This window comes from Eulemur rufifrons, chromosome 6 (genome assembly GCF_041146395.1).
Source record: "Eulemur rufifrons isolate Redbay chromosome 6, OSU_ERuf_1, whole genome shotgun sequence".
NCBI lineage: Eukaryota > Metazoa > Chordata > Mammalia > Primates > Lemuridae > Eulemur > Eulemur rufifrons.
Window position 1 is genome coordinate 34,898,705 of NC_090988.1, and position 72,089 is coordinate 34,970,793.

Genomic DNA, 72,089 nt, shown 5'->3' on the forward strand with positions numbered 1-72,089 from the left:
TTTGATTGTGATGAAGTTCTAGCTGAAGTAGGTGCCTTGAATGCCCGTGTGGTAGCTGCACTTATCTGCAGTAATGATGACCACAGAGACTGTGCTGTGGAACAGAACATCTGAGTACATTTGAGTGCTTACAGGAAAATACACAAACAAAAACCCCCAAAACAAATAAAACAAACAAAATAGAAATCTTCCATAGATTGGTATTGGCTAAAAATAAAATACTAATTTAGTGTACAGGTTGCAGAATTAAAGCATTAGACAAATTTACATCCTTCCCAAGTTTCACATGTGAGCATTAAGACACTGATTTAAAAGCAATATGCTACTCAAATCCTAAATGATGACACCTGGTTGGACTCAGATGAAATGGACCATCTCAAATCCCTGTAGCACAATGAACTTCCCTAACCCATGGAAGTAGCTTGCACTCCTGTGTCTCAAAAGAGTAGTCTCCATTGGCTTGAAAACTCTGTGATAACCCCACTTGGAGCAGATGTCTTGCAAGGGTGTTCTCTAAGTGTCAGTTACACAGTTTGACAGAAGAGGAAATATCTCATATTACAAAGAATTGTAAAATTGTGTTACTATCTGTCAGCAAAATCCCGAGGAATGTGTGTAGGAGTTGATTCTCTAGCTGTTAAATTAAGAAAGGTGAAATATAACACTAGATCAAGCAAAATGGATTTATATGGGTGCACTTACTAGATAATCTGACTTTAATGAATTGGCTCATGCATGTAGAAAGGGCTCATGGCCTACTTGCTTGGTGGACTGAAACTAGGACTTGTTTAGGATATTTTTAATGAGGATGAGATATTCGTGCTTCCCTAAAATGTGCAAGAAGGAATTCAAAGCTTAAGGAGATAGGAAGGTAAAGTGAATTAGCATGTGATCTACACAGCCACTCACCAAAAAGATCCAGAAGACACTCCTTCACTATTCATTGTCAAATGCATTACTAAGAGTAGCACTCTCATCCTTGAAAATTTCTGTGTTTCCATTCCTTATTTGGCCAGATGTGACAAACAGGGATGCAGCAATTGAGATAGGCTCCTGCTTTCAGTGAGAATGATGGATTCCCAGAGAAGCAGGGACCAAGTGGCAGCACTTAATTGCCAAAGACAAGATGAGTATATTTGCCAGAAAGAACAGCAGGGATACACCAGCAATCAGAAGGTTTTGACCTTCAGGGATCTCTGACAATGACTAATTGATCACAGTGTCCCTAGAAATGAAACAGATGGGAAACCTACAAGGACACTACTTAAATCACGTAACAGAAAAATCTCTACATCTGATGGCCAAAAACCTGATTTAAGTCACCACAATGCTTAGTCATGACTTCTCACTAACTTTCCTTATCTAAGGCAATTCAAAAATACAGAACCTCTTAACTAAAAAGGAATTTAGGTCCCCTTGTGGAAGGACCTTGCAGCAATGTCACTAGTATATACCATAATTATTCCTCCAAGCATTTCCCAAAGGGTATTGCAGCCGCTTATTAGAATGACAGTATACAGAGGAGAAGTAAATACTTAGACTTTCTGGGCATTACCAGTCATTGGTAAACTGTCAGTAATTCTTGAGGGCCCAAAATGCCACTGTGACCCACCAGCCAAAGTGGGGGTTTATGGTCAGGTAATCAATGCAGTCAGCCCCAATTTGCATGACAGTGGATCCAGTAAGTACTAGATCCACCTTGTATGTATTTTTCAAGAGTTCCTGATTATAGAGTTAAAATAGGCACACTTGGAAACTGGTAGAATACCTAAACTGGCTTTTTGACTCAAGGAGTAATGTCCATAGTAGGAAAGTCCAGATGGTAGCCCCTGGAATTTGCATACCTACCAAACTAGTAAATAAAAAGCAATACCACATTCCCGGGAGAATTTCAGAGATTATTCATGACATCGAAGACTTGTAAGATTCAGGGGTGGTGATACTTACCACATTCTCACTTACATCACATGATTGGACTGCAAGGAAGTTGGATGGATATGGGAGGAGACTATCTTATCATAAACTTAATCAGGTAGTGAATCTAACTGCAGCGTTGTTTTAGGTATAATATATTTGAGCAAATCAGCACAGTCCCTGGCACATACAGTAATAACATTCATCGGGTGTCAGGCAGATGGGAGGGGGTGGAGAGGATGGGTACATACACTGCTAATGGGTGTGGTGCACACCCTCTGGGGGATGGACACACTTGAAGCTCTGACTCAGGTGGGGCAAGGGCAATATACATAACCTAAACATTTGTACCCCCAAAACATGCTGAAATAAAAAATAAATAAGTAAATAAATAAATAAAAGCTTCTTCCTAGTTTTACAACCTAGGATGTGTTCTCAGGTCCATTGTGGCATTCCTTTGAAAGGTAGTCATCAAGGAAGATAAAGTCCCTAACACCCAGTTTCCATTCAAGGGCAGAACCTAAATTCTTTCTCATTTGAACTATTGCAGTAGCATTTTGATTATTTCCACTCTTTTCTTTTCAAATTTTTCCTCTTTTCTGCCATCTCAATATTCTATTTAAAGAAGAAAGATGACCATATCATTACTTTTCTATTACTTTTTATAATTTTCCTCATAATCCAAAGCCATAGTTACTTCCCAAATCCAGGCATCTCTATTACCACAGATACAGAGATGTACCAAAGGAAACAAAAAGTAAACCTGGCATATCTTTCAAGATCATTAACTTTACTCAAATATTTTTGAAAGCATTTTAATTAGCAAATAAGTTTAAAATTACTATTGTATTACTAAGCAGATATATAGTGAAGAAGAATCCAAAATTCACATGAAATTTTAAGCTACACGATAAAAGAACAAGGCAGTATTATAGCAGTCTCTATTGTTAGGGATACTTTTGTGGAAAAGATTAAGAAGCACTGATCAGCACAATATAGTCCAAGTTCTATAATATGGCCCTCTGTGACTTGTCTTCCACCTATAGCCAAACCTCATCTCTCAGAACACTGTGCCTTTAAGCCTACGTCTTAGACATTTATAATTGCTTTCACTTCTGCAAACAGCACATAATTACATAGTTTCATGTTGCCATTACAAATGCTATTGTCCTCATCTAGATTGTTCTTCTTCTGTCTTCATATATCATAAGGCCTCTTTCAGACTCATACTATATTCATCCATTATGATGAAATTTATCTGTCAGTCCCATGTTTCCTTGAACCATGGGAAACTAATCTAAGATCCTTCTTGTTTGCCCACTACTATAATAACTATACTTGCCATATTATATTAAAATCATCTGCCTACATATTTGCCTACCTATCTATACAGCAAGTTTTTTGAGTACATTGATGTGCTGTTCAACTATGTATCCCTAGCACATCTTGAAGCAGGAGCTTACAAATCATAGGTGAGTTTTAGGGATTCTTTAGTTGACAATCGTTGGTTGAAAGATTTAAGCTTTGTCTAAAGACCTGAAGTCAGTGGAAAGCAATGATTTAGATAAGATGGGGCTCTGCTAGGATGCTTGAGTTAAGATAAGGGGGTCTTCTATCTCTTATGAGATGCTATACCAGAACCAAGTTGGGAAGTAAACCACAATATATCAAATTAACAAAACCTGTTTAGTGAGATTTTTGTCATTTGTAGGCGTGACTCACCAGGCTTCTTACAAAGGAATTTAGGCAAAAGAAAACGGTCAGAGTTCAATCCTCACATTACAGTGGTTTTCCTACCTGACAAAATCTTAATCTGTCATTGGGTTGTCTTGGGTGTCACACAAGCACCACTGACATTGAGTTCATAAAATATGTACAAAATGTAGATGAGATCAGTGCTATGAAATGATGGTGAGTAAATGACTGTGATTAAAAGACTTCCTCTACATTGATTACCCTCAGTGTCAAAGTCCTTCCGTGGCATATTACATGCTGGCTGCTATTATTGGCTGCCTTGTGTATATTACTTGATCTTCAGTGCTTTTGTGAGTGATGTGGGCTTTGAAATTATTATAAATAAATAATAGCATGTATATTATCACTTAATTTCATAAAAGCTATTCAACCAGACATTATTTTATCCAGTACTGAAAAAAAAAAAATGTTGACAATATCTGAATGAATATCTAGCAGGTAGCTATTTTCTCATATCAAAGTTAAAAGTTTTGTTCAATAAAAATAATTCTAGGAAATTAATTTCTTTTTTCATTTCTTTTTGCTTTTGCTGGAAAAAAAGAACTGTTTTGAATGATTTTTAAAATATGTTTACATTGCTGTTATTATTTATATAAATTACTAATTTGTGTATGCAGTTTGATACATTACAATTTATATAATTAAATTATATTAAAGTGAGTCAAATACAGTTGTATAGTTAATTTATATGTTAATAGATTAACTTTTTAAAATTAAAATTGTTTTTAAATTAACTTTTAGCTTAAAATATATTTAAGTCATTCTTAACCCTGCATTGAATAAAGAAAAAGCCTTCTGCTTCCTCTTTTTATGTATAAAGCACAGATATAGATATAGTATGTAAACATATACATTCTGCCTACTACTATTAAAATTTCATGGAGGGGCAGTTAGGAAAACATGTCTAAAAAGGCTTATTAGTGTAGCAATAATGAAAAACGAGGTTGAGAAACATTGCCTTAAATTACACAGTCAGGAACTGAAGAATCCAGAACTCAATCCTGTCTTGGGGCTGAAAATTCAATTTTTTTAAAAAAATTCATGCCAGCTGGTTCCTAGCAATCAGAAATCTGATGGAAAAGTCATTCTATCACAAGAGCATGTTGATTTTTTCACCTCTGCCTGAGGCCTCCAGTGTCCTCTTAATGGCCTATGATTCTCTGCTCAACAGAAAAGCATTTTCTCCCTAGACATTCTGGAAAATGCTCTTCTCAAAACCAAATACATTACAAATCAGAATAGACCTAGAGTTTGACTTAAAATTTTGTAACGTGCTCTCCTGCCATCTGTGTCAAACAGCATCTGATTAAAAGACAATTTGACTGAAGTGAGTCTATACTAAAAGGGGGAATCCCCCAGAGGTGGGCCAATGCACCCTTCTGATTCATATCTAGGCCTAGCAGGCAGCCCACTGAACAGGTGTCAGAAAGCACTCACCAACCATACAGGTGAGCATGGTTGAATTCCCCCTCAAAAACAGAAAAAGCAGTCAGGCATGGTGGCCTGAGATTTGCAGTCCCAGCTACCTGGGAGGCTGAGGTGGGACAATCACTTGAGCCCAGGAATTTGAGTCCAGCCTGGGCAACAGAGCAAGAGCCCGTATCTAAAAAACACACAAATACAACCTTTATCTCTTAGGTAGGCAGAAGTCAACAATGCCCTCCTATCCTCCATCTTCTCCACTTTCAAAAAGCTTTGGTGTATAATTAGAGATACCCTGATGTTTGTTCCAAGACAAACCAACAAGTCTGGGACCCCATTTGGTCATTCTACTACAACTTACACAAAACGATAGAAATGCAACACCTAAAATTGAACCTAAAATTACTGAACAATGAGATGGTGTCTAATTAACATGAGAGGGACTGATAAAATAGGAAATTATAATCTATGAGCATTCCAGAAAACTGAAAACTAATAACCAAAAGTGAAACTAGTGACTCCAGGCTAAAGGTTGACATAGAGCATTTGACCAATCTGATCGAACATTATAAAATTGCCATAATGATCTATTTACAATTCCCATGGCAAGTGGAGATTTAGAACAAGGCCTCTGAAACAGAGCCCTCAGAAAACTAGATGGCAGAGACACACTGTTTTAAATAAAGCATGTCTGTATTTTATGGAAGAAGTAAGGAAATGGACTTTGAAGTAGATAATTAAGAGTTGACTGTATCCAGCCTCTGCCCCAGTAGAATTAACTAGGAAAACAATGTACTACAAAGTGATTTCTTTCACAAGAATATAGCAGTGGTAAAAATATATGTGTTTCAAGAACATTCATAGCACCCCTCAATTTTGGTTTGTTTTATTCTTAATGCAGATTTAATAGAAACTTTGATTTCAGGCACTCTTCTAGGCATAGGGGCTGTTGTATTGAGGAATAAGATCTAGTTCTTGTATTGGTGAAACTCACAACCAAATGGGATACAGAGTCATATATATCTATAATTGCAATAAAACTTAAGTACTATAAAAACAGGGGTACACAAAGTGTTTTCAGAGCAAAGAGCACTAAAGGTCTAAACATTTGGAGAAGTTGCAGAAAGTTCCATAAATGAGATCACATTTGAACTTCATCTTGAAAAATGAGTTGATGAAGAAGGCAAAGAAGAATACTTTGGGTAGAGGTTTGCCAATATAAAAAACTATGAATGTGTGTGGAGCACTTAGAAGACAGTTCAGCCTGTTCAGACCAATGAATGTAATTCTGTAGATAACAGATGAGGCTGAAGAGGTAACGTGAGGCTCATTAGATTAGGACTGATGAGACCCAAACATGGGTATACTTTATTTAAAATGGGAATTAATCCATAATACTATAATAAATGGGGGAAAGAAACAACTCTCATGTAGAAACATGCAAAAAAAATTATATAGATGCCCCATCCGCCTTAAGTTTGGGATAATATGTATAGGAACTCCCTTCCAAAGAGTAAAGTATAGAAAAGTTGTAAGATAGTAACTTGAGAGTGGTGAAATCTAACAAACTCTACCTCACCCTGGTGATTAAGGTCAACACTATCAGTGATAAACCATGTTGATAGTATGTACTCTTGATATGATATGATAAAAATAGCACTTTACCTCTAAGATCTTCTTTCCAAAAACTCATAACCTCAGTTTAATTATAAAAACACCAGGCAAATCTCATTTGAGGAGTATTTTATAACACTACTCAAAACTGTCAAAGTCATCAAAAATGAGTCTAAAATTATCACAGCCAAGAGAAGCCAAAGGAGACAGGAAAACTAAATATAATTTGGTATTCTGGATGGGATCCTGGAACAGAAATATATATTAGATGAAAACTAAGAAAAACTGAATAAAGTACGTACTTTAATTAATAATAATGTATCAATATTTGTTCATTGTAACAAATGTACCATATGAATGTAAGATGTTAACAGTAGAGGAAACTGGGTGCAGTGATAGCTAGTATCTGTTAATGGTGTGTAGCTTTAGTCATTTCTCATACCAGCTCTCTAATTAGTGTAATTTCTAAGAGTAGGCAGATTAAAACAGAGAAAGCCATCAAATGACATTCTAGGGTCACACAGTTAAAATCTGGAAATGTGAAAACCAAAATTCAGATATTTGACAATGGGTCTATAAATTAACCATGGGCCAGGTGACTTTATGGTTTAGGCCATTTCCATAGGTGGTAAATATTATCACACATGTCATCAATAAGTGAGCAGTTCTATGCATAGAAGGATTGCAGACTCATGTTGGTTATCTGTATATAACAAACATCCTCTGTTTGGGGAGATAGTTTCAAAATCAAATATTTTCTTCTATTGTCTCTACAAATCAGTAAGATATCCTCAAATTTTAATATTTTAGCATCTAATTAATATCTTTCAGCCTAGCATTTTCACCTGGCGGTAGCACAACATTCTTTGATAGATCATAACTCTTATTTAGAAGGTGTAGAGGAAAAAAAGAGCTACTATGCTAAAATTGTAACTTAACTTTTGGCCTATTTTCCTTTAAGAAACAAAATACTTTATGGTGAAATAGCACACATACAGGAAATATAGAAAATATAAATGCTCATAATAATAAATTATCTAAATTACCACCACCCAAGTAAAAAAGTTCAGAACATCAATGGCATCCAGAAATCTTCAGCTCACCTCTTCCCACTCACAAAGTTCTCCCTCTCCTCAAAAAATAATTACCATCTTAAATTTTATGTTGACCAACTCCTTTCTTTTTTAACAGTTACCTTAGCTAAGTATGTGTCCCTAAGGTTAAGGATTAGTATTTTTTCAGTATGTGTTATGCCTGTATTTTTTTTAATTCTTCTAAAAACATTACGTCTTCGGGATTCACCCATATTGCTATATGCAGTTGTAGTTTTTTTACTTTCATGGCTGTATTGTATTCCATTGTATAAAAATACCAGTTTATTTAATATTTCTACCATTCAAGGACATACAGATTACTTAAAATTTGGGAACTATTATGAATAATTCATGTGTTCTTGTACATGTTTTAGTGCATATGTTTATTTCTGTTGATTATATCCCTAGAAGTAGAATTGCTGGGTTACAGAGATGCATACAGTCACCATTTTCCAAAATGGTTGTACTTATTTACAATAACATCAGCATGGTTCATGAAAATACCTATTGATCCACATTTTTACCAGCATTTATTATCAGTCTTTTCCATTTTACCCATTCTAATTGGTGTATACTGGTATCATATACAATTTTAATTTGCATTTCCCTAATTATTATTGAGGTTGAACACATTTTTCTCTGGCTATTTGGATATCCTCTTTGTGAACTGGCTTTTTATTCTTTTACTCATTTTTCTACTATCAGTCTTCTCATTTATTTGCCAGAATTCTGAATAAGGGTCCTTTGACAGTTATATACATTCCAATTATTTTCTCTCACTACATGGTTTGCCCTTTCACTCTTCTTTTATCAAATGATAAACAAATGTTCTCAATTTTACTATAGTCAAATTTATGAATCTTCTAATTTATCAATCTTTAACTTTATTGCTAGTGTTTTATGTGTTTTAAGAAATCTTTTCCTACTGCAAGGACATGGAGATAGTCTTCATTCATCTTCTAAAAACACTGTTGTTTTGCCTTTAACAATTGGAATTGATTTTTGTATATAGTGGGAGATAGGAATCGAGCTTCATTTTTTTCCAGGTGGATATCCAATTATTCCAGTATTTTTATTGAAAAGATAGTTCCTTCCACATTGCTATGCATTCCATTCTAACTTTTGTCATAAATCAAATGTTCATATAGGCATGAGTCTCATCCTGAGACAATGTCTCTTCCATTCTATTATTCTTTTTATTCTCTCATTGTGAGCATATCTTGCTGTCTTAATTTTTATAGTTTTTGAGACTTCATGGCTGTTAGAATAAGCTTCCATGTTTCTTTGTCCTCACCTTGTGTGATATATAATTTTGTCATGTTCTAGTAAAAATTTGTGCTAGGAATTTGATCAAGGTGATCATTCTGAAGAAAACTGATAACATTTAATGTCTTCCAATCCATGAAAAGAATAAATTTCTTTTTATTTAGGTTCTATTTGCTTTTTCTCAATAATGTTTTGAATTACAAATGTAGTAGAGAAAAAAATACTATAATCATTCAAGTAGTAAAAACAATTTAGCTATAAAAAGGCTTCAGATTTCTCTTGAATAATACAACATATTCAAAGAAAACAGAGCACTGGAATTGTTAAGGAAAATGTATTGTGAAACAAAGGTTTTTACTTATGGAGTTGTTATTCATAGGAAAAAATAAGACATAAAAATGCCCTGAAATGATTATTCTTATATGTCATTTAGGAAAATTTCTTGTAGATATATTCTAGCTGATAGTAATAAAACTCAAGATCAAGAACTCAGGGAAAAATTAAGTCAAAATGAAAAAAGAACTAATATTGAACATTGAAACAACTTAAACATGCCAATTTAGGTACACACAATCACTGAAAATATAATTTAAAAAATAAAAGGCAAGCTCTAATATAATTTTTTTGAAACATAAGGTTCTTGTGATAAAATAATATTCATTTTAATAATCAATCATATCTAATAAAAATGCCTCTTGGAAGTGTGTAGGTAAAAGGGAAAGATATGGTAAAGACTCTACCTGCATATGGGTAATCATTTTTAGTTTTTACTGTGATAAATAAGAAAGTAGAGATTTAAGAATGTCTTTGAAAAATTTTAAAAGAAGCATTAATTTACTTAAATATGTTTCCAGAAATAAATACTAACAAAACAATCCCCTCTGACATGATGAGCCCAGTAGAGTTGATGATATAGTGACAAATACAACAAAATGCCTCTCTCTTAAGAGGAATATACTCTAATAGTGAAAATAGATAATTAAATGATATGAAAGTCTTTTTGTAAATGTCATATATTGTCTAACAGAAGTGCATAATACTTCCCAAGCAAAACATTGATAAGCGTCAACCATTATTCCTCCTTGAGGCTAAAGGAAATGCTTCTAATTTTAATCTTAAAGCACAATACTAACATTTAATTTGAGATATAAATATGGACAAATTTTGAAACACTATAAAATTATGTACTTAGTCTAAGAATAGATGTCTTCATAACTGAAATCTACAGTCCATTAAAAAATACCAAAACCAATGTGAGGTGTGTTTTAGCTATGGCAGGTATCTTCTTTTACTGAGAAATTAAATTTTGCCAAATAATTTTTTCACATGCTTTTTTCTAAACTTCTGATTTGATTATATGATATGGTCATTGCATTCACAGATATTCTAATATTGAATCATCCCACCATGCCTAAAACACACCTGACATTGGTTTTGGTGTTTTTTAATGAACTGCAGATTTCAATTACTAATATTTTAAGATTTTTGCATAACTATGCATTTGATTTATCATTTGTGCTATATTTGTCAGAGATTTTTTTTAAAACAGTATTAGGTAGGGTTTTACAAGAGAATAATTTTCTTCCATCTTAAAAATAAAAACTCAGCACAGAACATATTATACTTTTGCCTGCCATTTTTATGAACAAGGAAGTCACTTTTAGATAACTTTCAATTTCTTACCTAGATATTTATCGTTCTGATTTCTCTCCACGTTCTTCAGTCAAATTTAATAATTTATAGTTTCCTAGAAATAGTGTGTACAGTGTGAAGAACTGTGAGTTGACAGTGATTAACAACTAAATATAAGAGATGAGCAGAAGCAAATATGCCCACCCGGAGGTAAGACAGGAAGGATGTGAAGTTAGAGATCAATAAATAATCTAAGGATACATATGTCTTTACTACAGTGAAACAAAGAACCACAATAACAGCTGATACTTTTAGATATTAGAGCTACTTTTATGTGCCAGGGACTGTTCTGAGTAGCCATGTATGGTTGTTGGGTGGTAGACTGCACAATTCCAGGCACCATTTACATTGTTGTCTGTGAATGCTGCTCCCGGAATTTTTCAGTGCAAAACCTGAGTATCAAACACAGGGGTCCTCACTTAAGCCCTTTCTGTATTAATATATGTAATCCTCAGAACAACCCTAAAAAGTAAGTGCTAGTTATATTCCACTTTATAGGGTAGGAAACAGAGTCAGAGAGCGATTAAGTACCTTGCCAAAATTCCCACAGCGAGAAGGGGTAGAGGAAAGCTTTAGTCCAGCTCCAGATACTCCACTACTACATGACAAATAAAGTTTTGTTAAATTGAACTAATTTATAGGGATCTAAAAACAATTTTCTCTATAGGTGAACAGAAAAGGAAGAAATCAGTTTAGGGTAATGTGATGGAAAAGAGTCAGTGAACGCGAGGTAATATAAAACTGTGTCTTTAAGGAATGAATGGAATTATAAGAGAGGAAGAGGCAGGGGGAGGTCTCTTCAGATGGTGGTAACAGTGGGATCAAAACATGGTCCACATCTACTGTTACCTGTGAGAGACGGTGTGACCAAAAAGACACATGCAAAGCAAAATGGAGGCACTATGGTCATCTACTTGTAGGTGAATAAACTTGGAAGCAATTGGCTCCATGAAACTAATTTGTAAGGAGGACCCCAGAAATCTCAAAGGAAACAGACACAGTGTGGCTATCAGGAACATTAAAGTGCCTGTGACGAATTTTGCTGTGGTATGGACAATTGACGAGGAGGACTGGGAAAGAGATCCATGTGCAGATTAACTCTATTCTCATGGTGGCTCATCAGTCTCAATTGGAGGAAAAAACAGGCTCCCACAGACATTACATATGATGTGACAAACTGATAACGTTATCATTTGAAACATGTAATCTCCTAGAAGCAGCGTGATCCACGTGTAACCATTTTCAAAGTTCTCAGCTGAGCCTTATACAGTATGCTGCTTCTTTATGTGATCGAAGTTCCCAAAAGAAAACCTTATTCTCTAAAACAGACAGGCATTCATAAACACTGGCACTTCACTGATATGAATTAACAATGCTAAATGCACGAGGAGAAACAGTGGCATTATCTGGGTCTTAAAACCGACAGCACATTCTGTCTCTCAGTTCTTGATCCAGAGCTGCATTGCATTAGACCACCTGTTTCAGAAGCATTTCTAAAGCCAAGTGAAATCAGAGAACAGTAAGATTGAAGGCTTGTATAATATCCATTTATTTTTATGATTAATGAATAGGATAAAAGAATAAAGTGGAAAACCCCTGTGATCTGGACAAACTACATGAAACTTCATACTTGGCATATGCAAAGCTCTCTAGAATTTTAAATAATTATGGACTATAACATGTATAAGGAAAGGAATTAAGATTTTCACTCAGTTCTGTAAGAACTTTGTTCCCTACCAAGCTGTTATCTACAAGTCTCTATAGTCAATGTTACACATAAGTGAGCAAATTCATCCTGTCTTTTGAAATATATATATATATCCCATCCCACACAGCATATGAGTTTGGATTTTTAAGTGGAAGTCCACGTTTCTTTAACTCACCTTTGGTTCCAAGTTTCCATTTCCACTGAAGTCTCAACGGCCAGTGTCACTTCGTATCTTTCTATCCAGGCATCTTAGTTCTTTTCCATGCTGCATTGCTTCATATGTTGGTTCCTTTAATCCCCCAAAGCATCACAGTTCAAGATTAGGTAGATAATAGATATGACTGAGAGCTTGAGGCACAGGAGGCATGTTCATGAAAGCACGTGTGGCACAAAAATCTTCCAGTTCATTCTCACACATCAATGATATTAGATAGTTTCAGCAGTCTTCTCTTCGCCTGGGGCTTCAACTTCCTGCCATCTGAAATCTCCTCCCTCATTATTCTCGTTTTTTCTCATCCTTCCCCAGCTAATTAACTACCATGCCCATGTGATTACATTAGGCTCACCTGGGTAATCCAAAATAACTCCCCGTTTTAAGTTTTTAAGATGTTTTGTTAATTAGCAACAATAGTCCATATGCAATCTTGATTTTCCTTTTCCATGTGGCCTAACACATTTAAAGGTTGCCGTGATTAGAATGTAGACAACTTTGGGGCGTTACTATTCTACCCATGACCGTGGATATCCTTTTGGATGTTGCCAGATACAGTTTGCTAATATTTTATTTGGTATTTCTACATCGATATTCATAACTGTCTATACATTTCTTGTAATGTTATTGTCTTTTTCTAATTTCTTAAGGTGGAAGGTTAAATTATTGATTTGAGATTTTTCTTCTTTCTAAATGTATGTATGAGTTTAATATCATTTGTTCATGTCGTCGTTGCTGCTGCTGCTGTTTGTTTGTTTAGCAACTTTCCCAAACTGAGTTTATAAAGTCTGTGTTCTTTATAGGGTAGGGCCACTTAAGTCTCTGCTCAATTAGCCTACTGGTCAACTACTGATTGACCATAAACCTCCTTAAATGCCTATAACCAATAAGTCCCCAGCTTTTGCCAAAGGGCTCTGTGTATCTATTGGGGCATGCCTTCAACATTCAGCCTTGCAGTTTACGACTCTGCCTTAGCCTTTACATCCTGCTTGTGCAGAGCCTCAAGGTCAACCAGAGGTGCCCTTCTCAAGTCTCCCTGAATAAACCATAGCCCTATGCAAGAACACAGTTCTAGACATGTGAGGGGCCTTCTAGATTCAGGAAAATATTAGAGCTTTCCAAAGATTGTATGGATATATCCAATAAGCTTTTCCTTTTAACTTTTTTGGTCAGCTTGTTCTTTACCCCAACTGTCATGAATCCCTCAGGCAATCACCACTAATTATTTCAACAAATATCTCTGGGCAAAACCTGTTCATACTGAAAAAGCTCTGATGCGGGTCAAATAAAGGCGAGCTTTATGAGTGAGATTTTCCAGGGAACTGCAGAACAGGTCAAATGATGACAGTTAGCTGACGATGGGGCTTTGTAGGAGTTCCAACCCCTAGCCCTTTCTCCAATGGCTGCTAAACCTCTGGTTTGCAACATGATTACAAGGATGCTGGTTCTCAAGGTTACCACAGAGATGGAAAGAGGATGATGGGAACAGTGTAAGTTAAAACATCACAAAATTTACAGTTTTTACTGAGATAAAGCCATTTTTCTTGAATAAATGTTCACAAAATTGTTTCAAGCCTTTAGTTCTGAAAATGTTGATTTTGTCAAGTTTTTCCAGTGTTCTCATTGTTTTTTATAAGAGAATTTTCAAAGGTTTTTACACCACCGTTTCTACTGATGTCACTGAATGTTTTCTGTAGAGATACTAGATGCTGGCACTCTGCAATATAAAACTTAATTTTTAAAAGTTTTTTATGAAGTCCTTGTGGGAAGTATATAGAAATGTGATCTGGATAACAGCACAATTAAGTTGATTCATAGTTAGATAATTTAATATACCCAATGAGTTGATTAATAAATTGGTTTAGAACTAGAAATAGGTCTCCAATGGCTCTGTTTTTTGTTCTCATATAATTTAGCAGCTTCTGAACAATTTGAGTATATATGTAGATTTTTAAAATAAAATGTTCAAAGGTAATTTTAGCTAAGAGATTTTAGTTTTAAAATATTTTGATAGGCTGAAACACTGGGCAAAAATAAATATAACAAGACCCAATATAAAGTCCTATATTTGTCTTTTAAAAATTAATTGTATTTTTGCATTTTAGGGGAAGAAAATTTAATAGCAATTTGTAATGAAGAATGAATAAGAGAAAATATTATTAATAATAGGTTTAGTTGACCACCAAAATGCTATGTCCTAATAATAGGGCAAGCTATAGCATGTGTGCACATATATACACAAATAACTGTTCTCAGAAACATTAATTACTAATTTATTCAAAAGATATTTGTTGAGCACATGATATATGCAATCTATCTCGTTAGACACTATAAACACAAAGATTTATGGGAAAAGTATAGGCTTTGTCCTCATCTAAACAGATAAATGAGAACAAATTATAATAAAATGCATTAAGTGTTATATCAGAGATGATAACAGAATGGTAAGGGAACACCCAAATGGCATGATTAATTATGTTTGAAAGGAAAGGCCTGGGTAAGTACACTTTAACTGGCACATGAGGGTTTGAAGGGTATTCCAGGGACTGGAAATAACTTTTCATGAACTGAGCATTTACCATGGGTTTGTTTCTGGAGTGAAAAATAATAATAGAATAGGAATTTCTTACCTTTGTATATAACAATGTAGTAAGATACCCCCTGCTCTCATCAGAAAAAACTCCCTAATCTCCTCCAAGTAAAAAGTAACTGAAGGGTCTTACTTATTAAGTTGGCAAAGCACTTCTGCAGATGAATTTTCCTAGTTTCACACTGGTGAAAAGTGAAACCTCAGTTCATGCTATAAGAAGTTCTCTGGAAATATGCTTGGGTATTATTCAGTGAATTAGAGATCAGAAGAAAAAAAAATAGAGTAATATGCAACCACTCATAAAACCCTAACACAAATCCAGTACAGTCATCAGACTTTTAATTAAAGCTTTGAAAGTAGTTCTACCTCTATAATGTGCTGGATTTTTCGGAACTTCTTATTACACGAGCATTTTTTTTATTGAATTGCTACAGCAACTGTGAGCACTGAACAAGATTTATAATATCACAGATTGGATGACAGATAATAGTGGAAGCTAAAGATAATAAATAATTATTGGTACCATCTGGACTCTGAAAAACATCCTTTTAAAGAGTGATTTCAGAGTCCCACAAAAATAGAATTTGGGCAAAGAAAACAAAAATGTTAAATTTAAATTAGATGGGAGCAAAGATACTAATTAAGAATTCACAGGGGAATATAGATCTAATTTAGAAGCAATTGACACAAAATTATTCATAAAACAGGATGGTTTTTAAGATTAGAATCTATGTTAAAGATGTAGAATAAGCTCTCTATTAATCTCTTCATGTCAAAGCTAGCAAATGCCACCTAATCTGAGCTATGTGGTCATGCTGATAGTTTTTCCACTTTTCAGCTGAGAAATCTGGTTACTATTGACATGGGTGCACATTAAATTCAACGTGAAAAATACAGTGATTATATAAGCATGCAGGCTATTCTATTCAGGTCTTTCTGCAACAATGAAGAGTGAATTAATCATATAAAAATGTGAATGGATGGCTTTGTAAAGATATTAGGCTTGATGATCCTTCTAAACCTATAACAACATTGTTTTTCTTGGTATCTGGCTCTTTCCTGAGAAGAGAGGACAGTCCAAAATGCCTGCACATATTTCTATTGGTGTTTTTCATAGAAGCAGCTCAAAGGGAGGAATTCTAAGGAAAGACTTTTAAGGTAGTCACAGCACGTGCCCATAAATATTTGTCAAGTGCCTACAAAATACAACACACCCGTTTTACATATAGCACTTTACATATGCCTTATTTTATTTAACTCACAACACATGCTCAAGGATGTTATTTCCATTTTCTAGGTAAGAAAACTGACTTGCCCAAACTCAGATCTCTCTGTACTCTTTCTACAGCATCATGCAATGAATGAAAAGCTGGAAGAGGCAGTTAAATGGAGTCACTGAAAATGGAGGATCTAGGGCAGATTGAAAGCTGGAGAGCTGCAAATCCGCATAGAATAATCAGGACATGCTATACTGTATGGGTAAAGATGAGATTCAGGAAGACTCTTTTTAGAGGTACTTGGCATTCTCCCAACAGCAAGACCTTATAGTTGGAGAACCATGTTGAACAGCTGCCATTATCATATGTTGACAAATTTGTTATCTACTAAATATTTTTTGACTTTTCTGAGAAGTTCCTGAATTCAGTAAATACTTTCATTGTAGTAGGTTGAATAGAAGACATCAACACTTGAAGAAGCAGAGCTACTTTTATGATAAAATGACTTTGCTAGCCTTTGCTAGACTTTGATCAGATTATTTCACTGTGTGTTTAAAACCAACAACTGATGTCTAGGAAGATGGCAGACAAGAAACACCTCCAGCCAGAATGTCTCTGCAAGAAGTTAACATTTTAGATGAAAGTAAAGAAAAAAAAAAAAATAGGCAGACAAACATAGATCAGATGAGAGTTGGAAGGGTGCCTGAACCTATAGGAGACTCCACACAAAGAGGTTTTGGAGCAGAACTGGAAGGAGAAATGTATCAGCAGGGACTAAACCCCGAGAGCGTTGGAGACCAGCGACAAGAGTAGACGGAGTGGTTAAGTTTCCCTTCCCTTGCATCTCAGACTGCTGGCGGGCTCCTGAGCTGCTGGAGGGCCCTGCCGACACCAGCCCAGAGATGGCTGCCACCAGTGAGCAGTGAGCCTCTTGCAGACAGGGCACCGGACTCCCAGCTCCCTCAGGACACATCTGGCCCCACAGACACCATATTGTGTCATTCTCCCCTTCTTCTCCCCTACCTGGGGCTGCCAAGAGAGACAATGTAGCCACCACCCAGAGGTATCCACAGGGAACGGAACCTTTCCTTTTGGGGGCCTGCAGTGGCCTGAGAAGTACTCAGACTGTGAGCTCCCTGCCCACTGGCCCTCCCTGGTGCTGCTTGACTGATGATTCCAGCAGAGTGGGACAAACCTTGAGACAGGAGAAACCATGGAATAGGGCAAGCAAGGGAGCGAGGCCTGCTCCTGACTGCCAGACTGCAGTTCTCAAACAACTCCACCTCCACACCCACACTTTTTGGCTGAGTGGGGCCATTTCAGCCCCTCCCCGGCAGCTTTGTCCAGAACTAGAGAATAGACCTTTGATGCCTGCTAACAGCATTTGTGGAGCTTGAAGGCAGGCTCACCCAACCTAGCCCCACCCAGCCTCACTCTCCTACCTGCCCTTGCTGAAGAGGAGAATAAGGACACACCTGGAGGTCCCAGGGCCCCACCTACCACCTGAGGCACTATGGTGCCTCTCCAGAGGAACAAGGGCTGGTTACAGTACCCCAAAACAACTTTGCAGTTTGCTCCTCCTGGTAAGCGCCACCTACTGACAGGGAGGTCAATTTGCATGCTCTTTTATTGCATTTACTGACTCATCATACAGTGTGTGGTCAAATCTCACCCACAAACACCACCTACTGGCTCAGAGACAAAACAGGGCATGTCATTATCTAAACAAAACTCCAAAGGTAAGAAGCAACAGCTGCTCCAGATGGGAAGGAATCAGCAAAAGAACTCAGAAAGTATGAAGAATCAAACTGAAAGGTCACCCCCAAAGGGGAACACCAGCTCTCTAGCAATGGATATCAATCAAATTCAGAACACCGAAATGGCAGAATAATTTTGAACATGGATTGTAAGAAAACTCAATGACATGCAAGAGAAAATGGATAACCAACACAAAGAAATCACACACACACACAAAGAAAACAGAACCCGGAAGAAAAATTCACTAAAGAAATTGACATATTAAAGAAAAATCAATCAGAACTTCTGGAAATGAAGAATTTATTCAAGGAATTACAAAACACAGTGGAAAGCCTCAAGAATGGGATAGCTCAAACAGAAGAAAGAATCTCAGGGACTGAAGATAATACCTTTCAATTAAAAAAGTCAATCACAGAGATAGAGCAGAGAAATAAGAGAAAAGAGCAAAGCCTGTAAGACATGTGGGATTATGTGACGAGATCTCATATGAGAATTATAGGCATCCCTGAGGGAGAAGAAAATATACAAAGGTTATATAAATTATTTGAGGATATAATGGAGGAAAATTTCCGGGGCCTTGTTAGAAAGCTAGATATCCAGGTACAAGAAGATGAAAGGACTCCTGGGAGATTCAATGCAAACAGGAAGACACCACAACACATAGTCATCAGACTGGTCAAAATAAACATGAAAGAGGGCCTCCTATGAGCTGTAAGGTTAAAGAAGCAGGTAACCTACAAAGGAAAATCCATCAGAATAACTTCAAACTTCTCAACTGAAACCTTACAATCCAGAAGAGACTGGGGTCCCATTCTCACTCTTCTCAAACAGACTAATGCCCAAGCTAGAATCTTATATCCTGAAAAACTAAGTTTCTGATATGAAGGAGAAATAAGGACCCTCTCAGACAAGCAGAGACTGAGGGAATTCATCAAGAAAAGACTTGCCCTCCAGGAAGTATTCACAACAGCATTACACATGGATAAGCATAATAAACACTCACCAGTGTAAAATTATCCAAAAGCTAAAGGGCAAAGGCCACATATCACAACAGCTCAAGAGAGAAAACAAAGCACAAAGTTCAACTGAACAGGATGAACAGAAATCTGCCCTACTTATCAATTCTTTCAATAAATGTGAAAGCTTGAACTCCCCATTAAATAGACATAGGCTGGCCAAATGGATAAATATACACAAGCCAATTTTTTCTATCTCCAGGAAACAAATCTAACCCATAAGAGTGCATTCAGACTCAAGGAGAAAGGATGGAAAACAATATCCCATGCAAATAGAAGCCCAAATAAAGCTGGTGTAGCAATTCTTCTTTCAGGTAAGTTAGTCTTCAAATCTATAAAAGTAATGAAAGACAAGGATGGTCACTATATAATGGTGAAGGGTATAATTCAACAAGAAGACATAAGAATTCTAAATACTTATGCACCTAACTCAGCTGCACCTAGATTCATAAAGCAAATCCTATTTGATCCACACAAAATGATAAACAGCAACACCATAATAGCCGGGAACTTCACCACCCCTCTGACAGTACAGGACAGATCCTCCAAACAGAAAATAAACAAAGAAATAATAGACTTAAACAGAACACTAGAAGAAATCGGCCTGACTGACATTTACAGAACATTCTACCCAAAACACTGAGTATACATTTTTCTCATCAGCTCATGATGCCTACATCCAAAAACCAGAAAGATCACAAATCAATATTTTTTTTCTTTTTTCTCTTTTTTCTTTTCTTTTCTTTTCTTTTTTTTTTTTGGAGACAGAGTCTCACTCTGTTGCCCAGGTTAGAGTGCCATGGCATCAGCCTAGTTCACAGCAACCTCAAACTCCTGGGCTTAAGCAATCCTTCTGCCTCAGCCTCCCGAGTAGCTGGGACTACAGGCATGTGCCATCATGCCCTGCTAATTTTTTTCTATATATTTTTAGTTGTCCAGCTAATTTATTTCTATTTTTAGTACAGACAGGGTCTCATTCTTTCTCAGGCTGGTCTCGAACTCTTGACTTCGAGCGATCCTCCCACCTCAGCCTCCCAGAATGCTAGGATTACAGGCGTGAGCCACTGTGCCCAGCCACAAACAACAATCTAATGAATCATCTCAAAGAACTGAAAAAGGATGAGAAAACCAACCCTAAACCCAGAAAAGAAATAATGAAGATCAGAGCAGAACTAAATGAAATTGAGAAAAAATAAAACTATACAGAAGATTAATAAAACATAAAGTTGGTTCTTTGAAAAATGAACAAAATTGACACACCTCTTGCTACATTAACAAGAAGCAGAAAAGAAAGAACTCTAATAAGCTCCATCTGGAATAAAAAAGGAAAAATTACAACTGATATCACAGAAATGCAAAATATTTTCTATGAATACTATAAAAACCTCAATGCACATAAACTTGAAAACGTGGAGGAAATGGACAAATTGTTAGAAACACACAGCCTCCAGAGGCTCAATCATGAAGAAACAGAATCCTGAACAAGCCAATATCAAGTACCGAAATTGAAGCAGCAATAAAAAAAACCTTCCTAAAAAGAAAAGTCCCTAACCAGATGGTTTCATACCTGAATTTTACTACACCTACAAAGAAGAACTGGTGCCTATCCTGCAGAAATTATTCCACAACATTGAGAAGGAAGGAATCCTCCACAACACGTTTTATGAAGCCAATATCATCCTGATACCAAAACCAGGAAATGACGCAACAAAAAAAGAAAATTACAGACCAATATCCTTTATGAATATAGAGGCAAAAATTCTCAACAAAATCCTAGCAAACCAAATTCAGGTGCTTATCAAAAATAATAATCCATCATCACCAAGTGAGCTTCATCCCAGAGATGCAGGGATGGTTCAACATAAGCAAATTTATAAATGTAATTGAACACATAAATAGAAGTAAAAATAAAGACCACATGATCTTCTCAATCGATGTGGAAAAAGCATCCAACAAAATTTAGCACCCTTTTATGGTAAGACGCTTAACAAAATAGGCACAGACAGGACCTACCTAAAAATGACACAAGCCATATATGACAAACTCACAGCCAACATCATACAGAATGGGGAAAACCTGAAAGCATTCCCACTTAGAACTGGAACCAGACAATGTTACCCTCCATCACTACTTCTATCCAACATATGCTGGAAGTCCTAGCCAGAGCTAGGCAAGAGCCAATCAGGCAAGAAAAGGAAGTCATGGGCATCCAAATAGGGGCAGAAGAGGTCAAATTATCACTTTTTGCTGATGAAATGATCTTATATCTAGAAAACCCCAAATATTCTGCCATGAGACTATTGGAATTGATAAACAAGTTGAGCAAAGTCTCAGGTTACAAAATCAATGTATAGAAATCAGTAGCATCCCTGTATGCCAACAACAGTCAAACTGAGAACAAAATCAAAGACTTAATACAATTCACAATAGCAACAAAGAAAATAAAATACCTAGGAATATAGGAGGAATAAGGAGGTAAAAGAACTCTACAGGGAGAACTACAAAATACTGACAAAGGAAATAGCAGAGGACATAAACAGGTGGAAAATCACACTATACACATGGGTCAGCAGAATCAACATTGTTAAAATATGCTACCCAAAGTTATCTACAGATTCAAGGCAATCTCTATTAAAATACCAACACCATTTTTCACAGATCTAGAAAAAACAATCCTATGCTTCATATGGAACCAGAAAAGACCCCATATAGCAAAATCAATCTTAAGCAAAAAGAACAAATTGGGAGGCATCAATTTACCAGACTTCAAGCTATACTACAAGGCTGTGGTTATTAAATCAGCTTGGTATTGGCGCAAGAACAGGGACACAGACCAGTGGAACAGAACTGAGAATCTAGATATAAAACCATCCTCATATAGTCATCTAATCTTTGACAAAGCAGACAAAAACATACACTGGGGAAAAGAATCCTTATTCAATAAATGGTGCTGGGAAAACTGGATAGCCACATGTAGAAGACTGAAACAGGATCTGCACCTTTCACCTCTCACAAAAATCAACTCAGTGGATAACAGACTTAAACCTAAGGCGTGAAACTATCAGAATTCTAGAAGAAAATGTTGGAAAAACTCTTATAGACATTGGCCTACATAAAGAATTTATGAGGAAGACCCCAAAGGCAATCCCATAAACAACAAAAATAAATAAATAGGACCTGATCAAATTAAAAACCATCTGCACAGCCAAGGAAACTATCATGAGAGTAAACAGACAATCTACAGAAAGGAGAAAATATTCGCATGTTACACATCCAATAAAGGGCTGATAACTAGAATCTATATAGAACTCAGGAAAATCAGCAAGAAAAAAAATCAAACAACCCCATTAAAAATTAGGCAAAGGACATGAACAGAAACTTTTCAAAAGAAGAAAAACTAATGGCCAAAAAACATATGAAAAAATGGTCAACATCTCTAATTATCAGGGAAATGCAAATCAAAACCACAATGAGATATTACTTAATTCCAGTGAGAATGGCTTTTATCAAAAAGTCCCAGAACAATAAATGTTGGTGTGGATGCAGAGAGATAGGAACACTCAAACACTGCTGGTAGGACTGCAAACTAGTACAACCTCTGTGGAAAGTAAAATGGAGATACCTCAAAGAGATACAAGTAGAACTACCATTTGATCCAGCAATCCCATTACTGGGCATCTACCCAAAGGAAAAAAAGACATCCTATAAAAAATACATTTGCACTAGAATGTTTATAGCAGCACAATTCACAATTGCAAAGATGTGGAAACAACCCAAGTGCCCATCAACACATGAGTGGATTAATAAAATGTGGTATATGTGTACCATGGAGTTCTACTCAGCCACAAAAAACAACAGTGATCTAGCACCTCTTGTATTATCCTGGATAGAGCTAGAGCCCATTCTACTAAGGGAAATATCACAAGAATGGAAAAATAAGCACCACATGTACTCAACATCAAATTGGTATTAACTGATCAATACTTATGTGCACATATAGTAGTAACATTCATCAGGTGTTGGGCAGGTGGGAGTGGGGAGGCGGGGATGGGTATATTCACACTTTATGGGTGCAGTGCACATCGTCTAGGAGATGGACATGCTTGAAGCTCTGACTTGGGTGGGGCAAAGGTAATATATGTAACCTAAACATTGTACCCTTGTAATATGCTGAAATGAAAGACAATATATAAAATTTAAAAAATAAATAAAACCAACAACTTAGTTGTTGGACTTATTTGTCCAAACACTTTTTCATTCACAGTTCACTTCAGATCACTGAGGATGAACTCAAGTTATGTTTATCATCAAAAAGAAAGGAAAGATAAAGAAATTAGCAGAACTGCCTGTCAGCTCAAAGGCTAAGATAGATATGTTTCACCTAGAATAAGGATAAATTCAAGATATGCCATGCACTGATTTTCCATAACATATTTAAATTCAGAAATGTAGACCAATCTCAAGAGAGTGTGTGTGTGTGTGTGTGTGTGTGTGTGTATCCAACTCAAATTCTCATCAGAAGTTTAGAAAACTGCTTACAAATCATTATCTTTTGTGGTCTATAAAAACCAGAATATCAATGCACTAAAAACTATATTTATTTTCTTACCTTTATTCCAATCCAATCCCATTGCAAACTCCCTGCCCTCTAAGTAAAGGCACAAGTCTGAAATTTATCCTTGACTACCCTTCTACCTCTCTTCCTTTCCCTGAACCCTGCAACCCTGTACTCCTATTCAGTTTATGCCAATCCTTTCTTCCAACCCCAAAATATTTCCTCAGTCTGTTCCTTTACATCCCCATTACCACCCTAGCTTGGCCATCATCATCTCTTGGTGGACTTTTCAACAATTTCCTAACAGTTCTTCTCACTTGAATGATCTTTTAAAAATGCTGATATGATTAGATTATTCTCATGCTTAACCCTCTTCTATAGCATTCTGATACTGTTAACATTAAAAAAAAAAATCTTTCTAACATCATACTTCATATCCCATCAATACCTCACAGATACTCCAGACATTTGGAACATCTTTAAATTCCTTGCTCTAAGCTCTTTCTCGTCCCTGGACTGTCACCCATCCTCCATTCTACTTAATACCTCCATCCCATAGATTTCTGGGCTGACTGTCCTTTCCTGCCTCAACCTGGACATCACTTTCTTTAAGAGGTTTTCCCTAACCTGCAACCTCTTCTCCTTATCATCATCAGATTTTCTCAGATGTTGCTAAAAAAGCATCTAGCCCTCTCTGTATCTTAGCAATTATCGCATTATATTGCAATTCTTTGATTGTCTCTTCCTCTAGATAATAAGTTCCAGGAGGGGAAGGGCAAGGATTGGATTAATCACTGTTCTATGCCCTGTTTCTAATATAATACCTGACACTTGGTTAATGTTTAATTAATATTTGCTGAATAATTCAATAAACAGGTATTACTTGGCAAGCAAGGCATAAAGGAATCTGATCACATCAAGCCCTATTAATATTTGGTTCCCCTTGCCTAGAGAATTACGTTTAGACTCCTTAGCACGAACTGCAAGACCCTTTCAATTTGATTCTAATATTTCAGTATCATCCCCTATGATTTGCTGCAGTTATAAAGCCTCAATGGTCTGTTCAGAGTTCCCTGAATAATAACTCCTCTTGGTTTCATACTTTTGTTCCTATCATCCATAGCATTGAGATATCCCTTCTTGCCTGTTAGCCTTCTAAATCTACTCAGTTTTCAGTGCATAATTCAATTGCCATTGCTTCTCTGGAGCTTTTTCTAAGGCCCTCAGAAAGAAATAATCTTATCTCTACTCTCAATATACCTCATACAAACCTCTTTAAAAAGCATTTCTCATTCTCTTTTGTGATTATCTGATTGCTTATGCATCTTATTTGCCAGACTCCTGGAAAAGGAATGCAATTCTCTCTGAAATGCCCCTTCCTTCACAGTCCCCAGAACCAGGTGGATACTCAGTTAATTTTTGTTAATGAATAAACCTCCCAACCACAGTCATTCACTGTATTTTTTAACTTACACTCGAGCTTTCAGTTCCAAAAGACAATGTTCTTACTGTGTTTGTTCTCCAGATTTAAGGTTATCTAATGGGTACCTTCAGTTATTCTTGTGCATATTCAGTAATTATCAACTCAACACCTGAAGCCTGACAAATAACCATACACTAAACACCATTAAGATGTTCCTTATTCATCTCCTGCACACATTCTATCTTAAGCTTAGTTTTGGAAATTTTTATTACCAACTAGTGCCTAATACCAGATTTAATAATAGAATCCAGTCTCAACTACCTAGCTTTCAAACAGCATGAAAATTTGAGATTTGTCATTAGGATCACTCTATTGTAGATTAGTGAGCTACTTTGTACTGCTGAATTAATTTACCAAAATTCAAAGAAAATTATATTTTCTTCATTGTTCTATCATTAATACTAATTATTATGAAATATGTTTCCAATGAGTAGTAATTGAGGTGAGAAACACATCTTTGAAATGTGTCTGTCAAGTAAAAGTTGTATGAAATTTCTTTTCCTGTACAAGTGAGTGCAGTATATATGTGGGTGTGTATATATAGAGAGATATAGATATAGATGTAAGTAAATATGCCACATGATTTCTTTGATACACCCTCATAACATGGCCAGTACCAGTTACTGCACTTACCTCATGATACAGGCAACTGTGAAACAGGACAACTGTATAAAGCAACTGTTTTCCAACATCAGACAGCAGGCAACATAGGACTATAATACTTGAAAGGAGGAAAACACACATATGAGCCGCACCACCCTCACCATATTTCTTTTGCTTTTTGCCACTTACATTAATTCTGTGCAAGGCACTGCAGTCTCACTAAGCTAAAGAGGCAAAGATAAGAGTCTAGGTCTCCTGAAATCGCTGGAATTTATTGCAAAGGGCTTCCAAAGTGGAGAGAGTTTGGTGGGTGGAAGAATTTTATGAGGTTTCGCCACAGTTCTTGGTCAAGAGCTGAACGCAGGCATGTAGCAAGACTATGTGAGGCCTGGAATGACTGCAGCAAAGAAGGAAGCTGAACAGAAATTCTAGAAGCCCCATAGCACTGGAATATGTTAGAAGTTCCGCCAAAGTAAAAAGGGCTCACTGAGCACCCTAGGCATTCAATTGCCAGCAGAAAGGCCATACTTTAGGATTAAGGATCATTTTCTAGAGCTATTTTTCTCAAAGTGTGGTCTATGACTTCTAAAAAACCGCTTGACAGTCATAGGACATCTACAAAGTGAAAAGTATTTTCATAATAATACTAACATATTATTGCCTCTTTCTCTGTGTTAACATTTGTACCAATGGGGGAGAATAAGGGTGAGTAACACTTCTCACAATTTTACATCACAGTACCAAAGTCTGCTAGTATCATTATATTCCTCACTGCCGGGCACCAGCAGTATAAAATTATTATCACTATATACATACATTTTTAGTTCAACTTCAGAATGTCTTTGAGGAAGTATTATAATTTCTTAATTTTATTAAATTTCAGTGCTATATATATATTTTATTAACAGTCTTTGTATTAATATATACACAGAGCACTTTTGCTGCATACCAAAATACAAGAGTTGTGTCAAGAAAAAGCATTGATACAATAATTTGACTTGCAAATTGACCTAAAGGTTTTGTTCATGAAACATCATTTTTACTTGAAAGAATGATTGACAAAAAATAAGATGATTATTAAGATTTAGATACTTTGTAGACATTTTCTCAAAATTTAATGAAGTGAGCACATATCTTTGAGAAAACTGACACTATTTATAGTCAATGAGAAAAATTGAGCTTCCAGGTAAAAATTATAAATTTGGAAAACTTGTATCTGTTTCCATGAGCATGACAACCTCCCAATATTTGATAACTTTTCTGATAACATTGGTTATAAATTTCTGATATTGTATAATAGAAATGTATCAACATTTGGAAGATCTTCATAACTCATGAACCAATGTTTTCAAAATTATCAATACACAGTATTACAAAATTCCATATGGGGAAAAATTTTATTTAAACTACAAGAGAGCCCAGTGGATTTTAATATATTAAAAAAAAAAAACCAAATGGTGTTTGTATGGTTTCCGATTCTACATTACAATTAACTTGTAAGAAACTACCACTTGTGAAGTTTTGGTTCATATCAAAGGGAAATATCTGCATTTATATGAAAAAGATACTATAATTCTCATTACTTTTCAAACTACATATCTGTGTGAGGCTGAATTTTCTTCACATACTATAACCAAAGCAATAAATTGAATGTAAAATCAGATATGAGAATACACTGTTTTCCATTATGCCAGCTACCAGATATTAAATTAGTTTTTAAAAAAAGTAAATCAATTCTATATTTTTTAGAAAATATAGTAATTTTTATTAAAAATATTTATGTTAAAAGTTAATACATTATTACTGTTATGTTTAATATATTTGTAAAGAAGTACTTCAAAATTCTTCAGTTATTATTTATTTATTTATTTGTTTATTTATTTTTTTAAGATGAGTTCTTGCTATGTCGCCCTGGCTGGTCTCAAACTCCTGAGCTCACACAATCCACTTACTTCAGCCTCCCAAATATCTGGGACTACAGGCTCACACCACCACATCCAGCTCAAAAATTTCTCACTTTTAATTTGTAATATGGTACCTATTGATAGAGATAACCCATGTAAAAAAGCTCTTTAAAATATTCAATAAATTTTAAGATGATAAAGGGGTTCTAAGACTAAAATGTCTGAAAACTACTGCCCTTACACTAAGGCCCATGCTCATAGAACTAATGATAAAACTGAAAGGTAATGAAGAATAAAATCAAGCTTTTTGGGATTTAGATAATTTACTAATAATTTTAACCTCCTTCCAGAATAAATCTCAATTAACTATTAAAGAATGGAAAAACATACCACTTGTTCTTACTTAAAAGTGGGAGCCAAATGAAAGATACATATGATCATAAAGAGTAGTAGCACTGGAAATTAAGAAAGGCGGAGGGGGAGATGGGGTGAGGAATAAAAATCTATCTATTGAGTACAATGTACACTATTCTGGTGACAGACACACTGAAAGTCCTGACTTCAGCAGGATACAATTTATCCACATAACAACAACAACAAAAAAACACTATTACCCCCTAATTGTTTTGAAATAAATATAAATAAATAAAATTTAAGAAATTAAATAAAGAAGAAAGAATGCAGTAGGAAATTCTGAACAATGGTGATAAAATTATGTGACATTTTCAAGAAAATAATCTTCAAGGTCAATACGCAGAAATTCATTATAAAGTTCTGGAAGCTCAATCACATTCAAAATATCAATTCCAACATTCTATCTTTGCCTATTTGCTTCAGTATTAACAATCAATGAAGACTACAACATCCTTAGCATATTTTTCCCCCAAAAGGAGTTCTTAGACCATCAAGACCAAAGAACAAGAAAAATTAGGATCAAATGTGTATTTGAGAAGATCAATAAAAGTACATGGTTTTAAATTATCTTTCCTCTGTGGGAGATGCCTACTTTCATTTGTCTATATTATGTCAGCTTTGATAATACAATATTTAAATTCATGCAGCACATGACTTGGATTATGTGCTTATATGTCTTAGAAAACTATATTGTATTGGTACAAAATTGATTTTTCATTTTGAAAAAGATTATACTAATTTGGGAAAAAAATCATGCTTGGTTTTAAGTAGCCTGTATGAAAAAATTGATTGAATAACAAAAAAATTTTTAATAACATAAATAATAGTTTTTCTTTTCCAATTTTTAGGAAGACAACTTATTTAAAGTAAAAATAATAACATTGTACTATAGGGTTCACATGTAGGTAGAAATAAAATATATTACAAAACTATTGGGGTTGGGGTTGGTGTAGATGTAGTCATACTATTCAATGTTCTTATATTTTAAATGAAGAGGTACAATATTAACTCTAGGTTCTGATAAGAAAATAGAGCATATTAAAATACTTAGAGTAATCATTAAAAAGGTAATTATAGGTATACAATACAAATTGAATATAATACTATAATTAAAGTAGAATATTAAAAAATATTCAGCTTAAACAAAGAAGGAAGGAAAGGTAGAAGAAAAAGTGGCACAAATAAAAAAAATGGAATGATGACAGACAAATAAAACAGTATCAATAATTACATTAAATATAAATAAACAAAACACACAAGTTAAAAGATGAAAATAGACTGAATAAAATAATCATGACCCAACTATATGCTATCTAAAAAATTGTACTTTAAGTATAAAGACACTAAAGACAAAAAGATGAAAACATACTTACGTTGTAATTTTCAGAAAGCTGGTGAGTATATATTAATAACAGAACAGATAAACTTCAGGCACAGTACTCACAGTGATTTTGTGAAAAGCCATATCATAATGATAGAAGAGTCAATTCACCAGCAAAACATAACAGTTCTAAATGGGTTTACAAGAAATAACAGAACTTCAAAATACATGAAGCAAATCTGACTTAAATAAGAAGACAGATTGCCAAATCCACCAATTTGTGATTCTAACACTTCTTGATCAGTAATTGATAGAAAGGAGAAAAAAGGACCAAGAGGATGTCAAAGACTCACATATTACTGACCAAATCCATCTAACTGACATTTATAAAGCACTAAAACAACTGCAGAGTGCACATACTTTTCAAGTGAACATGGTGCATTCACAAAGACTGTAGCCTGGACTATAAAAGAACTATCAATAAATTTTAAAGTATTAAAAATATATGGAAGATATTCTCCAACCCCATAGAATTAAGGTAGAAATAAATAATAATAAGATATCTAGAAAGCTTTAAATATTTGACTATTAAACAACACAATAATGAGTAGATAATTAGTTACAGAAGAAATTTAAGAAGTTAGAAAAATATATTTGTTTACATATTGAACATACCACATATCAAATTTGAGATATACATTTAGAGGAGTACTGAGGTAAAAATTTAAAGTTTAAATGCTTATTTAGAAAACACAAAAGGCTAAAAATTTATGTTTCCACATTATGAAGTGAGAAAAAAAAGAACAAATTATATACAGAGTGAATAGAAGAATTAAAATAATAAAAAGCAGAAATCAATGAAATAGAAAATAAATAATGAAGAACAAGGGCCAAAAAAAAAAATGTTCCTTTAGAAACATTGGTATAATCAATATATCCCTAGCATGACTAATTAAGAAAAACAGGAAAACACAAATACAAAATAAGAGTAGAGAGGAAACATCATTACACATCTAAAGGTTATGAAAAAACTATTATGAACAATATTCTGCCAAAACTTAGAAGAAATGGGCAAATTCATAGAAAAATTAAATTACCAAAATTAACACAAGAAGAAATAGAATGTGAATAACTACATACATCAAGGAAATTGCATTATAAAGAAAAAGACTTCTTAAAAAGACATACCATGTCCACAAAATTTTACTATTTAATTCTATCAGTTATTCAGGGAAAAAAATAATATTTATCTTATGCAAGCCCTTTCAAAAAATAAAGTATAATTGATTTGTTCAACTTAATACTATGGAACAATATACATAAATATAAAAGTTTAATTCTGAAATTTTCTCAAAGATATCAAAACATAGTATCTTAGAGGCTCAGAGTTTTCTGAGAGATGATCCAAAAAGCATGAATTGGTTATAAATTGTACATCATCCAAATGAAAACTTCTGTTAATCAAAATAACCATTAAGAAAGTCAAAATGTAATCCTCACACTTGGAGAAAACATTGCAATACATGTATCTGACAGAATAGGAATAGAATTTCTACAAACCAGTAATAAGAACACAACCCAGTTTTTTAAATGGGTAAAACATTTGAACAGACACCTGACAAAAGGAAATATCCAGGTTGCTAATAAGAACATTAAAAGGTTCTTGAAATTAGGTATCATGAAAATAAAAAGTAAACTATAATGTGACACCACTTCACACACACTATCGTTGCTAAAGTCAAAAAGGCCCACAACACCAAATGTTGGTAAAAATAGGGAGTAAGTGTAGACTCATTCATCACTAATGAGCATGTAACATAGTGAAACCACTTTGAAAAACTGTTTGGTACTTTCTTACAAAGTTAAATATGCATCTAATCTATATTCAAGCCATTTATTTTACCAATAATTGAAAACATTGCAAATGTTCATTGACAGGATTGTAAATAAACAAATGGAATATTAAGAATTTAAATAAATCTCAAATCCATCATATTGATCAAAAAAGCCAGATATAAAAGAGAACATACTATATAATTTTATTTATATAGTTCAAGGGCAGGCAAAACTGAACTATGGTGAAACAAATAAGAGTATTGGTTTCCTATGGAGCACTAGGAAGTTTTCAGGGGTAATGAAAATGCACTACCTACACTGGAATGTTACACAAACATGCATTTGTCAAATTCTCCATATTGTACACTTGTCTTGAACAGAGATTTGAAGCATATGTTGATTTTACCTCAATAAAAAGAAAATCATCTTCCTGCAAGAAGCCTCCTTCAGCTGATCCTGCCTAACTGCAAATGGACAACCTGAAATAATGAATCACTAGTTTCATTTGCAGCCCTGCTAGAAACTAAAGTTATGCTCTTGTGTGGTTTGTATACCTGTTTCCTCATATACTAAATTATATAATTGGAGCACATGGTTTTATGGTATAACTTGAAGATACAAAATTATATATGTCTTATACTTAATAGGTTTTATTCAAAAGTTGAATAACCCAGGACAAATGAAAGTTCCTAAAGTATCAGGATCAATCACATCATATATTTTTAAATATCCACTATACTTCCCAAAATAAGCTTTTTATAAGAGACTCAGTGATGAAGTTTGGTTATCGCAGTTTGTGCCTTTTCATCTGCCTTTTACACAGAACCACGGTAATGTTGGTAAGAGGGAGGAGGAGAAGTAAAAGGATATAACCATTAAGAGTGACAAGCCCAAATTGGTGACTGACAGTAAGACCTGAATTGGAGGAAGCAAGCTTGAGAATGACTCAGGGTAGGAAACTAGATTTGTAATGGGATATAGTGTAACAGTTACCACTTCAGTGAAATATATTTTTCCGTGCTGTTTGTTCTGATTGCAAGGAATATCCAGAAATAGTCAAAAGCTATATTTTTAAAACCAATATCAAGTCCTGCAGGTTTCCAAGAGATACCTGGTTAAAGTGTCTACCTCCATAAATCTGTTTACCTGCCCAAAAACAATTCATCATAGGTGATATTAATTCCATGAGATTGAGGGTGATCCTAACTTGTAATTTGACCTCAGCTTATCTTCAGTTACTATATTTAGGACAGCATCAATAATCCTATTTGCACTTTTCTTCAAGTGTACATAGACTCTAGAGAAAAAAGTCAAATTTGAGAGAGGAAGAGTAACTTATCTTATGTTTGAGCACAAAATAGAATAGCACCCTCATATATTGAAAACTCTTTTTTGCCTCTAAGTATATCCTGGTTGCTTTTTTTTTAAGTGAGAAAAGGGCAATCTCTCTGCATACCTCCTGTCTTTTTGTAGAGCTCCATTAACTGTATGCCTAGAATCTTACAAGCATAAAATTTTGGTACAGAACAATTAAAGAAGGAAAAGGAGGATTTTTGCTTTATTTTAACTTAGTGACTATTCCTAGGACACTGGTAGTGCCCTTTCTAAATAAGTTCTTAATAAGAGTTCTTCCTTAGTACTTTGGATGTTCTAATAATTAGCAAGGTCTGCCTTGAACCAACTAGTGAAGGCAGTACAAAAACTCTTTGATGTTCACAGCCTTCCATCTCCTTCTGATTCCCTTCCTTACTCTGAAACAAACGTTTTCTCCTTTTTAGGTATTCAGGATTTTTCCACTGCATTCTTACAAAAACATGATTTTAAAATACAATCAATATAATTTTCACTAAAATGAAAAGGGATAAGGTATACACCCCCTCAAGAAGATGTAGCTTATACTTCTCTATCCCATTACCCTGCTATATATTTCTTCCCAGCACCTATGTTTTTGTTTGCTTGTCTGCTTTCCACATTAGTTTCCAAGTGTTGGAACAGGTATGTAGAAATGCAATTAACTTTTGGATATTAACCCTATATGCAAAAAATTGCTACATTCATTAATTGTAATAGTTTATCTATAGATTTTTAACTCTGTACACAATCATAATGTCTGTGAATAATGAGTTTTATTTCTTCCTTCTCAATTTTATAACCTTACAGTTTTTCCTTGCTTTATTGCACCACCCTCAATCCACCAGTAAAATGTTGAGTAGAAGTGTTGATAACATTCTTGTTTCATTCCCATTCTTAGAAAAAAATCTTATTTTACCTTTATGTAGATACACTTTATCATATCAAGTATAGAGAAGTCTGTGATGTAAGCTTAACCAAGATAATATTCCATAAGTATCACTTTCAATAAGAATCATACCATGTCCAGCTTAGAAAAGAGTCTACAGAAGAACATTTGCCTAACTTTTTCAAACACTAGATAAAGTTCTGAAAACTGTAAATCATCTTTCTCTGTATTATTTATTAAAGTTTAATGTGTCTGCAACAGCAATTTAATTTCTAAATCAATGCCATTCAAAGTTCTTGGCTAAAGTATCAGGCAAGACTTGCCTTGATCTGCAAGCCCATCACAATATGGATAGTCACTTCTTTTTCTGTTCAAATGTGACTTAGCTCTTCTCCAGAATTGTCTATCTCTAATTAAGGCTAATAACACTTTGTAAAACAGTCACATACTACATACTGCATACAAAACAGTCCATGCTTTACTAAGGAAACAATGTGACTAACACATAATGTACCCTCCTACAGCCACATCCTCTAGAGAAAATGGTGCAACAATAAGATCATTTCTCTACCTTTTATGCCCCACCACAGAAAATGTCCTATCAGCTCTCATCTTTTTCATTATTGTATATAAATGAAAGTAACCAGGTCTACTTTTGTTTACTTCAGTAACAAGAGTAATTCATAGTGGCCTCAAAAGACAATCATAATGCCTTAATAGATTCTTTCTTTACAATTTTACTTAAAGCTATAGCATGGAAATTTGACCTATAATAGTCCACAAAAAAATAATTACTCTCTAGGACTCTGTGTCAATTTTCCATTTAAATATGAATTTGTATTAATGTTCGTTATAATTTTACATAAGCATGAAGAAACTAACATGTTATTACAATTTTCAAGGGAAAATAAGAGAATCTTATTCAACATGACCTAAGTGGTACTATGAGGAAAAAGTCATTTTCTAAAAGTATGCATTTACTCTCCAGCTTCCAAATTCATTCCCTGCCCTGAGAAGCACAGGTACTTAATAAATGCTCACTAATGATGATGATGATGTTACATATCAAAGAAGTTATTGAATTAAAGACATATACATAAAAGAGGGGGATGCGTACAAGAATATTTTATCAGATGTATGCTCCAAATAACCCGATGAGATCTTGTCTAAGAGGAAAAGCTTATATTTTTACTTACTTTATTCACAATGTGGTTCTTTTGAAAAAGTCTCTATCAAAATAATCTACCATGATTGAATACATTCATAAAACAAACTTTCAGATAAAAACAAAAAAAGTTGCAGTGGAAACAAACACTAATAGGTTGAATCTAAGCAATATGTTTATTTTCTGAAAGAAAATGGCTTATTTAGCCAATGCTTGCCAGCAGGGGCCCAGTCAACTGATAAGTGATAGGGTTGAAAACAAAAACTAATTTTTTGAACCCAAGTTCAAAATTGAATGCATTAAATCACTCAGCCTTTTCAGAAAGCCTGACTTCTTAAAAACAAAATGAAATCAGTTTACTTAAATGAAGAAAGAAAATAGCTTTATTTATTTATAGTCACTATTTTGAATCCATCCCTCCCAGTCCACTCCTAATTTCAGGGGCTAAAAGTTAACGCCAGTTTCATGGACTTTTATATTCACAGTGATAATAAAACACACAAATTGCAGCTGCCTGCCACATCCCTAGAACGTTATCACCCTACCAGGACATACAGCACAGTGGCTACCTGTTTGCTGCTGATACAGACAGTGCCAGCAGTCATACTCTCTTAATTCTCACCCCACTGCTGAAAGATTTGAGTCCAGTTTACTCAGCATTTGACAATGCCACCACTACGACCTCTACTTCCAACCCCACCACCCACCCTGTGGTTTCTGTTACAGTTTCATAGAAAGCAAAATTTGTAACCTCAACCACCTGTTGGTCAACACCTAGAGAAGAGCTTTGTAATGTCACCAAAAGCCTACTTGCTACGATATAATAACACTATTCCTATCAGTTAAGGATAAGACCTGGGATAAAAATAATAGCTTTATTCACAGATACCAATATTTGATTTTCATACAATTTCCGTGTGTCACAAGATACTAGTTTTTTTTTTTATTTTTTTCCAACCATAAAAAATGCAAAAGTCAATCTTACTCTAAGGGCGTACAAAAACAGATAGCAAGCCAAAGTTTGAACATTAGTCTTCAATTTGCCAAGCCCTGCTCCAGAGAACAGATTGGAGGTAAGCAATTGATGAATCAGGGAATCCACTTAAAAATTACAACAGAAGTCCACATAATAGATAATAGTGGCTTAAACAAATGTTTTGCTATAGGGATAGACGTGTAAATCAAAGTTAGACAGATCTGTCAAAGTTAGGCAGATTTCAGATAAAACAGATCAGACTTGGTGATGTATGAACCTTAACTACATCATACTCTGTGCTTTCACATTTAGAAAGAAAATAAAATTTCTCAGAACACCAAAGAATTTAAGTTTATTTTGTTTTGTTTGCAAACTACCCATTATACCTCTGAGCTTGAAACTAGGGCCATGTTTCTTTTTTCCTTTTTTTTTTTCATATTTTAAAGTTTAATTTATTAGAGCTATAAGAGGTGTTTAGACAATTGACATAGGAGAAATTAAATATATTAATATAAAAGCATAGTTTAAAATGTTGGAGTTTCACAAACTAAATTTTAAAATGGGGTCAAATATTAATAAAAAGCCCACTCAAGGGTCACCCTTTTTGCACAGAAAAGATTTTTCAGAATTACCTTGATGTTTAAAACTTAATCTTCACACTGTTATAGTTAAAAAAAAATTAAATCTAGTTCTTCCGTAAGCTTTTAAGTTTAATTTAGAGATATTATTCTTTATAAATAAAGCAAATTTCAGGGCCATCTTCCTCATTATAAACCATTTAGGGTTAGGATTAGAATTGGAGGGAATAGGGTGGGCTAGGGAATGTCTCATAGGAAAGATATCATTTCACGTAGGTCTGGAAGGCTCCAAGGTATTAATATTATTTGCCTGTCAGAGAAGGACAAGGAAAGGCCTTACAATTAGAGAAAATAGGCCAAGGAAAAGTGTAGAGTTATATTAATATGCCACACTGGGATATTTTTAAATAGTCCTGCAAGGGAAAAAACAATAAAACAGTGAGATATGAAAGATAATATTGAACATGATTATAGTGTGCTTTTTTTAAAAAACCATACCAAGGAATTTGTACAGTTCTGTTAGTTTAAGTCAAGTTTAAAGTATCAAAATATACTAAGTCTGAATAAGGAAAGAAAAAGTCTTCTTTCCCTAAATATCTGCTCTGGTGAGCTAAAAATTCATAAAGCTCATAGCCTGCCTGAAGGCAATAATAAAATAGAACAAAAACACCAGTAAGACCTCATTATAGCCACTCTAGCAGTTAGAACCTTATTTCATGGAATGAAAATGCAACATTAAAGCCTCACCAGGACGATTTATAATGCTGCTCTTTTTAATTTCATTTAATGCTTTTCTAACTATTTCAAAAATTGAACTAGCTAATCGATTCATGACATCAATTGTCATAATTTGTAATATCAACACATTGGCTCTGCATAAAACATCCCGCACTCAAATCCTGACCAATAAATATTCTATGATTAAAATATACTATGTTTTCTAAAACAAAGAAAAACTTTGTTTTTTCTATATTTTGTTGGATATCTTTATTTGTTCCAAACATTCCATGGGCACCCTAAATCACTATGTCCAAGATGTATCTTATATTCCTGTGCAAATGTTTTTTCTTCTTTTTCCCCTATTTGCATATTGGTAGCCCCAATAAGTCACACAAGACAGAGTGCTAACAGTTACCTTAAACTTTTTCCTCACGTATAATCTATTACTACATTCTACAGATTTTATTGCTAAATATGCCTCAAAGTTTGCTTGTGCCTATTCCCATTACCTCTGCTCTGCATCAGATCCTCAGCCAATGAAGAAATGTTATAGCCTCTCAATTTTATTTCCCCTTCATTCCTTCTTCCCTGCAATAATCTCTGCAGGAATAAACCTTCTGAAACACAAATCATAGCATGTTCCTCCTTTGCTAAAAACACTTCAGTACTTTTGGTTCACTTAAAGAATAAATTGAAAACTAAGAAGTGGGGAGGATGGGAGGGAGGGAGCGATAAAAATCTACCTGTCATGTACAACGTACACTATTCTGGTGACAGGTACAATGAAAGCCCTGATTTCAGCATGATACAATTCATCCATGTAACAAAAAACACTTCTACCCCCTAAATTTTTTGAAATAAAAAGAACAACAACAACAAAAAGAAAAAGACAGGACTAAATTCAGTGATGGCTTTAACAAAATTGATTTGATCCTGTTCTCAAGAATTTTATACCTTAATAGAGGGAGATAGCCAAAAACAAATGAACAAATGAATGTGAAAATATCCATGGTGATAAATAAAACTAGGTAATTTTAAGAGAATTCCAGGGTACAGGTGAAATGGCTCTTTTCAATTCTGTGACAGAGGACTGCTGTCTGAGGTGATATTTCAGGTAAAATCTGAATGACAGTAAGGAATCAGCCATGCACAATATGGGGCGTGGGAATTCTAGAGGTGGGTAGCAGTGAGTTCTAAGTTCTTATGTTCTTATGGAGGTAATGAACTTGGCGCACTTAAAGAGAGAGGGCTCTTGTGGCTGGAGCACAGGAAGCAAAGGGGAGAGTGTTGTAGCACAAGGTAGGAGAAGTAGGCAGGAGCTATGTCATGAAAAGACTTTCACAACAGAGACAGGAGCTTGGCTTTTATTCCCATGCAATGTGAAGGTGAGTAGTAAAATGATACGGCTTACACAAATCAGTAGCATTTCTACATGCTAATAACAGTCAAGTGGAAAGTGAAATCAAGGATTCAATACCATTTACAATAGCTACAAAGAAAATAAATACCTAGAAATATTTTTAAAATATTATTCTGTCTACTAAGGTAGAATAGATGCATAAGAAAGGAAACTGGAGCCATGTAGCAAGGAAGGATGCCAACTTAGATAGATGTGGAGAGATGCAAATGAAAAGATAGAGACTCCCAGGGAGATACAGCAGGTGGGAATAGTGAGAGATTGGATGTGGAGTATGAGAAAAATAAGGGATCGAGAATAGATCCTAGGTTTTGACTTATCACCTGAGTGGATGATGGTGCCACTTACTAAGGAAAGAAGAAGTTTGGCACTAAATAGGGAAACGAGTGACATGTTCTGAATAAGTTCAGAAAATGATAATCATAAGATGTTTATTATATGACAAGTGTATATTTCAAGTAGGCAGTTGTATACACAGTTTTTGGAATTACAAGGGGAAGTCTTAGATGGAGATAAAATGTGGAAATCATAAACATATAGAAATTTAAATCCATAGTACTAGATGCATTTTCTAGGGCACAAGAGAAAAGGTCCCAGGTTTAAGCTCTGGAACATTCCAAAATTTAGTAGAATAGAGAAGATTATCTTCTTAGCTCTTTGTCTCCTGTACTTACCATGATAATATGTGTTCAATGAATGCTGAATAGAATTGTCCCTACTCCATATCATATTAAGAACAAATTGTAGGATGACCTTAGGGCTTCTATACAAAACATCATTCCTCTTACATTTCTTAAATATATTTATAATTTTAACATATTCTCTGATTTGGAGGAAAAATATGTTGTTTTAATGCATTATAGTTTTCCTATACCGCCAATGAATCTGGTAAATAAAGAGAATAGCAAGCTACAATTCATGCCAAATAACAAAAACCCCAGCAGAGCACAAACATCATAATAAAGTAACAAGGCATGATTTTTGCTCTAACACAAGTAAATATACACAATACAAACGTTGGAAAACATAAATGTATGATTACCTCAGGTACACAGTCAACTCTGCTATTTACCCTGGAAATGATAGACTGAGATCTCTTTCAAATTAAACCTTGCAGAAACTCTTCAAGCCCACAGTCTACAGACAGTGGTCCCTTTATAAGATCAAAGTTTGTTTTTCCTTAATATATTTTAATTTAATTCTGTGTGTACGTGTGTCTTTAATTTTAACCAGAATACATATGTATGTGTGTATGTAGACCCTCACATATAATTCATACATAAATAGATATGATATGGCTATATAATTCTTCCCATTTTAGTCCATATATATATGTGTGTGTGTGTCATTAAAAGACATTTTAATATTATCCTCAAAAAATGTGTTAATATTAATTACCTAATGATAGAAATCTTGCAGTTCTAATTGCTGTCACTAAAGTTCAAATTTAGCTCAATATAATGGTGGTTCAACAATAACAGAAGAATATGAAATAAAGACAGCGTAGCTTACAGAATCTTTGTAGGTTTTAAGGTTTCATTGACTTTGTGATACACAATAGTTTCCCCAAAATGGGCAAAATGACATCACAATCTCAATTTAAAGATGTAAGCATATATTAATAGAATTGCTTATATAACCCAAGTAACTCTCAAATTTCCAACATTTTTACACACAGGCCAGTTCAATATTTACACACACACACACAAACACTCACAGCAATACCATCTCAACCAATAGATCATAACAGGAAAATGAGACATTCCTAATGATTCAATGGATCCTCTTGCTCATAGACACCCACACAAATTGGGCAGAGGGATTCACACTCAGGAGACATGGGGAATACAAGAGGTGTGAACCAGTGCATTGTATACAGCTGTCTCGACTGGCCTCGATGTTGACCAAGGAGATCTCATCTGAGAATCCTGTCATCCAGGCAGATCTTGTTCAGAATGTTTTGGATATACAGGAGCCTATGCTGATGCATTTGGCCCCAGAAATTCTACTCAAAACTACACATACTATTCCTCAAAGAACAGCAAGTAAACATCAAAGACAAAAGGATCACTTTGAACTTACAGATAACTGTGTTACAGATAAAGAATTCTAACCATGCCATAGCTGTTCAAAGAGTATATGAATTACTTTGAAAATAACAAAAACTAAAAGCATATAGATAAATGACATTAACCATAAAATTAAGTAATCCTAGAAGTGCATAAAAACTGATTGATTTAAAGGAGTATTATGTGCACTAAACATAGAAATAAGTTCAGGATTGTATATATAATCTTGGCATTTTCAATAAATTTCTGGACAATAAGCCTCAACACTGTCCCTTTTGAGCTTTCTATGTGTTATCCCATTCAAGGTTAACACACAACTTTTTTAAAATCTAGAAATTCCCCTCTCTCCTCATACACACATACAAAAATCCTCCTAATATTTAGTTGTCCTTGACTATAAAATCAAAAGTGGACATTTTCAGCAAGAAAGATAGAAAAAATAGTATGTGTTCATGTCACAAGGAAGCAATATCAATTTTATTATCCCTAAAGGTCAACCAGAGGAACTAATTGGAAAAGAACAATCAGTGATGATACAAGAAGCCAGGGAAATTTGTGGGGGACAGAAAGAGAGATGAGCACAGGTTTATCAAAAGTAATATTTAGGAAGTGAAGATTTTAACAATTTCATTTTTAGAAAAGGAGTATTTGGAATACTAACATAAGAGAAAAATTATAAGTCTGGAAATAAAAATAAATTTCTAGGTTTCACCTTGGTCATATATACTCCAAATTCTAAGTACCATGGTCGATATACATAATTTTTTAATGTCCTGTATTTTGGAATATCACTCTCTGTTATGCTCTTCTAATGCATATTTTTAAGATTCCATGGTAAACTCCCCTCTTTTGTGTGTTTTGTCTTTCAAAGGATCATAAGTGTTTGCAGCAAAATAAAGGCTTGTTTTCCTAAGTATAAATTCAGTATCCAATAAAGATGTACAAATTCCAAAACTATGCTCCCTGAAACTATAAATTGAGTCTTAATGTAGCACATAGATTAAGTACAAGAGGTCTCCATGCATTCTAGAGCAGTGAGTCTTAGCTGGTGGGACAGTGGGAAGAGAAGTGACATTCCCTATTAAAGTAGCTTTTCCAACAGCATTTACATGCATACGTGTATACACATACACACAAACACACAGGAGACTTGGAAACATCCCCCCACTGTGGGTCCTTTGAAGTCATTGACAAGCTGCCAACTGAACACCTCCAGGGCAAAGAACTCACTATGTCTTATGGTAACCCCTCCTTTTTTTAAATAACACTCCTAAAAGTTATCAAAAGAATCATATATCATATGCTTATATGCCCTTTTTTCAGTGATCATGATTAGTACTATTTCTATATTATGGGTCTACTTGGAATGAGACCATTCTGTTTCCACATGACCTCACCTGAAATTTAAAGAGAACAATCAGGGGATTGTTTAAAGAGAACAATCAAGGAACTACCAAGTCCATTCAGTTTCTTTTAAAAGATATTTCAAAGGATATCAGATTATTTCTCAAAGAAGCAGGGAAAATAAATTTTGAGATCTGTATCAATCAGAGTTTAGCTAAAGAAGCAGCAGAACTATCTATCTAATCTTTTTTTTCTATTTATGTGTGTATATATGTATATCTATGGATTTATTAGAAAGATTTGATCTTATGCAATTGTGGGAGCTGGTTACAGTGTCCATGAGGCTGTTGCATTTGTATTTGGTGGTGGAGCCTGAAGTCTGCAGATAAAGTAGACAGAAGGAAAAGACCAACATGAGGCAAGGGAAGCAAGAACTGAACCTGTAGGGATGCCTTGAAATCCACAAAGATGAACTGAAATTTCCACTGGTGTTATCCACGACCTCAAAGTTTCCAGCGTTCATGATGGGTTGATCTTCAGGAGAAGCTGGTGTCCATCATGTTGCTAACCATGGACCTGGCCTGGGAATCAGAGGAGCTGAAAGAGGAGGTCTGGCAGGAGCTGAAGGAGTTGTGGTACAGCTGTTGCCCAAAGGGGTGAGCCAGTAGATAAGCACCGATGAGGTTTATGCCTGGTCCTTCTCTTCCACCTGCCAAACCTCTCTCAAAATGTCCAGAGGCCCATGTTAGCCAGGAACTGTGCAGCAAAGGGAGCTGTAGAAAAATAGTTCCAGCTGCTCAAGGCTGACACAATACAAATCCACTATAATATTATTAACTATTTTTACTGTTAAATAAAAACATACACTCCTCATGCTACATATTCCACAAATGGCCCCTGTATGAAATATGAGTGTCCCTAAGTCATAGAATAGCATGAGGGACAGGTAGACCTAGGAGAAACCTTGCAGATCATGCATTCCACTTTACTATCTCTATTTTGTAATTTAGGAAACAGACCCAGCAAGGTTAAGTCAGCTGAATCAGATACACAATCTTTCCCAGGCAAGAGCCAGAGCTAGAAGCCATCCATGTCTTCTTTCTACTAATCTAGTGTTTTTATATGTACATCATATATTTATCTAATATATAAACTATAAATATAAAAATAATATTATTGCTCATTATTATAATTCACATTGCCATTTTCCTTTTCCTCTCACTTGGGAAAAAGCAAAGGTTGAATTTTAAGATTGCCTTTATGGCGGTACATGGGCAACGTATGTAACCTGCAATTCTGTATCCCCCATAACAATAAGATGAAAAAAAAAATTTATATATTAGAAAGTAAAAAATAAATAAATAAATAAAAAATAAAAAAAATAAAAATAAATTTAAAAAAAAAAGATTGCCTTTATACAGTCTTTCCAGATCTACTATGATTCTTTTAACTTCCTCTACAATAACTTCTTCAAGGCTTCACAACTTTCTGTCTAATGTGTGTTTAGTTTCTACAGGTATTTGAATTTACCAACTAAATTGACACATACATTTCTGTTTTGAAGTCCATGTTGAGAATGAATTAGGGTCAACAAAAGCAGTATTTTTTATTGTTTATCCATGTACTTTCTGATTTGAATAGAAGTTCAGCTTTCTATTGCTTTAGACATAAAATTACATTGGAAAGTGATACACATCTTAATTAAATCTGATCTAAAACCATTCTCCTGTACAAGCTATTTCAGCACTGAGAGTGTTTTCTGCTGTAAACTGCATCACCATCCTTGTTCAATGCTGTCTTGACTGAGGTACTCCCTAAACTTGGCAGTTAGTGAAGAGAGACATAAACATGTGAGCACATGAGATAACATCTAGAAGAGATGATAAATCCTATTCACAAAACAAAATATAACCAATACGCTCTTGTTATAATAACATGAGAAAATTCTTATTAGTGTTTCCTGTTTTGTTTCCTCATCCATTCTTGTTCTTGTCTACCAACATTTAAAAATTAGTTGTAGTTGATGTTGTGCTGTGATTGCGAAGGTGAAGTGAATAGATTAGGAGTTGCACAGCTGTTTATGGTTTTGGTTTATAGCTCTGGGACATCCCATTCTGGAGACATTCCGTTCCAGTTCATTTTAGCAGTAATTAGAAGTACCCCCATAACGAGAAGCTTGCTGTTGGAAACAACTTCATTAGTTTGGGTGATTTTATTGGTTTCCTTTAGGGTGAGAAACTAGCACTAATAGTTGTAATTTAATAGGAAAATTACTGAAGCAAGAAAGATTCCACTGAATCTTAAATGAGGCATTAGACAGAAGTTTCCTTTCCAAAGAATGAAATATAAGAGAACCGCCTTTACCTAAAAAACTCTGATTTGAATGCATATAAATTAGCATGAAAGAGCCATTTTAGTTAAATGCTTAAATACTGCTTAAATAAAACATTAAATTCTCATACCAAAAACATCAGTAAAACTGACATAAATTAAAAATTCATGTGTCCACGTACGGTATTTTTCTTCACACTTTATTTAAAATGAAGTAGAGTCAACACAGTTGACCTTTGTAGAAGGAATCTGACTTCCTTTAGATAAAGAGATTAATTTATTTTTCTAAGTCTGTTCTTTTCTGTTGCTTCCATTGTATTCTTTTCTGCTCTTTTTCCCCTCACACATCATCTCCCTAAGTAGCAACATTTTCTTTGTCACGAAAAGGATTAATGGGACAATATTTTCACCCCTGGCACACACATGATTCTCTATCTGCAAATCACTTTATAATCATTTAGGAATCCTTCCTCCCACTTCCAATGCAATCTGACTCAGAGTTACTTTCAGTATTTTAGACATGACAAAATAAATCCAGAGAGAAATTTACCCAAGATTTCAAGGCAACATTAGTGGCAGATTAATAATCTGAGATATAATCTTCTATCCTTTTTTGGAGAATACATTACGACACCTCCATCATTTGGAAACAATGATCCTTTACCATAAAAAAAGAGAATGTTTTAAAATTTTAAAATGGTAGAGTTAATAATGCCTGGGTTCTAAAAAAATGAAGCAAACATAGGAGAAAATTTATATTTGGGCTTCAAGGTGACCATTCAGGTACAAAATGATAGTCTTTTCATGTTTGGACAAAAATGTACCATAAGATCTAAGTCCCTCTAGGGACTGTCATGCTGTCATGCTGACTTTTATAGCACAAGTACATAGCACAGTGCCTGCCTATGGGGGAGTGTTCCATAATATTGGTTGAATAAATGTTGGGCCAAATAAAACATAGTATGATCAACTTTACTGACCTTTAAACAGCTAGAGTTTCTCTCACAGTGTTGAAAACTTTCATATCTATGAACATTCTTCCCATTTTGTTCCTACAGTTTACATTCCAAATCACTCCCCTTTACACCAACTCAATTTTCAGTGTTTCCCTCCCACCCCCGCTTCCTTACACCGCAGAGCAGAAGAATAACTGACTCTCTCTCAACTACTCTTTTTTCATCTCTATTAGGTGATTTCTCACTTTGTAATTTCTCAGGTCTTGGATTAATAGGCAGGCATCACCATCACTAACATTGAATGGAAATCCAATAGCACCATCTCAGATTGAATGACTTAAATTTGAGAAGAAACATAGGGAAACAGGCAGATATTGGGAGGGAACTAATCCTCTCCCTGGAGTAAGAGTACTGTCTCCTAAGGAAGTGGGTGGAGATTTGGAGTCATGCAAAAAACTAAATGGCAGGGAAGAGAAAGAAGAAATTGGAGACCACTCAGGAGAAAATATGTTTTGTGAAGATACTAACTCCTTAAATGTTTTCTTCTTGAAATGCTGGAAAAAGAATCATGTTTTGTTGTTGTTTTTGTTGTTTGGGGTTTTTTGTTTTGTTTTTCATAGAAATAGGGTCTCGCTCTGTCACCCAGGCTAGAGTGCAGTGGCACAATTATAGCTCACTGTAACCTCAAACTCCTTGCCTCACATGATCTTCCTGCCTCAGCTTCCCAAAGCACTGAGATTACAAGAGTGAGCTACTTCCCCCAGCTGAACCATGACTTTTTATGACTTTAACTGTTTGATGTCATGCTGTATTTCTCTTTCAAATTGTCACACATCTTCAGTGGAGATTTTAAAAAATGTCAAACACACTTACACAACCTATTGTGATAGTCCCAGTAGGCCCAAAGGGAGAAGATTGCAAATGAGAAAGGAAGATTTACCCCTCCCTCATTACCACAATGATCTCACCCCAAAATTGGTCTAAGAAACAAGTGTTAGCCAGCATACTGGAAATGGTAGTCCTCAACATAACTGGAAGAATTTCTCCCACATGTACAACTCAGAAGAACTAATAGAAATTCCTAGTTGCCCCTTTAAAAAATATAATATCCCTATATCCTTGAAAAGGTGGTTCTGTGTAGACCACATGAAAGGCTAAAGTTCCAAATCTGAAGACAGAAGAGCAAAGAGAACTTACTTGTAGCTAAGTGTCTATTCTAAGTGTTAGCAAAATGGGAAGTTGTGTATGCAATGATGATAGCAATAACAAGCTCACCTAAATATGTAATTTAAGGTGTTCTAATGTACATTAAGAAAAATTTTTTTAAAAAGGCAATTGTGTGTAATAAGTGGTTCCCAGTAAGTTCATATGGCTATTATATAAGGAAGATAATTCTTCTCTTCCTTGCTGAACCATTAGAAGTAAGATAGTAAATGTATAGTTCATTATCACACCAGAAAATCCAGAGTATGAACCAAAAATAAGTGCCATACAAATTCAGATGTTGTCAACTCATATTTCAAAGGGTGATATGGTAGGCCCATGTACTTATCTGCATAAGAATCTAAGCAATTTAATAATGTTAAATATTACTAGAACTTTTCATTCTCTCCACGATTCCCCCTATTAGCCAAGAATTCCAACATCCCTCCCAATTCCATAGATTAAATAGACCAGTTAGTTATTGCCACAATAATGCTGCATAATTAATTTCCTCCAAAACAGCGTGATACAGAATAACTAACCATTTATTTCTTACACATAGGTTTATAGATCAGTGGGGTTTGGCTATTCTAAACTGGATTTAGAAAGCTGTCTCCAAGCTATGAACTGGGTCCAGATCTGTTGCATGTGTCCATCATCTTCATTGACCAGCAGTCACTTGAGTCATAGTCATGATCAAGATCCAGAGTTTAAGAGAGCAACGCCAACTATAAAAGTCCTTTTAAGCCGCCATGCAAATTGTATCCTCTAATATACCGTTGACCAAAGCAAGTCACATGATCAAGCCCATTATCAATGCAGCAGAAAAGTATATGCCTTCCATAAAGTGGACATTTCTTGATCAATAATTTAATATACCACAGCAAGGAAAGAATTCACTCTGGTGGAAATATCCATGATAAGCAAGAACACTTGGAATTACAGGAAAAGAAGGATCTTTGAAACTGTTAGAGAGCAATTTTACTCAAAATAGGCCTATCTCTCTTCAGAAAGGTCCAAGAGCATTTAGAGTGAAGGTTATAATGAATAAAAAGTGAAATAAAAGTTGAGTTAACTTGATACACATGCAATAAGCACTCTAGCATGAGTCAAGCACTGCATTCAGGAAGAAAGATAGACAAAAAGCCCAAGAGGGTCTCTATGGAACTGAGAGCCCAAGGGAGCAGTGAATTGTGATTTCAGGTCTTGGGCCTGAAAGGGCAAATAACACATCTCAAAGGCAGGATGAGAGCAAGTGGCAACATCGACTTTAGTTCCACATGGTTCTCACAGCAGAATCAGGAGTCAAGAATGCACACTTTTGCAACATGAAAGGTGTGAGTCCATGGAGGGCCATGAGATGGCTTTGGCACTGCAAGGAGCTCCTACACTCAAGTCTTTGAGCCACCAAGAGGGATTTGAAGAGACTTCAGTTCCAGGAAGTTGTGGTTGTATTAGACCCTGTTTCACTTCCAGCTTGGGAACAATGAAAACGCTATTATGTTTATTTTAATTTATCCAGAAAATATATTAATGCAAATCATTGACTTGAAGGGAAAGTGTCGGGTTGAGCCAGATAAAAAGACAGCTTTATTAGGAGAAAGCTAGAACAGAATAATTTTGTGTTATCCATAGATCAATGAATAAAGGTAAACATAAACATGAAGCAGTTTTCCTAGCTATAGCATGAGTTTGTTGTAAACTAACTGACAAGTTCCTTTCCTGTAATACTGTCATTGTCATCATCATCATCATCATTACTACTGACATTTTCAAAGTATCAGAAACTGTATAAAATGCCTGACCTCTATTAGGTCATTAAATTCTAAGACAATCATATGAAAATAAGTATTTAACTATATTTTATGAAAAAGCTATGTATCAAAGTAACTTCTCTAAGACTATACAACCAGTAATTGGGAAAGTCACATTTTAAACTCAGTTTTAGTCTTAAGCCAAAGCATTAGGTTTTAAGATTTACTACACATTTTGTTAACATGTATGATACAATTATTGCTTGGATCTGGATCATAGTTAGGATATATTGTGATCAAGCTGTAACTAAATCTGTACCACACTTCACTCAGGGGAAGTGAGTTAATGCACTCTCTTAATTTAACATCTGATACTAACAGAGATTTTTAAGATTATTACATGGAAAAGTAATCCATTTAATAGAATGACAGTTGTCTTTCACTGATCAAAGAATATGTTGTGATGATTTACACAGGTGTCATCATATGCTTTAGTGCACAATAAAAGCCAACTTGATATTATATTGAACAGCTTACTTTGATGGCTAGATCAATGACATGAATTTCTCAGCCTCTTCAATTGATTTGAGATGTCAGTATAAATTGAAATGGAATAAAATTCCAATGCAATATAAAGAAAATAAAGAAATTATGCCCAAATGATATGTAATAAAGATTCTACAAGGTAGGGTTTTGCTATTAAAATAGTAAAGCTATGGTGGAAAAAAATCTCAGAAAGATAATCTTTGATTCTTGATCAAAAGAAGAAAATGAAAGAAATCTGCCTGCCTCTTTTTAGCAAATCCTTCAAGCCTTGCAAGTATACAACAAATTCAATATTTCACAACCAACATGAAAGGGAACTGGTTCCTGTAGTAGAATCTTTGCAGTTGTACTCCAGCAGCAACTACTTAACATCTTTACTCCAAACATGCAATGATTAGATTACTAAAAAATTTTAAGCATGTATAATATTTTAAATCAGACTTTCTTAAAGATCATAAAGAAATTTTAAGAATAAAATGTGCTCATGATTCTATTTACCACTTGCTTTTGCTTTGTTTTTCTTTTCTTTCTTTCTTCATTTTTTTTTTTTTCTTACAGGGTCTTGCTTTGTTGCCCAGGCTGGAGTTCAGCAGTGACATGGTCCTAGCTCACTGCAGTCTCAAACTCCTGGGCTCAACTGATCCTCCTGCATCAGCCTTCTGAGTAGCTGGGACTACAATCACACCACCACAATTGGCTAATTTTTTTTACTATTTTTCTGTAGAGACAAGTCTCAAACTCCTGGCCCCAAGTAATCATACCACCCCAGCCTCCCAAAGCACTGGGATTACAGACGTGAGCCACCAAGCCCAGCCGCTTTCTTTTTCTTTAACGTTCCTTTGTTAGCTAACCTCTTTTCACCATTGGGATTTACGTGAACTTCTGACCCATTTTTTCACATTTTTCTTTCCAGTAAATATATTTTCCGACTTTAACCCTCACTTGGGCTCTAACTTTAATCTTTTTGTGTCTCTTTTTACACCCTTTTTTACCCATAGATTTTTTCCAATGCCAATTTTTCTTGGCAGTCTGGACAAATTTCATTACCATCTTCATGATGTATGAAAGAAATCTTTTTTTCTGTACCACTTTTCTTATTGCCTGTGGGTTGTCTTGACCTAAATAACTTAAAACTAGTTTAAGGTGATTTTTTCTCATTATCATTATACTTCTTCCCCCATACAAGTTATAAACAGAAAACAGCAAAATGTTCTTAGACATTCTTAAAATCACAGGGTACCTTCTGTATTAATCAAAACTCATTCAGTGGCAAGTGACAAATACTTAAACTGTCTAAATAAAAACTGGATGTTACTGTTTAACTGAGACATCCAGAGGTGGAAAGTGCCTCAGACAAGCTTGGAACTAGAACTCAAAAGATATCGTAAGGGAGCTCCCTCTCTTTGTCCATTTTTGAGCTCTATTTTCCTCTCTATGTTGGGATTATTTGCTCTGACTATGGACAGATTTCATTTTTGCAGGTAATGGGCATGGTCATTAGCAATTCTTCATTTTCATTACTCATATTAAAGATTCAACAAAAACAAATAGAGGGTTATTTCATAATTATTATTGGTCTGCTTTGGTCAGTGCCCACATTTTGGACTACTCACTATTGCCAAATGTATAGGATATTATGATTGGCCAATCCTAGGATCCATGCCTGGTGGAGGGGGAGGACATACGACATTAATGAAAAATCCCATTTTACTTGTTGAATGGGATTGGTCAGGTTCTCCCAAAAAGAAATGCTGGGCATACAAAAACCAATGTTTTCTCACTACATTCCACCTTAAGCTGGCAAGCATCCATGTACATCTTTCCTAGAAACATAGAATATTATTGTCCATTAAAATAAACTATCACCCACAAAAAGAAACAGCAACTAAAGGTGGCAACACAAACTCTCATCCAATACTGCATCCAACTGAACTACTAGTAAAATATATGTGTGTGTGTATGTGTGTGTGTATATATATATTTCCCCCTTCTGAGTTTGGAATCAGTTGAGACACAGACATAGGAGTCAGATATATATCAAAAATAAACATTACTCCTAATTAAAAGCAAATTAGAGAATGTGCCTTTAGCTCTGAGTCAAAAGGAATTGAAGAATTACCCACAGAGTCCCAGGAAAAGGCAGACAATAGTAGACCTTCTTTAGCAGGTATAAGCCTTGATTTTCAGCTTACTACATGGCCAAGAACAAACCAAAACAGATGTTCTCCAAGATCAAAAACGTCTCAAAGAGAGAAGAATGAAAGAGGATGAGCCATGCATGTCCAGTTTCTTCAACCAATCTCATTTTACTAAATTGATTCTTCTGCTCAGAAGGGAAGAATGATTGAAGAAACAAAGAGAATCCAGGCATGTTTTTACTCTAATGACAGTTTCCCCACATGGAAATATGGAAGTGTGAATAAAAGTGCCCCACCATGAATAATGAAGAACAGATATTTCTCTTCCAAGAGCATCAACCCATGATTAAAGGATATCTGGAAATCAAGAGTAAAGGCAAATTGTAAAAGAGGATGTTAAGATGTGGTAGGTTATTCTAGAGTAACCTAAAAAGTCTCCATGGCTTACAACAGCTTTTGATTATTTCTTGTTTCCTCTGGATTTCCATCAGTGGTCAGCTGGGAGGTGGTTGGGTTGGGGGGTTGCTCTGTTCTCTGTCATTGCCATGGCAATGGGGCTCTTGGAATTACCTTAGGTGTTGGACTTTCATAGGTTCTTATTTTCCTAATTTAGGATTTCTCCATATTATGACTTTATTAAAAGTATGTCAGTCCATCAATCTATTTAATTTCTGGAAATGGTGTTAGCTAATAATTAAAGCCATAAATCTTAGAGGATCCTGACCTTAGCAAGAAGCTATGAGCTTCTTCCCATAATCCTAGGCTTTAGGCTGACTACCTACATCTTGCGCTTCCACAAAAGCTCCTGAGCTGAGATAGAGTCAATCTTCTCCTTTGCTCCAAATTGCATCCTAGCGAATGGTGCTTTATCACAAGGGGTCTTATAAACTCAGTCATGCAATGAGTACACAGAAAGTATGAGCAGAAGTCTACATAGAGGATTCTTTCATTTGTTTGGCTCTTTCTGAATGTCATTCTTATTTCCTACTGTGGTTTTTTCTTCCTCTATTTGCTTGCACCAGCTTCTGAGTGCAAGAGAGAATTAGAATTTTGTGAATTTTCTTAGGCTTGTAGTAATTTGACTCTCAGTAGTCTGAAATCACTGGCCACAAGCAGCTAGGGCTTCTCATTATAAAGTTAAATGCTTCTTCCTTTTTTCGAATGGTTCGATTGTACTAAAGCTTGTCTATTTCTTACTGTAACTTACCAAAACCTTCAAGAATTTGCTGAAACATACTAGCATCTCAAGATTTTTATAACACATACTTCAAAGCTCTGGTCTCTATAAGTATAATTTCCAAAGTATGAGAAGTGACTGTTTGATCTGCTACTTATTTTGTTAATACAAAAGAAGTAAAGAAGCTTCTCAACCAGGGATATCAAGATCTTTACTGTCCATAACCCCAGTTCAATTCAGCCAGTTCTATATTTTAGAATCTGCAAATGCTCACACCTGCCAATTTATAATTTGTTTATAAGAAATAAAAACACAAGTCCAATTACCTAAATAATGAAGGGGTTTTTGTTTGTTTGTTTTGTATACTTAGAAATCCAGCGTATAGCTACTTTCAGACAAGATTGGATCTCATTGCTCAAAAACTCCCAGGGCCTCTCTCCTCTCAATTCTCAATCTCTATTTCTCTTTCTCTCTCTCTTTTCTCTTTCTCTCTTTCTTTCTCTGTGTCTCTATCTCTTTCTCTTTCTATCTTTATCTTTCTATCCCTCTTTATCTCTATCTCTATTTCTATATCTCTTTCTCTCTCTCTCCCTTTCCATCACTTTGCTTGTGTTGGCTTCATTCTCTGTGAAGAAGAGCTTCCTCCATGAAGCTTGGGAAAGTTGTCATGAGCAGCTCCAAGCTTAACAGGGGTGAGCTCAGCGAGCACCAGGAGGAGCTTTTAAAGCCAGCAGGTGTACATCAACTCTTAGAAATGGTGCTTATTATCTTACTGTGGTAGGCAGAATAATGCCTCCCAAAAAAAATGTCCAAATCACTAGAACCTGTTACTTTACAGGACAAAGGGTACTTTGCATATGTGATTAAAAGTAAGGACTGTGATATGGAGAGATTAATCTGAATTATCTGGGTGAGCCTAATATAAATCACACAGGCTCTTAAAAGTAGAAGAGGAAAGCAGATAAGCGGATCAGAGAGATGACATCATGAAAAAGACAATGTCTTTTTGCCCACTTTGAGATATAGAGGGCTGTGTGCAAGCACCAGGAAAAAGGCCTCCAGAGCTAAAGGTAACTCTCAACTGACAGCAAGCAAGGGAACAGAAGTTCAATGCTACAAATGGATGAAACAGAATTCTGCTAACACTGGAATGAGCAAGAAAATGGATTCTCCCCTAGCCTACATAACAGAACACGTTTATTTCAGCCCAGTGAGACCAATGTTGGATTTCTCACCTAAAGAATTTCACGTTGATAATTTTGCATTGTTAAATTTGTATTAAATACAAGCTGCTAAACTTTTGTAATTTGTTCCAGCAGCAGTAGAAAATGAATACACACACTATGGTAGCAAGCCTACCCCTTGGACAATTAGTGTTTGCCATAAAGCTTGACCAAGCCCAGAATACCTGCACTTCTCTGTAGCCATAGAGAGGTAGAACCTTATTATTGACAGCTTGACTAAAAATATAAGTTATGGGGAATGTGGGGAAGAAATGAAGCCCAGACAAAACAAGGACATATCTCCCCACTTCGCAAAGTTTATGTTGTCATTTAATCCATTACCATATTTTGCTACTACGTTCACAGTGTTTTTATTTATTTATTTTTTGAAATATGGCTTTGCCATTTATTTCTACCAACAAATAATTGGTCTGCCTTGATTGCAAGTGTCTTGTTGTTGTTGTTGTTTTGTAGAGAAAGGGTCTTATGTTGCCCAGGCTGAGTGCAGTGGCCATTTACAGGTGCAATCATAGAGTACTACAGCCTTAAACTCCTGGACTCAAGTGATCCTCTCACCTCAGCCTTCTGAGAACTGGGTCTACAGACGCACATTACCAAGTCTGGTTAATTATCAATGTTTTAAAAAAGAATGATCAAAAGACAGAGTATTGTTACACATTATCTCATTTTTGTCCTAGTTTAATATCCAAAACAATCTTCATTTATAAATATTTCATCTATTTTCATATATTATAGAATTAATAACCAAAGCAAAGCCTCAGAGTTAGAGTAATCAATCTTGCTTAGAGTCTTAGATCTGTCATATTTATGAAGAAAACACAGACCCTCCCATACTAAAGCTATTGTCATAAATCAGCTTTGTCAGTAGTTAAACAAAATACACTCTCTCATTCAACCATACGCACCAACCATTTGCTATGTTTCATTCCTGGTGCATAGTTTCTACAACAAGGCTTAAAACGGTGATGCAAATATAGCAGGAGTTAAGCAGGCACAGAAATTAAACATAATGATGGTAATAATGATAAAAATCAAAATAGTCATGTATGCCATATTGTTCCTATGCCATATTGTCCCTATAGCATTTCAAATTCTAAAAATGTTAAGTTTTGTCTCACTGGAAAAATATACAGACATGGATTTCCAACTGGAGAACTTCAAAAGAATTATCATCACCAGTGCAGAACTTTTTTATGTTGTCATAAAGCTAAAAGAAGTCAATTAGGTCTAGTACTTCATTAATGGTTTCTACAAATCACATTTATAGCCAACCCCATATCCAGTGTGATACTAAGAAATGCCATTTAGAAAGACAAGTTTTGACACCCTTATATTATGGCATTGTGGAAACTGCGGGGGTAATTAATTTTTACTTATACTGCAATGAATCCAAGCAAAACTCTAAAAGCCATTTGGCCAATTACTGATTCTTAGGGCAACAGAGCCTTTTCAGAAAGCTTGAGTTTATATTACTGGTATGATCAAGGCTTTAATGAAATTGCTGCATGGCAGAAGCTACTGGACTATTAAGAGAAAACTACAAAACAAATGAGTGCCTAACTCTGAATCTATAAAAAAATGAGAGCCTTCTGGTTCTCTTTGATTGTCTATTAATTTCTCATGATAGAGCCCCATGTGGCATTGCTCTGACAAATTTCACTGAAGCATGTTTTCTCTTCTGCAAATTACTAAAGTCCTGCATGTGATCTTCTTAATGGGAATTTGTATCCCACTGTTCTTTATTATTATTTTAAGGGGAGTAGGTGCTTTCTCATTCTCAAGAGTAATGACTGGGCTAGTTGGAGTTCTTTTATGGATATCGAAGTCTATAACCCAATAGGTGTTAGGAAGAATTCATGCTGTGCTGCAGCTCCACAAGTATTTATTCACCACTAGTACTTGTGCTGAAATGTTGTAAAACTCACAGTGATATCTAAATGGTACAGTCAACCAAGAATTTAGTGAAAGACTTAACTTTCTATACTTCCTGAGTAAAGACATTACCAATTTAGATATCCTATAACTCTTCAACACAGGCATTTTTAATAGCTCATTCACAGGCCGAGCTCAATCGTTCATTTCCTTTCGTATACTTTCATTGAGAAATGCAGTGGAAGTACTGATTAAGAATGCAAAACACAACGAAAAGACAATATGAACCCATTCACTTGAACTTGATCATTAAATCTCTAGATTTCTCTTGGCTGTAGTTTCAAAATAGATCCAGGATTTTATCACTTTTCACAACCCGTTCAGATACATCCCAGGTGCAAGCCACCATCTTCGGTTATTTGGATCACTTCAACAGCCTACTAACTGATCACATGCCTCTGTCCTGCTTTCCACCTCCAACACTCTATTCTCAGCAGAGCAACCAGAGTGATGCTATTAAAACTTAAATCAAATCATGTCTCTCCTTTGCCCAAACCATATGATGTCTTACCATTTCCTTGGAATAAAAATCCAGCGTCCTCACGATGGCCTGCAAGGCTGTACCTAATCCAGCCCTTTCTACCCTCTGACTGTGCCTATCACTCTCTTCTGCAGTCGGTCCACTCCAGTCACACAGGCCTCTTTGCTAATTTTCAAACAAGTAGGCTGCCTCTGCCTCATGGCTTAGCATTTGGTTTTCCCTGAACCTAGGAGTTTTACACATGGATCAGTCCTTCCTCTTACTCCAGATTTTTGCTCAAACATCATCCTTCCAAAAACAAAAGTACTCCTGTGCATTCCATTAAAAATTTCAACTGCCTTCTTTTCATTTTCTCTCTCTCATCTCTGCTTTTGTTTTCTCCACAGTACTTATGACCACTTATCATACTGTGTACTTTACTTATTTATTTTGATTATTATCTGTCTCCCACTGACCCAATAATATGTAAATTCCACAAAGAAAGGAATTTTTGTCTGTTTATTTACTGACATGTGCACAGTGAATGAATGTAATCAACAATAGGAAATCTTTGCTTCCCAAATGTCTTCATTATAGATTTGTCTACATTCAAGATAGAAGTAGTCCAAAGGAAAGCACAACACTCAGCCTCTGTATTTGCTAATGCCTACAATGTACTCAACAACCTAGGGATACAAATGGTAAGAAGAGTGAAGATGGTATAGTATGGCCTGTTACTGTCTTCATGGAAACCAATGCAACAGATTCATGCTGTGGTGGAAAAACATATTGAATTATTATTTATTTCCTGTCATTGAAAAAGATATAAAACAGTAAGAGATATTTTCCCCTCCTATATCCTAAAAAGCCAAGGTTTTCTCTTTCAGAGACTGTTATTGGTTTTTGGATTACATACCTAGAAACAGAAGTTGCCAGTCTCCCAAAAGAAACATCTGCCCTATTGTTTGAGATTACAGTCCTCTCCTGTGCAGAGGATGGAGAAAGAGCCTGATTCTAAGAGTTGAGAAGGAAAAGGAGATTTAGCCTTTAAAGGAAGAGTGAGTTTGGGAAACTTGCAGCTTTCCATAGATAGTGAAGACATCTGCCTTTTTTATATTTGGTCACCAACTATAAGCATCAGATATTGGTTGTAGCCAGTAACTGACCACTTAAGTTTGAGAACCAATGAAGTTCTCCACAACCAATCTTCAGGCAATGGAGAGGACTACTTAAAGGAGTGTCTGTGATCCTACCCAGGGATCAGTACCCAGACAGTGGCAAACGACCAGCCTCAACAGTAGCTCAGGCAACAGAAGGCAAGATACCAACAGCTACCATGAAGGACCAAGAAGAAGTCTTTCATTTGTTTTATAAACCCTCTGCTAGCTTCTTCCAATTCCCATATGTTATAAAACCTAGGTTGTGAGAAAGCATTTCCAAAAATCAAATTGGGATTTGATTTTTTCCACCATCTTAGCAAATGGGGTTTTAGGACCAAATTTAAATTAATTTAGAAAAAACATAAACTTACATTTTCTCTCTTGTCCTCAAAGATTGTAGATAATTTTATACTGGCTACCTATTGAAATCACACTTAAAATAACTAAAAATATTCTTGCAGGTCATGGCTGCATTATGGACTATACAAAACCCCAATAAATTGAGCTTACTGATTTTTAAGTGATAGCCAAGACTTTGTTAAAAAATAGAGCAGACAAGTGAATAATGTTAATAATCACTTTTAACTTTAAGAATAACAATAATGAGAAACACCAACAGTGGGCAATGCTGAGGCTCAGTTTAAGGAGAGACCTTGAAATGTTTACAAACACCCCTAGGTAGATAGAAATTGAGTGGCAGAAGGTTCAAAAAGAAGAGGAAGCAAACATATCACAGAAAGTTATTTTTTCAGGTTCTTAACTTTTAAGAGAGAAAAATTTTCCTGAAGAAGGAAGGGTACTTGGTAGCAGATGTTGTGATATAGAAACACTGTGATGTCCTAAGCCTGAATGTAAACTTAGACAAAGTCAATACTTTACAACAATGTATTGCAAAAATACCCTCAGCCTCCAACATAAGCAATGGACTCCTGGAAAATGGAAGTGTTTTCTGGGGATGAAAAGACAGTTTCAAAAGAAGAGATATTTGAATCTTGGAGAGGGCCCATTACTCAGGAGCTTTAGCAGCATATCTTGCCCAAGGCCACGCAGCTGCTACTTTTAGAAAAAGATCACTTTAGAGGACCAGTCTCTAAGAGTATTACAACACTCAGAGTGCATGGCTGAATTACCTGAGGCTTTAAATTTAGCTTTGGCTGTGCTGAAAACCAGAGAGCAATAAAGATCAGTCTCTTGAATATCCATAAAAGTGAAAATGAAAATGTGTCTGTGTTTAACTGAAACTAAAAACTGATTCAGAAATTTCTAGCCACAAAACATGCAGAATTATTTAGCCAGAGAAAGAAGAGATGTGTGTTTGGGAGCAATGTACCAGATTCATTCAGCCAGCTAGAGCAGATGGCAACTGAGCAAGGCAGTAAAAAGCCACGGCTACCCTGAACGCCCTTCTACTGTATGTCCCCAAGAGCTCATTATAGAAGCAAGACAAACCTGGCACCCTGGCAAATAAGACTGTCCCTTAATCTACTATCAATATTGTGCCTAGAAAACACACACACCACCCAGGCTGAGAACAGGGCAGAACAGGGGCCAGGAAGGAGATGCTGTTGGTGCTCTGCATTGAAGGTACCAGGGTAAGCTGCACTGCAAGGCTGGTAGATAAAGGGAATGCTGAGGACCAAAAAACTTGATGACACATACCACTAAATTTTTTTCTTTGTAGTACATGTTTTGAATCCTTTCTGGAGCATGTCTATAAGCTCTGCACACAAACAGTCTGATGGTAAAGAGACAACATTAACAGGGAACGTGAAAACCAGTCCTCCTCGACCCTCTCCAATGAAATAACTGCCTTCTATTCCCAAAAATGCTTTGCCCATAAATAAGCCTACATATCCTGCCTCTGCCCCAACAGCACAGTCAACAAATGGCACACATGCTTCTTAGGTACTGCTGTATCTGGAATATTTCCTTCTTACAGAATTTACCATGGTTGTGAAGCAGACACCCAGACATGTATCTTATCACTCTGCATTAATGTGGTTCAGATTAATATTCATGTGGTATGTATTTCATCAAAATGGTGTGCTTAAGTTTACAGTTTACATCCCTGATAACTATCCAGATGGTGACTGTCCACATTTGGTGTTTGATATTCTTGTCTTTCACTGCAAGCTGATCCCACCTCAGGTGAACTGGATGTGAAGAGAGCATTTGCAAATAGAGGTGAAGCCATAATCATATTTGGCAAGTATTAATGCATGCAAGGAGAGTTGTCTACAAGGTGGATACGGCAAGCCCCCTAAACTCACAGGCTACAGTACTTTATGCAAAATATGTTCAGCTTTTTAAAAAGGAAAGCAGTTAACAGTGTTAAGGTGTGCATTGCTCCTTTGTTTGACTAACCTAAAATAGAAGATTTTCATGCAATAGCTTTTCTCAGTAGATTCCTTATTTACATGATCAAGCCAGAGAGAAGATAGTAACTCAGAAAAAGCCTGAAGAACAGCACAATAAAAGTGTTCATGTTGCTGGCTTGCCAAGGATAAAGCCTGGCTCAGTACAACCTTCAATAAAGAGAAAACAATAGCTACTAAGAGATGGTGAATCTGATGCACCACACACTTTCCTGCTGGACTCTGGTATATTCAAAGCCGAATTATGGCAAAGGACTGCCTGGAGAACTGATGATTAGTGTTTTGCATGTATATGTAGGTTCTAACAGCAGGTTTGGAGAACCTCTCTTTAAGCAATGCATTATTTCTGTCAGACACATCTTAGGATAGTTATCTAGTTCAGTACTCTAAATTATTGGAGCGTGAGACTTAAGTATTTTTCTGAATATAATGTTAAACGTAAGTTGCATTAATTTAATTTAACAGAGCAGTCTATCACTATTTAATAGTTTTTCAATCAGGGCTTTTGGTTGTACGTATGTGAGGATACACAGGAGAGTAGTAGAGAAAGCAGGTTCCATAGCTCAGCACGTTTAAGTAGATCGTTTCCTTCTCAGACTTCAGCCTGCTATCTTACTGATCCACAAACTGTTGTCACTGAGGTGAAGATTAGTTGAATGAGAGGAAACCAGAACAACTTCATAGTTTTTTTTTAAAGCAAATTACATACTATATTTTTATGGCAGGAGGCAGAAAAAGTATTAAAATGGTTTATAATGAACTCAGACATCTAAGTAATGTAAAAAGAAAAACTTTCTGCAAATTTCAGAGTTTACTTGAGCAAGCTAAATAGAGAAACACAAAAGCTAAGTAGAGAAATCACCTAGATCATTGGCTATATCTAGGTGGCTGCCTTATTTGGGCATGGTGTGATGAGGCATTTGCTTTATTTGAACATGGTCTGATAGTTGGCTGCCTGGGATTTGCTAAAAATCAGCTATTTTTTAGAAAAATATACTTGTAAGTTAGGTCCTTGTTTGTTTACCTACTAAATGAGATCATGGTTTTTTACATAGGAACTCAAAGTATGGAGACAGTCACAGGCTAATGGCCTCCTACTTATTTGATTTAATAATGGTAATGACTAATGTGTTCAGTAAAGAAAAAATAAACTAAAAAAGATTTTAAAAATACTCACACACAAATACACACACATGCACGCACACACACAAATATACATCGGTGAATCAGGACACCTAAACACAAAGTGAAGCTAAAAAGAGCACTGCCCAGGTGCAAAGGTAAAACATTTCAGAGGTAACCATTACACGTTTAAGAAAGCTAAAGTACCTCTTTGGAGTGCTCATAAAGAGAACACTAAACAAGTACTGTGAAAGTTAAAACACACTTGATAGACATTGATAAACCAGAGAGGGGAGATGGAAAAGACCCCACCTGGTCCCACAAGAATTTAGACGTCCTGGCACAACTTTCCTTGTAAGTGTGACCCAAGGTAACTGTGACCCAGGAAATAGGAAAGGAAGAGGCCAAAAGCCCATTCAATTAAAAGAAAATGCCAATTTGGGAAAAAGGCTGGTAATGACAATGATCTTTCCCTCTACCAATTAAAGGATCATGGCAAGATACTCCGTGTCACATCCAAAAAGGATAAAAAAATGAGATTCCCAAATATAAGCAGGGACTCGAACAAGCTGAACAAGGTTAATAAAGATGAAGATAAAAAGGTCATGGCTAGAAATTACATCTTAATTAATTTTTCTTATAGTTTTTAAGCCCAAGACATTCAAAATTATGAGGGAGATCTCTCCAAAGGCAATCAAAAATTAAGTTAGATTGCCTAATTTAATTTTTGAAGGCAAGCTCACATACCCCAATTTTAGAATTCTTTGAATATAAAACATCTCTGAGATACTGATTTATTTATTTGAGTAACTGCTTAGGGAAAGAAGATTCACAGGTACATGACCACACTCAGAGAAACATTGCAATAGGGGAAAATATTTTTAAAATACAAAAATTTACTTGAGGAAAACAATTCAGAGGGTGATTTCTTTAGACAATAATTTGTGTTTTCTTCTCACTGCCGTAAAGAGTCAAAGAATGAGATGTATTAGACCCTCCCCATCCAAAGACAGTGGTCATGAGTCCAGAATCTAGGCTCCCTACCCCAAGGATCTTAAAGACACTTACATGATAGAAGATAAAGAAGTCACCAGACACATGGAAAGCAAAACTTCCCACAGTCCCTGCCATCGAATCTTGTTTGAGAGGTGGTGACTTGCCCAAAGAATCTGGTAGAGAAACTGGTTCAAAGAAATGGGTGGAAAGGGGCTCAAAATTATAGATAAAAAGCATGTGCTTCTCCAAGTCTGTGAAGAAAGAAGCAACTAGACTTCCAGGGAGTAATGAAGAATCACATCCTTTCTGCAGAGGTGAGAGGCCAATGTGGAATGCTGGTTAGGGCTTGTCTCTAAACACAACGTCTTGAAAGTATTCATGGTGTTCTACAATAAGGAGTTTATAATTGCTGGAGAAGACTCATTTGAAGGAAATCTTTAAGTCCACTCTGAATAAGGTGGAATATCAGGTTACAGTAGTATTATATAACACTAAGAAGGTCATAGAATGGTTGTAGAGGTACCATAGCATATGGCCATTGCAGACTAAGAACTAGAGACTTCCTCCACTTTCCAGACATCCATAATCCAGTACAGCCTCATAAAATAGGAGGGAGACCCTTAAAACATGAATGAGATGGAATTTCCTATTACCTTGAAGAGTGGGAAATAAAAAATAGATTTCATTTGATTCAGATCAAAGAAGGAAATATGATATATCTTTCCCTGAGTTTTGAGGAGTAAATTCCACCCATGACAATGTTGATTAAATAATAATCAAATGTATCTCATATTTTTAAAATTATTTACAATTATACTTATATAAAGGCAGAATAGCCTCAATTGAACTCACATATTCTTTTTTATACAACAAATATTTTTTAGCAGCTCCTGTATGCCAGACACTGTGCTCGGTAGCAGGGATAACACTGTGAACAAAAACACACTTGCAATCCGCCCTCATGGAACTTTCAGTGTTGGTAATTGCCAGTCCACATGCAACTTCCTAGTTCAAATTTCTCAGACCTTTTCCATATCTATGTTTTCTTCACTTTTTTTCCTAATTATTCAGGTTGAATGCTTCCTGCAGGGCATTTCAGTCCCTAAACACCAATAACAATTTAAAAACAAAAGCAACAGTAAACTCTTCTCCATTTCTTTAACATTGAAAAAACATTTACAAAGAACCTAACAGCCTCTGGTTAGGGACAGGAGGAAGACAATTAACAATGCAAAACTCCATTTTTTCATGGGGCTTATATTATAGTGGGATAGTAGTACAAATAATTAAAAGTCAATAAGTAAAATAAAAGAATATTAGATTGTGATAACTACAGAGAAGGAGAAGAATAAATCAGGATTTGACATTTTAAGGAGGGAGAAGTCTGATAAACTCTTTTTTGGAGGTGACATTTGAGCAACGATCTGAAAAAAAAAAAAAACAGGATATAGTATTGCTGAAAATGTGCTCCCCATAGTGGTAAATGCTTTATATTCTTTATCTCATTATCTTTTTGTCTCCCCTTCCTTCACTAATTTTTAAAATAAAAATATTTATTTATTTAACAAATATTTATTGAGGGCATAACATATGCTAGCTACTGCTCTAGACAGCATCATGTATCAGCAAGGAAAAAACAAAAAGTTGTTGCCTGAGTGGAACTGACATTTTGTAAAGTTGAAAAAGTTTAAGTGTCTTGACCAAAGTTGCCCAATAAATATAGTAGAGTCAGATTCAAACCCAGGTATTCCTCATTCTACAACTACTCTTCCCTCTATGCAATTAGCTTCTCTATGCTTGATGATAAGAAGAAATAATGTGAAAATCTGAGATGTGGCAAATCCTTGCAAACATCATGATAACATTTCTTGTTTCCCAAAATAGAATTTATTAGGTCAGTTAAATGCTTGGTAAATAGTATATCAAAGTTGGTTTATGAAATGGAGAAAGCATGAAAAGAACCAGCAATAGTGATACCACGTTTAGGTGGATTTTCCAGTTGTGCAAAATGGCATTTGACTGTTTTTTTCAGTATCCTGTAAGCCACTATTAGGAGACTCACATACTTAGAGATGGAGGAGTATTTTGTGATCCATAAATAGTGATGTTTCATAAAGGAATTTATAGGGACAGAATGCATTACAGTTAGGAGTTCACAACTGTCTTTACCTCCTCCACGTCATTTTGTGTACTTTCTTTTTCTAATCAAGCTTTGATTTTGGTCAGTCTTGACAGATGTGATATTCGTCTATATAAATATAATTTGCTAACTAAATCACAGGAGATAAATCAAGAGTTCTAGAATCTAGTTTGCAAGTAAGTGCAAAAAACCTAAAATGGAAAGTGAATCAAAATCTTCCAGTTTTAACCATAAATTCAAACTTTGTACAAATCAATTAATGATTCATTCATTCATTCATTTACCAGATATACTAAGTCCTCTTGAGCTTGTGTTCCTTCCCTGACCGGCAATTCAAGGGTCTCACCATGAGTTCAGTTCCTGATTCCTGTTCTCTGGACATTCATCTACGGTAGTACAGAAAGGATTTCAGTTTTGGTGTTTTTTTTTTTCATTGTTTGAGCACTGTTTTGGTTTGGTTTTGTTGCCAGCTTTTGTTTAACCTTGGTACTACAGTAAACTCTCAATTCACTTTTCAATCCCTTTTAGAAACCTCTGCCTGTCATAAGTTTTACCACTGTAGTAACAATTCGGTTCATTCCTTCCAAAACTGTCTGAATTTGACCAAGGACAATTTAGGACTCCAATGGCCTCTTTGTGGCATCTGTATCTCCCTAAACTTGTTTACTTATGAGATGCCCTTGAATCTCAGGACTCTAAGACCTCTTCTCATCAATTGTTGGCTTATTTTATTTGGTACAAGGAAACTAAAAAAATGAGAAAATGTCCCTAAAATATCTCAAACTGTACAGTCTCTTAAAGATTCTATATCTTACCACCCATCCATATCTTGGCTCTTCCTTAACCTTCAACAGAAATTCACAACCCTTTCCTCGCCCATAGTCTTCCGTGGGTACCACCCCAGCCCTTTCCCCCACATACCACTCCTGCTTACTCCCTGTGGACTGCTCGCTCTAGTGAAAGTCAAAATCTGGGAAGCTGAACCTCTCAAAGAATAAATAGACTCTTCCATGTCACTCACAAGATTACCACAATCTCCTCTATACCAGAAGCCCTCCAAAGCCTTCAGCCAAAATCCAAGGTCTCTGACAAGGGACTCTTAGTCCCTGCATCCATCCCTGCAATATACCTATCCTTCCAGAAAAGAAGACTAGTTGCAAAAAATAACAGCTAGTCCAAGACTTGAGAGCAATAAATAAATAGCCATCCAGGGTTGCTCTAGTTTCTAACCCTAACACCATTCTGGGTTTTAGCCAACCTAATACCTTTCACTTTATAGTCATTGACTTAGAGTCTCCTTTTTCCTTCAGTATACCACTTCACCCCAACTATATCTTTTTGCTTTCACATGAAAATCAAAAGTATACATTATGCTTCACGGCTTACTGAAGCCCCTACTTATTTGCCTCAAACCCTAAATGCAAAGGTGAGAGATTTAGCCTTACCCCGAAACTCTTATCTGGTATGTAGATGACCTTATTCATTGCTCACCTGGTTTTGAAAGCTTCCTTGTCTATGGCCAATATTTAGTATAAACGCTTGCCCATAAGGGACATAAAGTCTCCAAAGACAAATACAATTGTGTACCCCTCAAGTGCATTACTCAGGACATGACAAATCCCCTGAAGGGAGTAATCTACTTACTGCACGAATTATCACATCATTCATTCATCTCCTTAACCTGAGACCAAAGACAGCTCCAAGGGTTTATGGGATTAGTTGGCTATTGCCAGAACTGTATTCCTAACTTTTCCATTACTGCCTCCTCTTTCTATGCCATGGCTAAGGAGTCCATCTCCAAACTCCGTAACTGATATTCCCTTTCCATGTCTGCATTTCAAAACCTCAAATCTCCTCTTTCATCTTCCCCACTGTTGAACTCTCTAGTTACTCATTACCTTTTCCCACTTTTTATGCATAAAGGAAAAGCACATGCTTTAGGTGTCCCCATACAAAAATACAATGGGAGCCAAAGTCCTACTGGATATGTTAGCATCACTTTGGACCCTGTGGCTCAGGCATTTCCCTTTTGCTTTAGTTGTGGTGGCTGTCAAATTGGCTGAGGCCACTGCTAACTTAATTCTGAGTCATTCATTGAACGTTTATGTACCCCATGCAGTTTAGACCCTACTACTTACTGAGAATATCCAACACTATTCCAATTCCACACTCATGTCCTGTGATATCCTACTATCTTATTCCTCTCACGTTACTAGTTTCACTACCTATACCTCAATCCTCCACTCTTCTTCCCCTACTATCTGAGGAAGGACCTCATAACTACATCACTATCACACAGTCCATATTCTTCCTCACCCAAACCTCACCAAAATCCTTCTAAAATACCCAGATGTCACCTACTTTGTATACAGTTCTTAGCTAAGGCATATAAATGGGGATTTCAACCAAGATACACTATCACAGATTTTCAACAATCCATTGAATGCAAACCTCTACCTGAAGTTAAATCAGCCAAGCAGCTGAAATCATGGTCCTCGCCAGACTTGCATAGTAGCACAAGAAAGCAAACATTTGCATGGGTAACAGATACGCTTTTGGAGTTCTACATGATTTTAGTATGGTAAGGAATCAAAGAGGATTCAGACAGCTGCAAATGTACCATTCAAAAATGGAAATCCAGTAGCTAACCTATTAGAATCCTTCCTACCCAAGCAATTAGCTTTACTTAAAACCGAAGATCACACTAGTAGCCAGACTCCTGATGCTAAAGGAAACCCTTGGCAGACAAATATGCTAAGATAGCTACTTTGCAAGAAAATGCTTCCTCTACCACTTGCACAATTCCCCTTTCCCAACCTCCTTTAGAGACAGAAATTCTACTTAAGGAACTTATGGGACAACAATTGCTAGCATCTAAGGCTGAAAAATCTCATTGGAAACAAGCTGAATGTTTTACACACTCAGATGGGCTTTGAAGACACTCAAATGGCCACTTTTCTTTCCTTGGTTCCTCATCTGAAATTTAATCCACAATCTCAGCAAAACCCACAGCAAAGACCATCTTAAAAGTCTCCTCCACAAATATTGACAGGGACATTTCAGCCCTTGTGTTAAGCAAGTAACCTCAATTTGCCCCATTTGCCAGAAAAACAATTCCGATAAAATTATAAAGGTAAGGCAAAAATGTAAGCCAATTTCCTGTAGTCCCTTCCTCATTGGCAAATGGATTTTATTCAACTCCCAAACTCTCACGAGTATGAATACGTTCTACCATAGTCTGCATGTTTTCGGGATGGTTAGAAGCTTTTCCCTGCCATTAGACTACTGCCACCACTGCAGCTGAGTTCTGCAGAAATAATTTCCCCACTTAGGGAATTCTTTTCTTCTTGCCTATAAAAAGAAGAAGTCCTTTCACTAGGAATATAATTTAGGATATTCAAAGAGCACTTCCAATCTCATAAAAACTGCACTATCCTTACAACTCTCAAACCCCTAGAAAAATATAAAAGTCCAATGGTGCTCTTAAACTCACAATAGCCAAACTCTCTGAGGAACCTAACCTATTTTTGCCCAAAGTCTCACCTTTAGACCTAATAATCCATTGATCACCTTATAAAACTATTACCAGCAGGCCAATCAGTGGGATCCCTCACTCTTCTTGGACATTAGGAAGCTTCAATCTGCTAAAATCTAATATCCTTAAATATTGCGAAGTTATTAGGTGCAGTTTTACTTATCACCAACAGGTCATGTTGCCTTTCCTTAGACATACCGCCACAGCCTTAACATCATTTTCAGGTTAGAGACCTAGTCTTCTGGAAGATACCATTGAAAGACCAACAATGAACCCAGGCAAAAGAGACATTATACTGGCCTCCTAACCAGCAATATCACTACAAACTGCAAAAAGTACAATTTTGGGTTCATGTTTCACAATGTTTAAAACACAAGCCTTGTTACAAACAGAAAAACACATAACAGAATATCCTAAACTGAGTATCTTTCAAGAGTCCCCAGAATGAGATGACAACACAAGGTATGTTGCGTTACAAATTCTTGGGGCCAAGCAGACAACATCCTAAAGTGATCAGCCTCAACCGAAGGTACTGGAACAAGATCCCATGGGATTCTTCTATTTAATTTCTTCCACATTAATCCTTTGGATCCTTCTCATCACCCTCCTTTTATTTTTATCATTGAGATATAATTCACCATGAAATTAACCCTTTTAAAGTATACAATTCAATGGCCTTTAGTACATTAACAACGTTGGGCCACTATCACAACAATGTAATTCCAGAATATTTTCATCTCCTTAAAAAGAAACCCCATTCCAATTAGCAGTCATTCCCCATTCACCTACCCAACCCCTCCAGCCTTGGGAAACTACTGATATTCTTCCTGCCTCTATAGATTTGCCTATTCTGGACATTTCACACAAACTTGACTTTACAATGTGTAGCTTTTTGTGCCTTGCTTATTTTACTTAGCATCATGTATTCAGGGTGTATCTATGTTGTAGCATGAATCAGCACTTCATTCCTTTTTATGGATGAATAATATCTCACTCTATGGATATATCACATTTTGTTTACCCATTTGTCAGTAATGGACATTGGGTTTTTCTACTTTTTGGCTACTATGAATAATGCTGGTTTGAAAATTAGTGTATAAGTTTTTGTGTGAACATACGTTTTCAGTTCACTTAGACACGTACCTCGGAGAAGCATGCTGGGTCGTATAATTCTATATTTAACTTTTTGAGGATCTGCCATACTTTCTGGATCTGTTTTCCAAAGCATATGTACCATTTTACACAGGTACCAGCAGTGTACAAGGGTTCCAATTTCTCCATATCCTTCCCAACGGGTGTTATCCATCTTTGTAAATTATAGCTATCCTACTGGGTGTTAAGTTGTATCTCATTGTGTTTTTCATTTGCATTTTCCTAATAACTAATAATGTGTGTCTTTTCATGTGCTTTTTCGGCATTTGTGCATCTTTTCTGGAGACTCCTTTTGTTTTTCTATCACCAATTAATTTAAAAATTTCTTTGAGTCATATCTTTTCTTTTTCTTTCCTTCTGAAACTCCCTGCTGTTTCATTTTTCCCTATTCCCCATTTACTTATAAATATTTAGGATCTCAAAAACCTTTGAATGACCTCCACAGAACTGATTACTCAGTCTTATAACTTTCTTATAATTGTTGGTTTTGTTGCTCCTTTCCTCTGGGCTCCCCCATCTTTCCTTAAATTCCTCTTCTCACCCTTAAAACCTGTACTTCTGTTAATTTAGCTGTTTTCACTCTCACAATGTCAGGAAACTCTTCTTAAATGAAGATGTAAATCTAAGATGAAGTTATAATTCTGAACCACTTCTAGAAGCTGTGATGTTTGCTTCTCTTGTGATTTTACAGGTGACTTATTTCTCCTTTTTTGTTTCTGTTGCTATGCCTTTTACAAGTCTGATGGCCATATTGTAATAGTCATCATTTTCTAATAGAAAATTTAACCTTATATCAAACAACTACACCATGGGGTACTGTGAAAAGAAGGTACTAAAATTTTACATGTGGAAAAGTCTCAGTCATCATATTGTAGCCATATGGCAAACAACTACTTTCATCCCCCTTGAATAGCTCCAAAAGACACCTATTTCATTTGTGAAAACTAAGCCCACTGGTATCTCCCAGAAAACTGGACAGACTCATGTTACCTAACCAATGTTGTCAGTCCTTATCAGCTCTTTAACCCAAGCACCTTTTTAAACTATTTATATTCCTCTCTGTCTTCTCCAGTACCCCATCATCAGTCTTAACAGTCCACTAGCAACTGCCTTCCAAACACCAAGACTAGCACTAAACATGGACTACAGTCTTCCTTTCACTCTGGGTCTGAAAATGCCTGCAAAAAGGAAGGTAAGTGCTTGGGATGACTTAACTGCTGCATCCAATCATATTTGGACCACCATTGTGCCTGGAGCAGCTGCAGTATTGCAGTATGAGTCACTCAAGAAATAAAATAAAACTCTTGCATCTTCCATGCCCCACTAGAGGAGATAGTCATCACTGTGAACAATGTGACAAAGAACCATGACTTCTTCACCCAAAAATTTCAAGAGCCTCAATATGCAGGTCTCCACACCCAGCCAGCTCTTCCAATAAATCTGGGCATCTAGAGGAAAGACATGTACTGTAGTCAGAAGCAATTACTGCACATTTGTTTCCAAAAACTTCTCCAACCTCTACATAACACACAAGAATATTTAAGATACTAACAAAGAAATGTACTGCATCACCACCACAGTTGCTATCTCACCATCAAAGGGCCTCTCCACGTCAATTTTCTAGAATACACTAGACTGGTTGCCAGCTGGCTGCAAGTCTTGGTATTATTCCTTAATAAAGCTTCTAATAAAGATTTTCTGTGTATTCTTATGTGTATAACACTAATTAATTGCTTTGCCCCCAGAACCCTTTCTGAGTTCCAGACAACCTTCAGAGTATAACAGATGGCTGAGTTGGTTCTTCATGAACAGAGCAAACAAGAAATTCCTGACTCTGCGGACTATACCAAAAAACCTAGACCCAAAACCCTACTGAAATTACTTTAATACCTAAATTGTTTTAAGACAAACAACTTTTGTCCTAAACAAGAGAAGGGGAAAAATAAGGCCATACAGTTCTTTCTCTTTTTGCCAGGACCTGATGATAAGGCCTGACATAGACCTTCAAACTGACCATACTTTTTCTCCTGATTGATTAAGATTACCACAGTGTGTCATGATTGATTCACTAAATTTAGAAATATTCCCCCCCCCCAAAATAGCTAACCACAGAGAAAAACCCTTCCTATTCCAATTAAGTAACTGAGCCATTCCCTACTTGAAAAACAACCTCAAATATAAATCACTCCATCTGCAACTAAGTTTACCCCTCTCTATAAAAATCTAAGGCAAAATCACCTCCCCATAAAATCTAAGGCTGGGATACTCTGATCTTTGGATCTGGGATGTCCTCCTTGCTGCAATAGCCTGAACAAAATCAATCTTTTTATTTGTCTGGTTTTGGTTTTGATAGTTGTAATCTAGTAAATTTTACTAACATAATCAACCAACATGAGTGATCATACCTATTGATTACCAGTTTCTTACTTTAATACAGTTATAACTAAGAAAGAATTTTTTCAGAAGAAGAGCAAACTCATGCTAATCCCTAATAAAATTCATTATAATAGGATATTAAAGTATGCTATTAAGGTGTTACTAAGTCAAGGACCCAGGAATATTAAAACTCTGCATTAACTGTCTCAACCCTCTTCTCTTCAAAATCCTCAATGAAGACACATTCATATAGTAAGCAAATCAAAGCAAACAAACATGTTATTATCAGAGGAATGTTGGACCCATACTCTATTTTAAAACTCCAATAGTTTGGCTGACTATATAGAAAGCTCCTTTCCCTACCTATGAAGCATCAAAAACCCAAGCAGACCCTAAGACTGCTGTGTTTTCACCTGCAATGCCTAAGCCCTACCCTCTGAAATTTCCATTCCAGTAGAACACACAGCATGAATCAGCGGAAGAGAAAGAATGATTATCTCATAAACGCTTATATATGACTCTTAGACCAAAGCCCTTTTCAAATTTTTGGTATAACAAGTGCTCTGGAAATGAACTAAATCCATAAGTTCTTTTCTAAAGACATGAAGAAAAGGAGAGTAAGGCAAATAGGATCTTTGCTTTCCTTATGCCAAAACCCTGGTGAACAGGAATGACTCCTAAATGTGGAATAGAAAAGACTTCTAACTGAGCTTTGATTGCCTCTATCTGCTAAGTCATTAAAGTTATCAGGACACTCAACAGACCTATCAATTGAAGATTCTTATAATGTAGTGAAGATGTCAAAGTCTAATATATATGAGCTATACAGTTTTTCCTTAGAAACTATTGTTACTGTGTTATTTTTGATTAGATATCCAGTCAGTTTCAAAATCAATTTTTTATTTGCCTTCATCTAAAAATGGTCTTGAAAAAGATATAAATTCAAAGGTTGAATGAATAAAAAGTACAAAGAACCCCATTGTATTTTTTAACAGAAAAAAATTACCGTAATTTATCTTCTCTTTATTGATCTTAGCACTTGCTCATTATAATAATGATCATTAATATGAAACATTATTTGCATTTATGGCATTTGTTTGTTAGATTTTTAAGTAATAGTTATTTTTTAGTTCCAGAAATCCTGAAGAAACAAATGTGAATATTCATTCCATCTTGGAACAGAATTTGGAAGAAATTCTGTTTTCCTTCCCCCAAGGAGCCATTGGGAATGAAGTCTAAGCTCACAGGGAAATTTGCAGCAGGAGGCTCTTAAGGGCTGTTTCTCATGCAAACAGCAAAAAAAAAAAAAAAAAAAAAGCTTAAAGTCCAAGGTAGGACTTTAAGTGTGATGCAATGATATAGAATAAAAAAGGATTTAAGTGGAAAAAGAAAAAGGCAGCTAAGCTCCTGAGGCAGTAAGAAATTTTTCTTTGCAGATGAAAGAGGATGTCTTGGAAATAAATCTATCATTTTTCAAGCAGTATTCATAAAGCAAAAGCAAAAACACTTAAAAGGAAAAACAGGAAAATGACCCCCGTGCAGATGGAAAACATTTTTTGCAAAGTCTTCATTCCCATTCAATACAAAGTGGGGAAAAAGAATCCATGTACA

The 72,089-nt window shown here is 35.5% G+C and overlaps 1 pseudogene; it reads left to right on the forward strand.

Moving 5' to 3' along the window:
• The first annotated feature begins 17,996 nt into the window (after positions 1 to 17,996).
• LOC138384801 (AKT-interacting protein-like) lies at positions 17,997 to 59,330 on the forward strand (annotated as a pseudogene).
• The last annotated feature ends 12,759 nt before the right edge of the window (positions 59,331 to 72,089 follow it).